Source organism: Phoxinus phoxinus (genome assembly GCF_949152265.1).
Source record: "Phoxinus phoxinus genome assembly, chromosome: 14".
NCBI lineage: Eukaryota > Metazoa > Chordata > Actinopteri > Cypriniformes > Leuciscidae > Phoxinus > Phoxinus phoxinus.
In genome coordinates, this window is record NC_136889.1 from 25,841,521 (window position 1) to 25,913,609 (window position 72,089).

Below are 72,089 nucleotides of genomic sequence, written 5' to 3' on the forward strand. Positions count from 1 at the left end.
ACGTGATTGGATAGATGAGAAGATAATCAATGACGCAACAATTGAGTCTTCCCAGCAGAACTTACGCTAAAGCTTCCATTTATTTCCATTATTTCAGGATTTCTAGTATTTGTACAGGCTTTATATTTTTATTTCAATGTTGTAATTATCAATTTGTTTAATTTTACATGTCAAGCAGATTCGAAGCAGATTTTACATGACAGCTTTAATTATGTAGCCAATCGTCCAAAAAATTCAGAATTCGTACGCCTTGGAGTCTCAGGGGTGCCAGCGCCGCATCCATGCACACTGTAAATGTACGAAGTGCTAGAGACAGGCCGAAAGGGAGGACTGTGTACTGATATGCCTGGCCTTCGAAGGTGAATCTGAAGAATCGCCTGTGACGTGACGCAATCTGTATTTGGAAATACGCGTCTTTCAGATCTATTGACATAAACCAGTCCCCTCGGCGAATCTGCGCGAGGATTTTTCTGGTCGTGAGCATTCTGAACTTGCGCTTCACAAGCGCTTTGTTCAGCTGCCTCAGATCTAAAATGGGTCTGAGACCCCCGTCTTTCTTTGGCACCAGGAAATATCTGCTGTACAAACCCCCTTCGCTCTGAGCTTGAGATAAAGGCTCTATGGCCCCTTTGCTCAATAGCTTCGCTATTTCAGCTCGAAGTAGATGTGCTACTTCTGTTTTTACCGTAGTTTTGACCCTCTCCGTGTCTCCGTGTTTGACCCTCTCGCGTCGCGAGAACTGTAGCGAATAGCCTCTTTTTATAATGTTCAGCACCCACTCTGAAAACCCGGGAAGTTTTTCCCACGCATTCGCATAAGTAACTAGGGGTAGAATGAAATCTGGGCCCTGGTCGCGAAATGGCGGCGACACGAGAGCAACCGTGTGCTGTAACATGTACGCCGTGTTTGCAGAGTTTGAGGGGGGGCGCGCTTAATCGAGCGGGCAGCCCGCGCGTGCTTAGCTCTCTCAGCTGAGAGAGAGCGCGTGGGGCGAGCCCCATAGGGCTCGTCATGTCTGGGAATAAATGTGGGTGCGTGATAGCGGGCACATTTAAAGCACTGGGAGTACTGTCTATTAGAACTGACTGACCGTACATTGGTTTCGTTTTTACAGAAACCGTCTGACATGCAGTGTGTAGTGATTGTGGGCACTGAATAGCGGGCACGTTCACTACATGTGATGCACAATCGACATGAGTCGATTTTATGTGTGCAAACCCTGTATTGTGTAGGGCTGTGCTTGTGTGTACGAATGGGCACTGGGTTGTGGGCATTACAGTTACACACATTACACCATCGGCCGTGGCCGGGACACCAGAAAATACACTCTTTTTCGGAATTATCTGGGTCGCCGTGAAAACGGCGTTTGTGTGCAAGCAAACGGGCCGTGATACACTGGCACGGTCGCGTGTGTTGGGACTGTGCGAGCGAAGATCTTTGATGGAAATCCGGCTGCAGCGGGACTTGAACACCGTCGTTTTCCTAGGCGGGCTAGGAAGGCGCGGAAGCCTCGGGCTTGATCACAATCTTTGGCCGAGGCCCTCGCGGCGGGGGGCGGCGTCCAGCTGAGCGAGAGCGCTGTCTCTAGTCTCGGGCCTGTCGCTGCTGAGGCGCGGTGGCGGGCGCGGAGCGTTGCTGAGTGCGAACAGGCGGCTGTTTAGGGCGACCTGTCGCAGAGCTGGAGCGCTTGGGCAGAAAGTGTCTCATGGCTTGCGACGTTTTCTGTACCTCGGCAAATCGATCCGCGAAATCCTTGACGGACGATCCAAAGAGGCCAGCAGTCGAAACGGGAGCGTCGAGGAACGCAGTGCGCTCTGACTCCGCCATCTCAGAGAGCGTCAGCCAAAGATGTCTCTCTGCCACGCTAACGGAGGCCATGCGAGGTCTGTGGCGCTCCGTAAATCCGGCACGCAGATCGCTCCCGGGCCTTCCTCGTCGAGCTTACGGAGAAGGTTGGCCTGGTGAATCTGCAACACCGCCATCGTGTGCAATGCCGACGCAGCTTGTCCAGCGGCGGCGTAAGTGCGGCTGTTCAAAGCTGAGGACGTGCGGCAGGCTTACAGCCTCTTCCACCGGAGGGAGGGACTGGTATCCTCTGTCTCTAGCACCGTCCACTATGGAGAATGCTGCTGAGGCAGAAGTACGCACTCTGGCTGAAACGCACTCTGGGGCTTTCCAGGACTTCGCTACTTCTTCATGAAGCTCAGGTCGTGAAGACGACGTAGCGCGGTCTCCAGGCAGAAAGCAGCCATCCAGCCGGTTAAGCGCAAGCTCCTCGGGCGATTCACGAGCGATTTGGGCGGGGAGGTCCACAGAGCTCGCCCATCCCTCGCTACCCGAAGCGAGGAGAGAACAGCAGTCGTCCTCCACAGACGCGGCTTGACCCTCATTGTCCATAACGGACGTGGCAGCAGACGGCGGCCGTTGTCCGTCGGTCAGAGAGTCCAGCGAAGCGGGCGGAGAAGCTGGCGGCGGCAGCGGCGAGCTCCTCGTGGTGGAGTGAGGTTCCGGGTTCCGCTGAGCACGCCGCTTTTTCCGCTTAATGCGGAGACCATTGTATACCGGCCAGGTTGTGAACGTAAGCCCTGTGACCGCTCACTCACACTCACACTTACTGATAAACACTGTAACCCCGGCACCGCTCAGCTATGCGCTGCAGTTCCCCCGCGCTTTCGAGCCCGGACCGTGACGAACATGAACTCAGAAGTAGCACACCTACTTTGCGCAGAAATAGCAAAACTGCTGTGCAAAGGGGCGATAGAACCGGTACATCCTTCTATGAGCGAGTCAGGCTTTTACAGCCGTTATTTTCTCGTACGCAAGAAGGACCCTGGGTTCTTGTACCTTGAGGCGTCAGAGGATGCGAATCCTGAACTATTTGGACGACTGGCTGATTTTAGCACAATCAGAGGCGGAACTCATGTCTCACAGAAATGTGCTACTCAGTCATCTGGAAAGCTTGGGTCTCACGGTCAACTGGACCAAGAGCTCACTGCTGCCCCGTCAGTCAACCTCTTTTCTGGGAATAGAGCTCGACTCGGTGGCGAGTCATCCGCTTCCTTAGAGGAGCCAGGAGGATGAATCCCCAACGGCCCCCATCGGTTCCTATTTGGGATCTTTCCTAGAGGCCCTGAAAGCACATCCCTTTGAACCGTTACACTCTGTGGATCTGAAGTACCTTTTCGTTTCTGATCGCTCTTGCATCAGTTAAACGTGTGGGTGACTTGCACGCGTTATCTGCTAACGCCGCGTGTCTCGAGTTTGGATCTAATGACATCCGGCAGCGAGGTCGATGCGAACCTCCTTTTGCCCTGTCAGAGCGCTGAGAATTTACATCACGCGCTCCGCCACCTTCAGGCGCTCGGTTCTCTCTAGAAGAGGGAACGAGTACTGCGTTCCCTGCCGTGTCGCGCACCGAGCTCATCCCGCTTCAGGCGATGAAAACCAGTGGTAAGCCCCGTCCAGATCATACCCCGTCACAGGCCATTCTTGAGATTCGCCTTCGACGGTCAGGTATATCAGTACACCGTCCTACCGTTCGGCCTGTCATTAGCACCCCGTACATTTACGAAGTGCATGGACGCGGCTCTCGCTCCCCTGAGGCGTCAGGGGATGCGAATCCTGAACTATTTGGACGACTGGCTGATTTTAGCACAATCAGAGGCGGAACTCATGTCTCACAGAAATGTGCTATTCAGTCATCTGGAAAGGTTGGGTCTCACGGTCAACTGGACCAAGAGCTCACTGCTGCCCCGTCAGTCAACCTCTTTTCTGGGAATAGAGCTCGACTCGGTGGCGATGACGGCCCGCTTGTCAGCACAGCGCGCGCGCCGTGTTCAGCGTCTGGCCGTGTCTTTCCAGAAAGGCAGTGTTTTTCCCCTGAAAACGTTTCAGAGAATGCTGGGCTTTATGGCTTCAGCTGCAGCAGTGCTCCGGCTAGGTCTATTGCGTATGCGTCCTCTGCAACGCTGGCTGAACACTCGTGTACATCAGCGAGCCTGGGCCTCCGGCGGTTCGCGAATCAGAGTGACTCAGAGCTGCGTTTCAGCATTGCATAGTGACCGACTGGTATCAGCGGAGAGTGACAATGGGAGCTGTCTCATACCGAAAAGCTATCTCGACGGACTCCTCCAACCTAGGTTGGGGCGGTATTTCGAGGGCAGACCAGACCTTGGTCAGACACGGAGAAGCGCCTCCATATAAACTGTCTGGAGATGATAGCAGTCGAGAACACCTTGAAATACTTCCTCCCATTTCTGCGGGGCCACCACGTACAGGCTCGCACGGACAACATGTCTGTGGTATCATACGTGAACAGCCAGGGCGTATGAAAACCAGTGGTAAGCAGCCTGAGCCGTCCTTTTATATGCTAAGCCACTCCCATTTTGGCGAGTTTTGATGCGTGACGTCACGCCCGGCTCAGTGGAAGGCTGCTGCAGTTGCCGCGAGGCAGCCAATGAGTGTGCAAGACAGCCCGCTCTAGTTCTGCCTGCTGCTGCACTGCGTTGACAATATATAAAAATTTAAGGATACATTTTTGGCTTCAATATTTCGAGCAAAGAGACTTTACCCGGTGCGTAATTTTACGTTACGCAGTAGTCGTTCCCTCTTCTAGAGAGAACCGAGGTTACGTTAGGTAACCGGGTACGTTTTATGTTAACTTTCTCACAGATGCACACACATATAACAATGTAAAAAAGGAGGATTTTAAATTTTCATGTTGTCCACAGCAGTTTTTTGTTGTTGTTGTTTTAAAATGTACAGCATTTAATTAAAAGCCATTGGCTGGACAAACTAATGACTCTGGTATTTATTTCCCATTTGGCAGATATGTACTTTTACTGTGGTACTGTTATTTTCTTAATCTTATACCAAATGCTTGGTGTTGCTCAGTGTCGGTACTTACTATATTGACTGTCTGCTGAAAATCAACTGACTTTAACCTGTGATGCTGGCCTGTAACAGTCATTCAACAGCATTTATTAGATTTTCACTTCATTTTGATGGGCCAAATGTGGCAACAGATGAATATATGAATTTAAGTTAAATGACAGTCTACTGAAAGGTAATTTATATTTAACAAACAGAAATCCGTGCAGAAGCAAAAGATAAAGTGTAATTAACCAGAAGTTCATTTGAAATTGTCTTGTGTTGCTACTTATAGTCAACTGAATGTTAGCTGAAAGTCAAGTCAAGTCATCTTCATTTATATAGCGCTTTTAACAATGTAGATTGTTTCAGAGCTGCTTTACAGAGATAAACGTATAATTTAAGGTAACAGATTGTTTTGGCTTTATAGCGGTTCTTGAATAATGTTATTCTCCAGCCAAAGCTAGCTTTGATTGATTCACTTCGTCGAAAGGACAATCTGTTATTAACCCTTAATCACTGTTTGGGGTCAAGCTGACCCCAATGGACTTTTCCTTAATTTTTTTGAAGTGTTATACCTTCATCTCAGCGGCATGAAACTCTGTGACTTTCCTAAATAATCTATCTAAACATGCACAAAAAATGGCTTGATTTGGTTGTTTTAAAGGTCTGTAAAAAAATGTTTACCTTTTAAGGTGTTTGGGGTCAAAATGACCCCACATTGAAAATGAATGGGAAAATTTAAAAAATGACTTTTTTTTATTTTGTTTGTCAAAAAAATAAAAGTAAATCCATTATAAATCTGAAAATGTCTACAATTAAACCAAGGTCTGGTCCTAGAGCATAAATAAAAAGTAGAACGAACTTTCTATCTTATACACACACACAGACACACACACACACAAACACACAAATGTATGTGACTGCAAGAGAGAGCAATTTTTACAGAAATTGGCCAATAAAATAAACAAACCTGGCATAAATCTAATTTTTTTTACATTTAAATCAAGGTCTGGTCCTAGAGCATAAACCCAAAGTGGAACGAACTTTCTATCTCATACACACACACTGCATAATAATAATAATACTACACACTGATAATTCTGCAAAAGCAGACAATTCAAAATATATATCAGAAAACAACAACAAATTCTAACTCTGACAAAACTACAGATTTTTTATGTATTTCAAAATGTTTAAATAAATATTCACAACTTATATATCATACATTTGTGAGGAGAAGTTGAAGCATCAAGAAAAATAAAGTGAAAATGAATGTCTCTATGGCCCTCTCTGGATACATGTGGTCATTGCACTTTAATTCCGTAAATAGGTACACAAAAACAGCATAAATGTAAAGAAGTAAATAAAAAAATGATATATAGTTTTCCATATAAAAAATTATATTTCCTTATGCAATCGCTCTTTAAAAGCTTGGGGTCAGTCTGACCCCAAACATCTTAAGTGTTAGGTTTTAAGGGAAGTGTTCCCAGTTCCGGCTGACCTAATCTATGCAGCCTAACATTGAGTTATAGAAGTCTATAATGCATTATGTGAATGCAACTGTAGGTCAAAGAGATGTGTCTTTAATCTAGCTTTGAACTGACAGAGTGTGTCTGCTTCCCGGACAATGGTAGGAAGACCGTTCCAAAGTTTTTGTGCTAAATAGGAAAAGGATCTACCGCCAGCCAGACCGAAAGTCTGTTGATACATTGGTTAATAGCTACATGCTGACTACTTAAAAGCTCTTACTTTGCTGTACTTTAAAGTACTGAGAACCTGTTGAGGATGTGTTGCATGTCTGCAAATACGCTGTTGAACATCTACAACCTAAATTGATAACACTTTACTGACAGAATGTTTAATAGCAGTTTACATGTTACATACAGTGTAATGATTGTTACAAAACATTTAATAGACAATCTACAGATACTACCCTGATGAGAGTAAGTAGATATGTACTTGTAAAGTAAGGTGCATTACTTTATAGTCAGCAGACTATCAATAGACTATTTATAGGGGGACAATCAAAATAAAGTGTTACCAAATTATCCTGTTAGAAGAATTGCGCAATAATTGTATTATTTATTTTTCCATCTGTATCATCAGTGATCTTTTGTGGGGTTTTACGCATGTGCAGTAAATGTGAATTTAGCGTTTTCAGGCGTTTTTTCAAAAGTTTCTCATCCACACTAAAACGTCCGAAAACGCCTGAAAACGCTAGTGTGGACAGAGAGCGTTTATAAACGAAAACATCAAATGTCTCCGGATTAATGTAGACATACACGGTGGGGATGAGACAATGACAAACAGCTGTGATGATTAATACGTTTTCATGACAACTAACGATTGGTGGGAAACTAAAAAACAATGGAAACATAAGAAACAGGTGTCAGATGAATGCAAACTAAAAGTCCATGAAAACAAAACTAAATACACAGATCGTGGCAGTTATGTAATATTGATATAACTATATATGAAGATAATTATAACATAGTTAATAAATTAATCTTATGTTTTCCACAGATTTAATTATAAAAAATAAAAAAAGTTTTTTTTTCTTATGTGGCTTTAATTTATTTAATTTTATTTAATAATTACGTTAAAAGTAGATCATGTATATGACATGATGTATTATATAACATTTCTGTACTATATGCATCAGAATAAAAAATATGTCCAAAAATATAATACAGTAGTCAACATTTGAAATGGATCAAAAAAGTTTTTCAAATTTGTCCTAAGACAAGAACGGGTATTGTTCAAAATTCATGTATAACTTTAATGAAAGGTTTTGATCCACTTCAAATGTTGACTACTGTAGAATGTATATATGTAAATGTATTTTAAATAATGACAAACAACACTATAATGAAAAACTCATTGTATATTAAGCAGTAACACTGCACCGATGATGAAAACCCCTATCCATTCTCAATCACTTCCGCTGGGCATACTGTCCCGTCGGCTCATCTGTAGCTTCATTAATCCAGTCTGGTTTACAGCTTTTTTCAAATAATTGCGGAAGACAGAGCTAGAGAAGCAGTAGATGACCGGGTCCAGAGCACTGTTTAGGTAGGTAAAGGCTATGGACATAGAGAACAACTGACTGGTGAGATTGTAAACCTTACAGTACTTATCTCCAAGCGTTTTAAAATAGAGTGCTGTCAATCCTGTGCCAATGCTAGGGAAGAAACAGAGGACAAAAACCCCAACGATTACTAGTACAGTTCGAATAGCCCTTTGCCCTCTCTTGTCCTTGTCCATCTGGCGAGAACGTAGAATACATGCAATACGCACAGAGCAGAAGACCAGAAGTATTAGAGGCACAAAGAACTCTAAAATAAACACTGCATTATGCAGGTGCATGCCTAGTGGTGTTTTCTCATAGTTATTGAAGCTCCTACAAAGAGAAAAGTTATCTTTCACACTCAGAAGATTGTTGGCCAGCAAAGGGATCCTTAGAGATATCACAACACCCCAGATGAGGCAGGCAACCCCAGCTGCTTGTTTTGTGCTTATGTGATTAATTTTGTGATGCGGATGGACCACTTTGAAGTAGCGGTCAACAGCAACGGCAGTCATGAAGGCAATGCTGGCCGAACGATTGACTGACAGCATAAATAGGTTGGCCCGACACCATGCGTCTCCGAAAATCCACTTCTCGCCACGTATGAAATTGTCAATACGGAAGGGTAGACTCACGAGAAGCAGAAAGTCAGACAAAACAAGGTTGAAGAGGAACATGACGTTGGCCCTTAAAGACTTAAGGTTTTTGCCGAAGACTGACAATGCCAAAATATTCCCAGGTAGACCAAGTAACAGCTCGATGATGAGTAGAGGAGGAAGGACGGATGCCACGTGGTGCTGAATTGACGTACCACAGTGATGTGCAGTGGCGTTGGGTGTCATGATAGTTCAACAGTCAGAGTTGCTGTGTAGTTTCTGAAAATACAGTTGACAGTTCAACACAATTCTGCAATAGAAATAAAGTTGTACAGAATACAACATTCTGCTGTCACCTCAGGAACACATTTCTGATTGGATAAAATGATGGTATTACAACAAACTTGTTACAACACTCTTACTAGAAAACTTGTTGCAACAATGGAGGATGTTTGTGGTATACAAGTAAGTGTGTCTTCCTGCTTAGTGTAAAATGCTGAAGCACTTGTTTTAGAGTAAAAGCAGTTTCATAAACTAGGAGAAGTTAAAAGTACTGTTGCATGAGCACCCACAACATGAAATAATTCTACACCAAAGTGATCATGCAATTTTAACCCTTTAAATTATTCATGGCATTCACAAAAGTTGACAGATTTTTAAAAGACAATGTATCCATTTAAGAACGGATGTTTAAACCATCATGAATGATTTACTTTTATCCTTACATATTATTCTATGGCAGTGTCAGGTTTCCAAGCCCCATTTTTTACATAGTAAATACATTTAACTTAACATTAAAAATTTTTAAATATTTGAGTCCAACTTCTGAGCAAATATTGTTTTGACTTACCAGAGTTCACTACAGACTAGTTTTCTGATTCAGACTCACTGAGATGTAAGCAGAGGGTGTAAATAAGGTTGTCTCCGCTGAAGTTTAATGTTCTCATTTGAGGGCAATGACCGCCCAGAGCTTGTCTTAAAGCAAGCTTCCTCTTGTGTGTCATAGTATGGCAAGCCGTTTTAACATTTAAAAATTTTAACCGACTAGTATCATGCTACTAGTACTTATTTTTTAGATACTAGTATCTATTCCATTAAGTACTAGTACTTATTCATTACATACTAGTGCTTATTCTTCAGGTACTAGTGCCTATTCTTTAGATACTTGTGCTTATTCTTTAGGTACTAGTACCTTTTTAAAGATACTAGTACTTATTCATTAGATACTAGTTCTTATTTATTAGATAGTACTTATTCATTAGATACTAGTTCTTATTTATTAGATACTAGTACTTATTCATTAGATACTAGAACTTATTCAATAGATACTAGTACGTATTTATTAGTTACTAGTGTTTATTATTAGATACTAGTACGTATTAATTAGATACTAGTACCTATTAAATAGATACTAGTACTTATTCATTAGATACTACTTATTTCAATAGTGACTAGTAACTATTCTTTTGTTACTAGTAACAAATAAAACAATTTGCCATTGACTTCTATGGTATCTGTCATTCAGATATCAACTATTCAGTTCTGACTAGTATGTATTCCAATTGTGACTAGTACATATATATTAGATACTAGTACTTATTCATTAGGTACTAGTATTTATTTTTTAGATACACCTTTTAATATATATTAGTATGTATTCAATAAATACTAGTACTAAGTCATTAGATACTAGTACTTATTCATTAGCTACTAGTGCTTATTCTTTAGGTACTAGTACCTATTCATTAGCTACTAGTACTTATTTATTAGATACTAGTAGCTATTTATTAGATACTAGTATTTATTCCAAAATTTTACTAGTAAGATTTCAAATTTTACTAGTAAGATTTTTAATTGAACTCTACTCTGGCTGTTCTGACTAGTCATAACATAAGACTAGTAAAAAAGCAGTTTTGACTAGTAAAATAAGAATAGTTACTAGTAACATTTGGAATAAATACTAGTGTCTAATAAATAGGTACTAGTATCTAATTAAAGGGATAGTTCACTTTGAAATTCATTTTTGATATGTTTTAGCTTACCTCAAGGGCATCCAAGATGTAGGGGTCTTTGTTTCCACAGTATTTTCAATTTTGATACTTTTAGGTCAAACCGTTGTTGTCTGACAGTCATATCATGCAGGTCTATGGGGTCCACCTCAAAGAGCATGCACAGAGAAGTCCAAATTAAACATGATTTAATGACTCGTAAATGTAAGTACACATTGATGGCCTAAGACACGAAACGAGCGGTTTGTGTGAGAAAACGAACAGTATTTATATCGTTTTTACCTCTTGTAACACAGCCATGTCCAAGTGATCTGAGGGCGCGGGCGCTTCCTTCTGTGTGACGTGTGCACAGACTGGTGCATAGATATATATACACTAGATGTCGCATTAAAGACATTCGTTCCAATGAACTGCCGTAGACAAGGCAACATCTAATGTATACATCTATGCACCAGTCTGCACACACGTCACACACCAGGAAACGCGCGCCCCCTCAGATCACTTGGACATGGCTGTGTTACAACAAAAACAGCTTCATCAGTTATAGTAACGCACGCATTTTTTGGCAGTTATGGTAACGGCGTTATTAAGATGAGAAGAGTAATCAATTAGATTACTCGTTACTGGAAAAAGTAATGCCGTTAGTAAGTTATTCCCATCACTGCTAATAATAAATACTAGTAAGTAATAAATAAGTACTAGTATCTATTGAATAAGTACTAGTATCTAATGAATAAGTACTAGTATCTAATAAATAAGAACTAGTATCTAATGAATAAGTACTAGTATCTAATAAATAAGAACTAGTATCTAATGAATAAGTACTAGTATCTTTAAAAAAGGTACTAGTACCTAACGAATAAGCACTAGTATCTAAAGAATAGGCACTAGTACCTAAATAATAAGCACTAGTATCTTGTACTAGTACTTAATGGAATAGATACTAGTATCTAAAAAATAAGTACTAGTAGCATGAAAATAGATACTAGTCGGTTGAAATGGTTAAATGTTAAAACGGCTTGCCATAGTCATAGGAAGAATGAAGTCTAACTGATACTGATCTTTCTATATTATGTTATGTGTGGCTGCATGCTGCAGTAAACACACAATGATGGCATTTAAAAAAAAAACAATCTGTCTTTAATGAATAAATCCAAAATGGAACACTCAGGGTGTTAAGGATAACACTCAATGATAAATACCTATATTTTCTCATTTGTACCTATATTTTCTCATTTGTAAGTCGCTTTGGATAAAAGCGTCTGCTAAATGAATAAATGTAAATGTAAAATACAGCATAGTATAATTACATAAACCAAAACAAGACTGAACACTGAACAGAGGACACTAAGGGCTTAAATACACAGAACTAACTAAATTAACAAAATTTGAAACAACTAATGGGATCAGGGAAAATTAACCCTAAACAGTGAAACTAAAAAACTAAACATTATCCTTTCTTTCTTTCTTTCTTTCTTTCTTTCTTTCTTTCTTTCTTTCTTTCTTTCTTTCTTTCTTTCTTTCTTTCTTTCTTTCTTTCTTTCGTTAAACCTTCTAAGAAAATTATGAAATGTTAAACTCTTAAATGGAATTACAAAACAGCTGTACTAAAACTTTACCATATAAATTATGTTTTATGTGTCCTATACTTGCAGGAAACAGCAATCATTTGTTTCCCTCATAAAAATTATTACAGTTTTCAAACAGATTTCATGAACTCTCCCCCACATCCGCCCCAAACTCATGCCATTAGTTGAGCCAATGTTGCTTTGTTGTGCTGGTCAAGATGCTCAAACAGAGATGTTTTGCTACAGAGCCACAGTCTTTACACCTTTAACACTCTTTGATGGTATGACTGTGGTTACTTTCCAATCACAGTTTGTATCTATTCTTTCTGTGTGCACGCAAATTTACTGTGATCCCCACTAATCAGTCATTTGACTTTTTTTATTACAAATTAGAGAAAAGCAAACATGAGAAATTGTGCCATGGCAGCTTTTCTTTGTTGTTTTTCTTGACATGAATGAGAGCTAGTATTAATAGTGATGTTTCTAGAATAAAACAGTGCAGTGATGGTTAATTTTTGTTGTAAAAAAATTAGAAAATTGAAAATTTTGTTCATTTATTTATATATAGCCGCGCTGGAGAAAACGTCTCAGGTTACGTATGTAACCCTGGTTCCCTGAGATGGAACGAGATGCTACGTTTGAGACACGGTGGGAACGCCCTGCGTAATTGCGTTGTGAAGCACATGTATAAACAGTCCAATGGAAAGATGAGACGTCATAGGCGGGTAACGTCATTGACCAGGAAGCTATAAAGCACCCCCGAAAACAGACCCCAACAGCTTCTGAAAAGCCGAAGCAAATCGATCACAGGCATGCAGGGAGTATGGCAAAGCAACGCAGCGTCTCGTTCCCTCTCAGGGAACCAGGGTTACATACGTAACCTGAGACGTTCCCTTTCAAGGGAACTCGAGCTGCGTTTGAGACGCGGTGGGAACCCTATACCCACGACACCATATGACAAATGCCTGTTCTGTATGAAGACCCTGTCACACACTAAGAAACAAGCTCCCTAGATCCTGGAGTGGAGTCTAGTTCCAAGTCATAACAATGGACAAATGTATGCGGTGAGGACCAGCCTGCCGCATTATACAGATGTCGTGGAGAGAAACTCCTGAAATGAAAGCCTTAGAGGCAGCCATACTCCTAGTAGAGTGGGCCCAGACAGCCAAACGTGAAGGCTGTCCGGCCGCTTCATAAGCAAGTGAGATAGCATCAACTACTCACTTGCTCAATATCTGTTTAGCTTTTCCTGAATAAGGTGGAGGACAGAAGGCCTGCAGCACAAATGACCCTGCAAATTTAGTAGGGCCCTAGGAATACAACCCGGCCTGGGGTGAAGAAAGACTATCCCCATACCAGGTGCAAATCCAAGTACGTGCAGGCCTCAGCCTCATGTACCACGGAGAAGACGAAATAAGGATCTCTCCTCAGAGATAACCCAGCAAAGAAACATTCATTTCAGAAATCAAGTACTGTACCATAGGGCAGATAGCAAGATTCAGAAGGCGTTCTCCGCACCAGGCAGAGAACAGTTTACATTTCAATGCATATTCAGTCTTCTCGTGAAGGGAGCTCTAGACTGGAGTATGGTCTCCATGACCTCAGTTGAGAGACCTGAATCTATGAGCTGGGCCCCCTCAGAGGCCGAGCCCACAGTATCCATAACTCCAGATGAGGGTAACTCCCGGGAGCAAAGATATTGGGAAATTCGTACTGGTGTAGCCTCGACCACACATAATACATCGCATCCATCCAAGCGGAGCTGGATACGTCAGAGATAACCACAAGGGCAAAGTTTTAACCAAAGTTCTCCCAAAGAAGCTCCACCACCTCGGGGTGAAGTCTCCATTCCCCGGGCCTCAGCCCCTGCCTCAACAGGATATCTGCTCTGATATACGAGACCATCAGTGTGTTGTCTGGAGGGACAGGCACATGGTGACCTCTCGGGTCTGACAGGAAGTATTGAGATTCTCGGAATACCGCCATCACTTCTAGCCAATTATGTGCCAAAGGGAAGATGGTCCTGCCAAAGACCCTTTGCCGAGTGACCACTCATGATCACCCCTCCACTTGTGAGGGAAGCATCCGTCGGTAGCATTAAGCGTCGACAAGAAGCCCCCAACACTGGGCCTGGGCGAGGAACCAAGGTTCTTCCACATGACCGAGGCACGTAGGCATAGCCACGTGACCTTGATCATGCGAAAACGGATTTCCCCTCCCCTTGGAGGGAGAAACCCCTTGGTCCTGAGTCACCACTCCAGGGGTCTCATGTACAGAAGGCCAAAATTAATTACGTTGGACGCAGCTGCCATGAGACCCAACAGTCTGAAACTGTTCCACAGTGAGTGACTGGTCTAGTTTTACCCCATTTACGGCGAATCGTTATGGCACACATAGAAAAGTGGTACTCTGAGCTGGGAGGAGCACGCTCTTCTTGGCGTTGAGTCGCAACCCCAACATCTTTAAATGAGACAGAACGGCATCTCGATACCGAACTGCCATCTGGTCAGATTGAGCTAGGATCAACCAATCGTCGATATAGTATAATACGCGAATGCCCTGGAGTCTCAGAGGAGCCAGAGCTGCATCCACGCATACTGTAAAGGTGTGGGGTGATAAACCTAGGCCGAATAGAAGAACCCGATACTGGTATGCTTCGCCCCTGAAAGCAAACCTCAGGAACCTCCTGTGATGAGGATGGATAGATAAGTAAGCGTCCCTCAAGTCTATTGTGACAGACCAGTCCTCGGGCTGAATCTGTGACACAGTCATATTAGCGTAAGCATACTTTGAACATGAGATTCTGAAACCTGCTGTTTAATTGACAAAGGTGTAGAATAGGACGCAACCCCTCATCCTCTTTCGGAACAATGAAGTAACGGCTGTAAAACCCTGACTGTCTGCTGGGAGGAGGAACCCCTTCTATAGATCCCTTTTTGCAGAAGTGTCAGTACTTCCTGCTCCATAACCAGAGCCTGCTCGGGGTCCACCACTGTGGGGAGGACCCCCTAGAAATCTGGGCGGATGAGAACCGAACTGAATTCTGAAACCCTTTTCTATAGTGTGCAGGACCCACTGAGAAATATGTGGCAGTAGTTTCCACGCTGCCAGAAATTCTACTAAGTGCACCAGTCTCTTGAGACTGGCCTCTGGATTTGGTTGAACTGTCACTTCAGTGCCCTGAAGTGGCGAACCGGCAGGGAACTACCAAACTGACCGTTCTACGACCCTCCTCGGAGGATCGTATGGGGAAGCTGACACGTCTACGACCCTCCTCAGAGAGTCTCACCCCAGAGGGAGCCGAGGAGAAACGATTTCTCAAAACCGTCCCTGCCTCGGAGGAACCCTCAGTAGCCTGATAGCCTCAGCGTCAGGACTTATTTTCTAAGTTTCATTAGATATAACGACAGTCCTCAGATCTTGCCTACTTCTAACTAGCTTAGTTCCTACGACCCTCCTCGGAGGATCGTTGGAAAAAGCAGGCACCTCAGCGCCTCGGAGGATCGTATGGGGACGCTGACACCCCGGTGCCCTGAATGGGAAACCGGCAGGGAACAACTAAACTGCCAGCGCTCCGACCCTCCTCAGAGAGGTAGGTAGGGACGGTTTCGAGAAATCGTTTCTCCTTGGCCCTCCTCAGAGAGTCGCACCCCAGAGGGTGCAGAGAAGAAACTATTTCACAAAACCGTCCTTGCCCCGGAGGAACCCTCAGAAGCCTCAGAAACCGTTTCATTAGATATAACGACAGTCCTCAGATCTTGCCTACTTCTAACTAGCTTAGTTCCTACGACCCTCGTCGGAGGATCGTTGGAAAAAGCAGGCACCTCAGCGCCTCGGAGCTGGCCCCCCTCAGAGAGTCGCACCCCAGAGGGCGCAGAGGAGAAACAATTTCTCAAAACCGTCCTTGCCCCGGAGGAACCCTCAGAAGCCTCAGAAACCGTTTCATTAGATATAACGACAGTCCTCAGATCTTGCCTACTTCTAACTAGCTTAGTTCCTACGACCCTCCTCGGAGGATCGTTGGAAAAAGCAGGCACCTCAGCGCCTCGGAGGATCGTATGGGGACGCTGACACCTCGGTGCCCTGAATGGGGAACCGGCAGGGAACAACTAAACTGGCAGCGCTCCGACCCTCCTCAGAGAGGTAGGTAGGGACGGTTTTGAGAAATCGTTTCTCCTTGGCCCTCCTCAGAGAGTCGCACCCCAGAGGGCGCAGAGGAGAAACAATTTCTCAAAACCGTCCTTGCCCCGGAGGAACCGTCAGGACTTATTATCTAAGTTTCATTAGAGATAACGACAGTCCTCAGATCTTGCCTACCTCTAACTAGCTTAGTACCTACGACCCTCCTCGGATTCTCAAAACCGTCCCTACCCCGGAGGGGACCACCCTCAGAAGCCTGCAGCCTCGGCGTCAAGGCTTCTTCTTCCAAGCTATTTTAGAGATAAAACAGTTCTCAGACCTTGCATATCTCTAACTGGCTAGACTGTGACCGCCACCCCGAACCCCGTCAATTGTGGATGAGCCCGAATGGCGACGCTCTGTTTTGCTGCACTTTATGCTGCGAGGAGCTTTAGTAGGCTGAGACTGCTCCCACCCAGCAGTCTCGATCTCAACACCTCAGTGTGGAGATAGGGAAAAAACAGCAATAACCGACGAGCAGGCTGAGATATAGAGTTTTCCTTATATTCTCACTCTCATAATGTTTGGCTGGCCAGAAAATATTTAATTTAGCAACAGCACTAAATAAAACCTCCTTTTATTAGCTCCTCTTTATTCAACAGAGTTATGAGCTGACATACATATATCCCTTTTTTTAACGATACCAACGATACCAATTCCTCGGAACTGGAAATCGCAGCATGAGTGCCTCATCCCGGGGAGAAGAAACCGCAGCGCGTGCTTCTCCCTGAGATAAGGCACTAGATCTAACAGGTGAAGGCAGAGATAGGGCAGGCCCATCTCAAACCCCGCTGTTAGATCCATTTGCGATGTAACGAATGGACTAGAATCATGATTCCATTTCTCCCTGCACAAAATGCACATTCCTTCTTACTTTTACACTCTGAACCCAGATATGTAAATCAAGACACACAAGAGAACCATATGCAAGTATAAGCTTTACCGAGTTTTTAATGCGTTAAGGGATTCCTTGTTGCCTCTCAAAGGGTACTTTGTTTGTGATTTTGCAATAAGCTACTGTGATCATTTGTTGATCTCTCTCTGTCTCTAGCTCTCTCAAGTCAAGTCACCTTTATTTATATAGCGCTTTTTACAATTTTAGATTGTATCAAAGCAGCTTCACAGTGATAACATGAATATAATACAAAAAACAATTTCATCATCGTCCACCTTTAACCCTCTGGGGACCAAGAACGCGCCCGCGCGTTTTGCTCGTGTTTTTTTTTAGCAATGCAAAATAAACTCAAAATGCTCTGCTAATTTTGATCTTTCATTTTCGTGTAATACATCAATCGATCCTGTTCAGTTTCTATTTTTTTTCTGTATACTCACAATAAAAATAAAGTGTTTTGCTTTTTGCCAAATAAAGAAAAATTAACATGATGCGAGTTCTGCACTCTCTCTGTCAATGAACTCCAATTTGAAATGCGTTCGAAAATTATCTGTAACTCCGTGAAAATTCAGTCAAACAGGCAAACATACCCACGGGCATAAAGCTTGAGATCGCATCTTTCAAATGAAGTAATTTATATAAAAAACAAATATTCTCAGCTTCTGTAATCTGTATGAAAAGAGAGCGATTCCAGTCAAGCTCATTACGAGCTCATTGACTTTAATTCGTTCACGCCTACTGACGGAGCACGCTATTCACAAGATAATGTGTTAAGCCATCTATGCAAAACAGGTAAAACGCCCCCAAGCAAATGCTTTAAGTTTCATCATTCAGTCACCTGCGCGTTGGGAAGATGGCACGACACAATATTCTTCAACTTTTTTAAAAGGAATGGAGCTTCATCACTACCTCCGCCTGCAACTCGGAGTGCGCTTAGCAACACAGTCAGAAATCAGAAAGAGTAAGTAGGCTACATATTTTACCCACTATTATTACAGATATTTTACAGATATTTTCACAAATTAATATGGAAAACATGTCGATTTTACTGGTTTTCTAAGGCCAAATTAGAACCTGGAATTGATATTTTTCCCGCAGTGCTGAATGAGAAGAGCCATTAATATTATTAATAAACTATTGTTTTCTAAGTGGCTAAAAACATCTCCATCTCCGCTGTTAAGCAGATGCGCTTTTAGAGAGAAATGCTCCTTTCATACGCATTTCATAATCAGAATGTATTAGCTTTCGATTCGAATTTGTTCGTTTTAAAGTGGACATTTCAAGCTTTAGCCTACATAGGCTATATTTTGTTTCTGTTCTCGCGCTCCAGTTCACGGAGATCATGAAAGCGCGCCTGATTGTTTTATTTTATTTTACTGTATGATAAATGATAAGAGTAGGCTATTTTAAGTTGTTTCACTGTTGATAGGAAAATGCAAGTGTTCTCGTGCGCGGCTCCGTGCCATGCAGTCTAACCCGTATTATGAATGACATTTGACGAATTGCTTTGTTCCTTTTTTGGATAAAAGCGTCTCTAAATATGTAGCCTAATAAATGTTATAATAAAATAATAATTATTATTATTATTTGCGTACACGGATCCCACTTCTAAGTCAGGTGACTGTAAATGCGTTTCCATTGCAGTTTTGCGAAATATTCCTTTTTGCACAGTTGGTCGCAAGATTTGTGTGCTTTGCAAAGGACAGCTTGGTAAAAAGAAGGACACACCAAATGCCAGGCATGTAATGTTCACTTGTGTCTTCAGTTGAACATTTAGTTCCTTTTTTCATTTTTCATTTTCATTTATATTTTTATTTCATTCTTTTGAAAAAGAAATGAAAAGGAGCAGAAAGAAGATAAACTTATAATATCTGCCCCTTATCAACATAAGTTAAATTACAATTCCAAAGAGGTGCGCTTACAACACACATCTACTTTGCAACACATATACAAAGACATAAATCAAATATCACATTTCCTGCTAAATTGATGCATTATATTTTTCTATTAGTACACTATAGTACACATTATATTTTTCTTTTACACTCTTCTTAAAAACAAAAAAACGATGTTGAAGTTTTAATTTCACTATTTAGATTGTTCCACAGACTGACATAACCACACCCATGCATAATCCTCGGTCTTACAAAAAAACGGTCTTACAAAGTTTAAATCAATGTATTGTTTTATGTGAACGATTAAGCAGGATGTTTTTCACATCATTTTGAAGCCAGAACTCGAAGCGAAAGCATCAATTAGTCAAAAGTCTCCGGAACACATATTTAGTATGCGTTTTGTGATCTATTTCAGCAACTTTCATTTGTATTTTTTTCAATAACCACGCATAAACATTATTCTCTTAAAAATACAAACATGTACATACATGTTGCTCACATATTATGGTAGCCCTGTTTGTGCTATATAGAGTGAATTTATACCTTTGCCATTAACATGTTTATAAATAACTGAAAAAAACACAAATGTCAGGGCATTTCAAAACATCCCAAGGGCCCCAAAAACACCTTGGTCCCCAAAGGGTTAAGGCAGATCTATAATATTGTTGAATATTAAATGTCCCCAACTAAGCAAGCCAGAAGGTAAGGCAACAGCGGCAAGGAACCAAAACTCGATCAGGTGACAGAATGGAGAAAAAAAAACTTGGGAGAACCCAGGCTCAGTCGGGGGCCAGTTCTCCTCTGGCCAATGAATGAACAGTGTATGATTATGATTCAGGAGCATTACAGGTCAGAAGTCAGAATGAATCAGAGTATTTGTCCAGTTCCGGTTGGTTGAAGTCGGAGTGGAAAGGAGGGGAGACTGGTTGACACTTCAGGTCAGCGACGTCGTCGTGATCCGGCGCTGGTCCTTCAACAGATCTGGATACGGCCTGGTTCTGGTGGACAGCGGTAAACCTCGGGATAGACAGAGAGACTAATATTAGCGTAGACGCCATCCTTCTTATGATGTACCAAGTACATCAGGATTTACGGGAAGTGTTCCCGGTCCCAGCTGTTCTAAACTATGCAGCCTAACATTGAATTATAGAAGTCTATAATGTGTTATGTGTATGCTAGGCCGAAGAGATGTGTTTTTAGTCTAGATTTGAATTGACAGAGTGTGTCTGCTTCCCGGACAATGTTAGGAAGACTGTTCCAAAGTTTTGGTGCTAAATAGGAAAATGATCTACCGCCAGCAGTAGTCCTGGGTATCGATTCAAATTTCAAGAATCGATTCGATTCCGATTCTCAAGATCTTGAATCGATTATCATTATTCGATTCGATTCGATCCGATCTGATCCGATCTTATATTTTTAAAATCAAAAGTTTTAACTGTTCATGAACAATCAAGTGTTTGTATTAAATAACATTCACAAACATACATTAATGTTGTAAAAATGTATTGTTGTTCACTCAATGTATTGATGTTAGATAAGGCATTAATGTTAATGAATGGTGTCTTAATGTAGTGTTACCAACTAAACAGCAGATAAAACGTGTTTTATTTGACTTAATTGACTGTCCTTTTATTTAATCCAAAACTGCGTTCATATTTAAAAGGCCTTTTAAACTAGATACAACGAACCGCACACGATACCACTTTAGGGGCCGTTCACATATCGCGTTTTATGCGCGTGCAAATTCAGTGAGAAGCACTTCAATGCATCTCAACAGGTCATGTGACAAAAACAAGCCTGTTACAGCCTTTCCGTAACAACATGGAAAGCTCGGCCGAACAGCTGATCATAGCTGTACAGGGCGGCTTTTTATTTCTCATCTCAATGAATATATCTAGTAGTAAAGCTAATGCAAGGGCTAGAAATCAATTAATTATTTGATGATACTTCCTCGTCATCATGGAGAGCGCAGTTTGCACCGCTTTCTCCTTTCCACAAGCGCGTGCTTTCCCTTTGCGTCTGCCGTTGCTATGCAACCATGAACAGAGGCGCGCCTGGAAAACGAATTTGCACGCGCAAAAAACGCGCTATGTGAACGATTCATTCCTCCTTTCTTGTCAACAAGTGGATTCAGAGAAACCGCATTAGCAGCGCCGCCGGTCGCCGTGTCTCAGTGTGTTTATGGGGAAAATGTAGGCCTGTTATTAAATCGATCCTCTGAGTTACGGATCGATCTTTAGAAATTAATATGAAAATCGATTTAGAATTGGTGAATCGATTTTTTCAACACAGCACTAGCCAGCAGTCGATTTTGATATTCTAGGTATTATTAACTGGCCGGAATTTTGAGATGTGAAGGACTATAATGCGTTAAGAGCTCGCTCAAGTACTGGAGCTAAACCATTTAGTGCTTTGTAAGTGATCAGCAATATTTTAAAATGTATATGATGTTTAATAGGCAGCCAATGCAGTGTTGACAGAACGGGGCTAATATGGTCATACTTCCTGGTTCTGGTAAGAACTCGAGCTGCTGCGTTTTGAACTAGCTGTAGTTTGTTTATTAACCCGGAACAAAAAAAATGCGACTCGTTGCTAGGGGGAGAAATGCCGGTGTAACACCGGGCCGGCTCTGGGTTTACCCATCATGGCTGCCGACTATAATGAGCGCCAGCTGAAGCCAATGATTAGCACTTCATTGAAGCACACGCCCGGGAAAAAGGAGTACAAAGAGAGGGGCTTGAAGCACAGTAAGGAGGCAAAGAAATGTTCTGGCAGCAGTGATGCTCGGTACGAGTGTTGGAGTGGGTTGCAGCAGCAACAGTGAGCGGTGGCAAGTGCGGAAAAGCTGAGGTTTAATGTCTGATCGGTGTTCCATGTTGGGTCCCCCGAGGCATGCTCATTAAGTGAGTCTTTGAAGAAACCACGAACAGCAACGCAATGAAGTAGGTGAGAAAATTACACAGAGAAAGAAGGAGAGTGACTGGCAGAAAAGAGAAGTGGAAACCCGTTGTAGGATTCATGTGATTCACTGAGGAAAAGTTAAGTGCACCCTTTTATGATTCACCTTTTTGAGAAAACCACATGTGAAGACTTGCCATCACCAGTGTACGACTAACCTGTGTTTGTGGGCAGTGTGTGTTATCCTGTTGACGGCAAAGAACAGTAACCGTAACGACTGGGAAGATCGCTGAATCCATGTCCATATTCTGAAAACCATTAATACCTGGATCATCCACCCTATGAAGAGAATAGAAACGAGTTGATTAATCGCTGTGAAGATAGAGTGAGTTTGCAGTGTCCGAAAGAGTGAAACAAACACGTGTGAAGATTTACAAGAGTGACTTATGCACAAGTGTGGTGAGATCAAACAACTGTGTTCTCTCTGAGTCTTTGATGGATGAAATTGACCCATAACTTTGAAGTGGTCCCCCTCATGGGACATAGTTGTCAGTGAGTGATGCTTAAAACATAAGGTGATCTGGGCCGCTATGCGGGGCAGGGACACCGTTTGAGTCTCCTAGACCGAGAGCAGTTTAGCCTGCAACGCGGGAACCTCTAGGTTAATAGAACCTTATAAATGTAGACGGGGAGGCCCAGCCTGCCGCCGTACAAATATCTTGCAACGAGATTCCACTATACCAGGCCCACGAAGAGGCCATGCACCTCGTAGAGTGTGCTCTGATGCCCAGTGGGCATGTTAAACCTTCTGATGCGTAGGCCAGCGCTATGGCATCCACCACCCATCTAGACAGGCTTTGTTTCATTGCGGCTCACCCTTTAGAACGCCCACCGAACAAAACGAAGAGCTGCTCCGTCTGTCGAAAAACAGTGGAGCGGGACACATAAGCTCTTAATGCCCTGACCGGACAAAGGGAGCTATTTCCGTCCTCGGAGGCCGGCAGAGCCGACAGGGAGATGACCTGAGCCCTGAACGGTGTGTTGAGGGACTTAGGCACGTACTGATTCGGTTTTAATACGACTTTAGAGTCGTTAGGCCCGAACTCCATACATGACGCTCTCACTGAGAGTGCCTGCAAATCCCCCACACGCTTCACTGAAGCAAGAGCCAAAAGAAACACGGTCTTGAAAGACAAGTGTTTCATGTCAACTGAGTGTACAGGCTCAAATGGGGCACCCTTCATGCCATTCAGTACCGTAGAAAGGTCCCAGACGGAGACTGAAGCAGGTCTGGGAGGATTCAGCCTCCTGGCTCCTTTGAGGAAACGAACCACCAGGTCGTTTCTGCCCAGTGAACGGCCAAGCGTCGGATTAACGAACGCTGATATGGCCGTCACGTATACTTTAAGCGTGGATGGGGTCCTACCCTTATCCAACAGCTCTTGTAAGAAAGAGAGAATCTCCGTTTCCCCGCAGTGCAGGGGTGACAGACCCTGGTTGGGGTCTGAACCCCAACCAGAGAACACAGACCATTTAGAGGTATAGAGCCGCCTAGTGGATGGGGCTCTAGCCTGCTCGATCGTGTCTAATACTCCCTTCGGGAGGTTAGCGGGTACCCGTTTATGGCCCACACATGTAGGGACCATAGTTCTGGGCGAGGATGCAAAATCGTGCCTTTGGCCTGAGAGAGGAGGTCCCTCCTCACTGGTATCGGCCATGGAGCAGTGCTCGTCAGCTGCATCAATACTGGAAACCATGCTTGGCTCGTCCAGTATGGGGCAACGAGTAGCACTGAGCATCCGCTTTCTCTGATTCGCTCCAACACCTGAGGCAGAAGTGAGACAGGGGGAAAAGCATAGAGCGGACAGCGGGGCCAGACACTGGCCAGCGCGTTCGTTCTCTTTGAAAATAATTTCGGGTAGTGAGCATTCTCTTGAGACGCAAACAGGTCTATCTCTGCTCTGCCTAACCTCTTCCCCAGCAGCTGTACTGCCTGTGGGTGTAGAGACCACTCTCCCGTAGGAACGTTGTTCCGTGAGAGTCTGTCCGGGCCTACGTTCAGGTGCCCTGGCACGTGTACTGCTCTCAGTGAGCGCAGGTTGTGCCGGGCCCAGACAAAGAGGCGTTCCGTCAACCTGTAGAGGTTTCGGGATTTTACACCCCCCTGGCGGTTTATGTAGGCCACTACCGACATGTTGTCCGAACGGACCAGGACGTGGTGTCCCTTTATCCGAGGACAAAAGCGCCTCAGCGCTAGGTCCACTGCCAACATTTCCAGGCAGTTTATGTGTAGTGACCTGACCCGTTCTGGCCACTGGCCAAAGAGCGGTCTACCCTCGATCAATGCTCCCCAGCCCGAGGTGGACGCGTCCGTGGACACCATCTTCACGCTCGAGGAAGTCCCCAGGCTTACACCTGACCGGTACCAGTCTGACGCACTCCATGGTGTCAGGGCTGCCATGCACACCTGATCGACCTTGAGGCGATAATGACCGTGGACCCATGCTCGGCGCGGCACTCGCGCTTTCAGCCAGAACTGCAGTGGGCGCATGCGCAGCAGACCCAGCTGTAGTACTGAAGAGGCTGAGGCCATAAGTCCCAGCGTCCTCTGAAACTTCCTGAGCGGGACTATGCGACTGCTGCGGAAGGATTTCAGCATATGCAGGATGTTCAGTCTGCGCTGTGATGACAGCTGTGCCGTCATGGACAGCGAGTTCAGTTCCGTTCCCAGAAAAGAGATCTTTTGACTGGGAATTAGTGAACTCTTCTCCCAGTTGACTCTGAGACCTAAACACTCGAGGTGATCGAGTATTAGGGTTCTGTGGCGAGTGAGTTCTGAACATGATTGAGCTAGAATCAGCCAATCGTCCAAATAATTCAGAATTCGAACGCCTCGGAGTCTCAGGGTGCCAGTCCATGCACACTGTAAATGTACGAGGTGCTAGAGACAGGCCGAATGGCAGGACTGTGTACTGATATGCCTGGCCCTCGAAGGCAAATCTCAAGAATCGCCTGTGACTTGACGCAATTGGTATTTGAAAATACGCGTCTTTCAGATCTATTGCCATAAACCAGTCTCCTCGGCGAATCTGTGCGAGGATTTATCTGGTCGTGAGCATTCTGAACTTTCGCTTCATAAGCGCTCTGTTCAGATACCTCAGATCTAAAATGGGTCTGAGACCCCCGTCTTTCTTTGGCACCAGGAAATATCTGCTGTACAAACCCCCTTCGCTCTGAGCTTGAGATAAAGGCTCTATGGCCCCTTTGCTCAATAGCTTCGCTATTTCGGCTCGAAGTAGGTGTGCTACTTCTGTTTTTCCCGTAGTCTCGACTCTCGCCGCGTGACGGCGAGGGCGTCGGGAGAACTGTAGCGAATAGCCTCTTTTTATGATGTTCAACACCCATTCTGAAACCCCGGGAAGTTTTTCCCATGCATCTGCACGAGTAACTAGGGGTCGAATGAATTCTGGGCCCTGGTCGCGAAATGGCGGCGACGCGAGAGCAACCGTGTGCTGTCACATGGACGCCGTGTTTGCAGCGTTTGAGGCGGGGGGTGCGCTTAATCGAGCGGGCAACCCGCGCGCGCTCAACTCTCTCGGTTGAGAGAGAGCGCGCGGGGCGAGCCCCGTAGGGCTCGTTATGCCTGGGGATAAATGTGGGTGCGTGATAGCGGGCACATTTATAGCACTGAGAGTACTGTCTGTTAGAACTGACTGACCGTGCATTGGTTTCGCTTTTACAGAAACCGTGGGACATGCAGTGTGTAGTGGTTGTGGGCACTGAATAGTGGGCACGCTCACCACTTGTGATGCACAATCGACATGAGTCGATTTATGTGTGCAAGCCCTGTATTGTGTAGGGCTGTGCTTGTGTATATGAATGGGCACTGAGTCGTGGGCATTACAGTTACACACATTACACCATCGGCCGTGGCCGGGACATACATTCGTTTCGTTTTTACAGAAAACGTGGGACATGCAGTGATTGTGGGCACTGAAAAGCGGGCATGTTCACTACATGTGATGCACAATCGACATGAGTCGATTTTATTTGTGCAAGACCTGTATTGTGTAGGGCTGTGCTTGTGTGTACGAATGGGCACTGGGTGGGCATTACAGTTACATGCATTACACCATCGGCCGTGGCCGGGACATGCAATCGTTTTGTTTTTACAGAAACGTGGGACATGCAGTGATTGTGGGCACTGAAAAGCGGGCACGCTCACTACATGTGATGCACAATTGACATGAGTCGATTTATGTGTGCAAGCCCTGTATTGTGTAGGGCTGTGCTATTGTATACGAATGGGCACTGAGTCGTGGGCATTACAGTTACACACATTACACCATCAGCCGTGGCCGGGACATACATTCGTTTCGTTTTTACAGAAAACGTGGGACATGCAGTGATTGTGGGCACTGAAAAGCGGGCACGTTCACTACATGTGATGCACAATCGACATGAGTCGATTTTATTTGTGCAAGCCCTGTATTGTGTAGGGCTGTGCTTGTGTGTACGAATGGGCACTGGGTGGGCATTACAGTTACACACATTACACCATCGGCCGTGGCCGGGACATGCAATCGTTTCGTTTTTACAGAAACGTGGGACATGCAGTGATTGTGGGCACTGAAAAGCGGGCACGCTCACTACATGTGATGCACAATCGACATGAGTCGATTTATGTGTGCAAGCCCTGTATTGTGTAGGGCTGTGCTTGTGTATACGAATGGGCACTGAGTCGTGGGCATTACAGTTACACACATTACACCATCGGCCGTGGCCAGGACATACATTCGTTTCGTTTTTACAGAAACGTGGGACATGCAACGATTGTGGGCACTGAAAAGCGGGCACGTTCACAACATGTGATGCACAATCGACATGAGTCGATTTTATTTGTGCAAGCCCTGTATTGTGTAGGGCTGTGCTTGTGTGTACGAATGGGCACTGAGTCGTGGGCATTATAGCTACACACATAACACCATCGGCCTTGGCCGGACACCAGAAAATAAATTTTTCAGATTTACCTGGGACGTCGTAAAAACGACGTTTGAGTGCAGGCAAACGGGCCGTGGTGCTGGTTTGGTGACTGCAGAATACACTGGCACGGTCGCGTGTGTTGGGACTGTGCGAGCAAAAAGTTTTGGTGAAAATCCGGCCGCAGCGGGACCTGAACACCGTCGCTTTCCTAGGCGGGCTAGGAAGGTGTGGCGACTGCTCAAAGCTGAAGCAGAAGTACGCATCCTGGCTGAAATGGGGCTTTCCAGGACTTCGCGACTTCTTCGTGAAACTCAGGAAGAAAAGCGCGAGTCGTGAGGACGGTAACGTACGTCCCCCTGCAGAAAAGCAGCCATCCAGCCAGTAAAGCGCAGGCTCCACGGGCGCCGATCACTCAAGACCGAGGCTTAGCGACGGCCTGCGTGAGCGATGCTAGACTTTCTTCTTCGACGCTCGCGAGCGGCAGGGGTGGGGAGATCCTCGGAGCTCGCCCATCCCTCACTACCCGAAGCGAGGAGAGAACAGCAGTCGTCCTCCACAGACGCGGCTTCACCTTCCTTGTTCACGACGGACGCGGCGGCAAACAGCGGCCCTTGTCCGTCAGTAGATAGTCCAGCGAAGCGGGCGGAGAAGCTGGCGGCAGCAGCGGCGAGCTCCTCGTGGTGGAGGGAGGTTCCGGGACCCGCTGAGCACGACGCTTTTTGTCACAAAACTATTTTTTCTGACATTTGATTAAATAGTAATTAGTAGCCTACACTTGTAACAACTAATGAAAGCTGTATTTTTACTAAATATACACTAACTTTTGATTTCCAAGTGCATGTCACGTTATATTTGGTGATCGATCACGCTTGGCGGTTAGTGTTTCCCACACATAGACATAGACTGTGGGCGGTGCGCCACAGAATCAACACCGTCCGCTACATATTACATTTTTTGGCGGCCGCCAAAGTGAATTTTTATCCCGCCAAAGCCTTATTTGATCGGTGAGTGATGTAGATGACAGACAGTTGCGCTTGTGACAGGTCGCATGTTACTGAAAGAACGAGCAGAGAGAGAGGCCGACCGCGCGCGCACTCTCACCGTCTTAAAGGAGAACTCCGGTCAATTTTAACATTGAGCTCAATTTTTAGTAAATTTGGAGTGCTGTCAATACAGACAAAAATCGGTGTTGCCTACACCGTGTTATCCTATTTTTAAAATTTGCACCCTATTGACTTAAATGGGGCAAATTTTAAACCTGCTTTTATCCTCTTATCATCCTTGATGTGTCATTACAAGTGCCCAGCCATGTTGAGTGATTCCTTCAGAGTGAACACGGTGAATCTGACTGCATTAGATGTGAAAGATATTCATAAAAATGAATATCATTCAAATGATCATTCAAATATCAAATGAAAACAAGCGCACAGACCTGTATTTAGTTCCTGTTTTCGGTCGAAGTCCACAGTAGTCGATTGTCAAGTTCACGCGCGTGATCATAGGTAACTAAACCTATGCGCGTGAACTCGAAAATCGACTACTTTGGACTTCGACCGGAAGAGCGGAAGTCCGGAAGAGCACGTGGAGCATTGGGAGATTTTTTTCCTGAATTACCAGTGTGTATTGTGCTAAAAAAAACGTTGCATCTTCTCTGAAAAGCGTTCCGCACATTCAGCTGAGACAAACCACACGTTCAATAAACCTAAAAAAACCTATCCTATTAAATGTTTACTGTGTTGACACAAATCTTGTGCAATGTCCTAAACTGACGGGATAATCACACAAACGCGTTCACGTCCGCTAATGACACCTCCGATTCGCGCACTAATGACTCCTTTGAACCGATTCCATTTAATGAATGGTTAAAACAAAACTGATCTATCCAACAACTCACCAGAATCGGTAATACTTTACAATAAAGTTACATTTATTAAACTCTAGTTAACTACATTTAGTTAACATTAAATAAACTGCACTTCTACAGCATTTATTAATCTTTGTTAATGTTAATTTCACCATTTACAAGTAGCCTTATTAAAATCAAAAGTTGTTAACATTAGTTAGCCTAATGCACTGTGAAGTAACACGAATAAACAAAGGATGAACAGCTGTATTTTTATTTTAACAAAGATTAATAAATACAGTAAAAAGATAGTTAATGAGTAAAATTAGTGATTAAGTTAAAAGTGAATAGTGTTCTTTATTCTTGCTGGTGCCCTGCCAGGAACCTTGCCCCCACAGCAAAGCAAACCGAACCGAACCGAGGCTCCAAAACAGTGATATGAACCGAACCGTGGCATTGGTGTATCATTACACCCCTAATATATAGATACTGAGACAGACAACAATAAATAGACAGGGACAGTATTACAGATGGGAATTGATAAGGATTTAACAATTCCGATTCCATTATTGATATTGCTTATCGATCCGATTCCTTATCGATTCTCTTATCGATTCTCATTGGGTGAGGGAATAAGTAAAAATGTGTTTGTTTGTGTGAGCGCTAGTGAGTGAGTGTGTGTGCGCGCGCATGTGTGTGTGAGTGAGCATGTGTGCGTTTGTGTGAGTGAGTGAGCGCGAGAGAGTGTGTGTGCGCAAGTGTGTGTGTGCGCGCGCATGAGAGTGAGTGAGTGCGTTTGTGCGAGTGAATGTGTGTGATACAGCACGCGATGGCTGGTGGGAAAGCAACGTGGCGTCCCGTTAAAGGCCTCATTATACTTCTGCGTCGAACTTCTGCTTCTGCCATGTTTGCCGCGTTCTGAATCAAAACAACGCAGCGCGTGTGTGACGTTATGACACATTTGCAACGAGCGGAACCGATACGCGGAATTGTTAAGCAGGTATGCTAACGGTTCCAAGGAATTGATTCACTGGGCACCGGTTCTGAAGAAGAATCGGTTCTCGATTCCCATCCCTAGACAGTATACAGAGAGCGCTTGCTGAAGGCAACAGAAGCTGTCACGGTCTGTTTTCAGGGGTGCTTTATAGCTTCCTGGCCGATGACGTCACCCGCCTATGACGTCTCATCTTTCCATTGGACTGATTATACACGTGCTTCACGACACAATCACGCAGGTCGTTCCCACCGCGTCTCAAACTCAGCTCGAGTTGCCTTGAAAGGGAACCGTGATGTCATCGTTCAGCTCTGTTCAGTTCTCATATAATGGTGTCAATGCAGGCAGATCAATAATACAGTTGAATATTAAATTAAATCCCCAAATAAGCAAGCCAAAAGCCAAAGGCAACAAAGGCGAAAAAGGTGACAGTGGCAAGGAACCAAAACTGTGGCACTATGGGGAGACTCCCCAAAAAATTCTCCCCAAAAATGCTAAAGCCTGATTGATTTCATCTGAATAGCCATTGTCGTTTGTGCGCTCAGTTGGATTTATATAGATTTGACAACTCTAAACCTACTCAGAGTTCAACTAGCATTATGCAACAGGCCTATTTGCTATAATGATTATATTTATATATCATGTATAAATATGTTTCCCTTTCGAAGGGAACTCAACAATACGTCATCGACGCTATGGGGGAACGCCTCAGGCATGACAGGTGTCTGAAATCACAATCAAATCACGGCAATCACATTGACCGGCGACAGCCCGTGAATCATTACGTGAATGATTAACGTGCGACCTGGAAGTATATAAGGGCGCCTTGCAAACATGACAATTCATCTTTTCGTCTTCAGGGACTGTATGTTTGAAACGCAAAAATAAAAATACGGAGAAATGAAGCGTGCAGCAAAAGCTAGTTGCTTTCAGAAGTGTGCCGACCCATGTCCTCGATATTTGACGCCGGAGGACACACACCAGCTGTGCGTTTTCTGCTTGGGTGAAGAGCACGCACGGGAGGTTCTCGAGGGAGCTTCCTGTGCAAACTGTGAGCGTTTTTCCTTGAAAACGCTCAGCTCTCGTCTGTCCCTCTTCTCGAGTGAAGGGGGGTCAGCATCTGGGAAACCCCGTGGTTCAGGTCCCGCTCGTGCCGAGGCAGAGCGGCGACTTGCGTCATGGGGCTCCCAGATGGAGCTTGTCGATCACCTTGAGAGGGCTGTAAACCTCTCAGATGACTCGACAACTGACGAGGGTGAGCTGCAGGTGGATGATGATAGCCTTTCACCGACTATTCCTGCAGCTAGTGCTCTTCAGGACGCGCAGGAGATGGCTGAGGAAGTTGAGAGTCAGGTGGATCCTGAACCTCCTCAGCCATCCTGCCCCGTGTATGCAGAGCTGGTGGATGTGATGGAGCGCGCCGCCGACAAGCTGCAGCTGCCATGGCAGCGCGCTAGAGGAGAAACCGCTCGTGGCAGGCTCGATGATCGGTTTCTCCCCGGCCATAGACCACCAGCCCAGGTGAGCCTTCCATTTCTCCCCGACCTCCACACTGAGGTCGAGAAGGCATGGAAGAATCCATACTCTGCCCGTATTCACCGGCATCAGCGGGCTAGTTTCGCTGATGTCGAGGGGATCGGAGAGTAAGGATATGTGTCGATGCCGCCCATTGACGAGACGTTTGCGAACTATCTCGTCTCTGGACAGGCGTCGACACTGAGAGCTCCAACCCTACCATCCAAACCGCTGAAAACTATGGCTCGTTTGAATGGTAGAGCATACTCGGCAGCAGGTCAGGCTGGTGCTGCCCTGCACACCATGGCGGTCCTGCAGGCGTACCAGGCCGACCTGCTGAGGGATCTCGACCAGGGGGCAGGGTTGTCCCCTGAGGCGGTGGCTGAGCTGCGCCGCACCACAGATCTTGCTCTCCGGGCCACCAAACAAACCGCTGCTTCGATCGGCCGGTCGATGGCAGCAATGGTGGCCACGGAGAGACATCTGTGGTTAAATCTTGCCGACATCGGGGAGAAAGAGAAGTCCTTTCTCCTCGATTCGCCGGTTTCGCCCTCTGAACTCTTCGGCACCTCCGTAGAGGCGGTGGTGGGGAAGTTCAGGGAGGCAAAGGCGCGCTCAGCAGCATTTAAAACATGCATACCGCTGAGATCCGGGTCCGCGCCCAGGCAGGCGGGAGGACCTGGCCCATCCCGGTCTGAGGACCAGAGGCGGGGCCAGCGAGCCAGTGTCACCTCTCGTGCGCCCCCTCCAGGTAGGAGCAGGGCGCAGAAAAGGCGTGACTCCCGCAACAGGAGGGATTTGAGGGATGTTATCCAGCAGAAGCGTCAGCGCCGCTGAAGGATAACTCCTTCCGAGGGTCATCAAATCTGCCCTCTCCTGCTTCCGACTCCCCAGGCGTTCATCACATCAGGCCTGGGGCGGGGCCTATGATGAGAACGATGTTCTGATGGCCCGCCTAGGCTTGGCCTGTGAGAGCGCCTCTTTCAGGCATGTAAAGTGATGGACCCCAGGTTCATAAGAAACTACCTAGCGAGTCTTCACTCCGCACGCCGCAGGTGAGCTGTCTGGTCTTCTTAAGAGTAATTTCTGAAGAATGTATACTAATATGTATCTCTCTACAGACCTCGTTCCCTGTATAGAGTCATGGGCATGTCAATGCAGAAAGAATAAGGTAAGGAGGAAAAATCTGGATTATTGGGGCCCTGAAGTTCCCCTGTAGGTGGCTTTAACGATAGGAAGAAGCACCATCTGTTGGGGCTTCTTTTGTGAAATGTGCTGGCCCTCGGGCTCTTAGCCACCTTAGGGTAGAGTAGTTGGTCTCTCTCAATTAGGATTTTTTGATCTGAGTTTGACTGACGCTTGAGCTTCAGATAGATCTATATGTCCGGCCCACGGGCTGTTTGACTTCCTCCCTGAGTACATCGCCCCCTTGAGCTCTGTCTGGGTTTTCATTGGGCTGAGCGATTCTGCAGCCTGTTGTGTGAAATAATAATAACTATTTTTCTGTTAGGCTGTGGCTCCTCCGAGCCCTCAGGTAGATCTATGCTTGCAGGTTGGCCCTCACCAGGGCCGCCTCTGTAGCTGGCCTAGGCTGTGCCAGGGATAGTAGAGGCGCTCTGCTTTAGCATTTCTGCCTCTGAACCTTCACTGTGTGAATTTAGGTTCCTAGCATCCCTGTATGACAGCCTCCTCCAATGGAGTCGTTAGGCCAAGGCCCGCCCCCTTCTCTGCATTCTGGGGCGACTAGAGTAATGCAGCGTGGTGCAAAGGTATGGTTTATAAAGATCCTGGGTTAGGCCTCAAATAGGCCTCCCCGGTACAATGTGTCTTTATTGAGCAGGGTGAGGCCGCCTTTCGCCTCACGAGGAGGCTGGGTCTGTCTGCCCGACCCTGCCGTGCAGAACTAGCATACGGAGTACTCCCCTGTGATACAGGGCAGGTCTGAGTCCTTCACTTTCAGTTCTGTATTATCCTACCTCGCACCACTGTGGCTCGGGTTGAGCGGAAATATTTAGCCTTCACTTCTTTTTTGGTCGAAGTACGCTCCCCTGAAGCCAGAGCATTGCCATGAGCTGACGCCCATGCTTACAGTTGGTAGGCCCCTGACTTTGGGGCCTCCATTGAGGCAGAGTGGCGTATGTTGTACTCCCCTTGCTCAAAGGGTGCTAGCGCTCTTGCTGAGTACACTGCCATGGGCAATGTGATTAGGTACCAGAATGCTGTAGGCGCTGTCTAAACAGCTTATCTGCCAACGAAGGCTGCGCCATTAGGTAGTAGGCCTCAGCAGGCCTCCTGAATGGGCAGCTCCCATGAGGGCGCTGTAGGCCAGCTCACCTCATGTGGCTGGCCTTGGTGGTTCGGGCAGTTGACTCACTGATGGGTAGTAGGCCCTAAACAGGCCTCCTCGGAAGTGAGTCCCAACATTGTGGGACATACTTGTTGGTGTGGTATGATTCCCAACAGTGTACCTTTGGAGCAGATTGACTTGCTGTCAGCTAGTAGGCCCAACCAGGCCTCCCTGATAGGCGAGTCCCCAGTGGGCTGGTCTTAACAGGCCGCCTTCGAACTGTCACCCAGATTCAGGGCTCATAGCTACCAGTTGTTTAAGATTACTATCAGGTAGTAGGCCTCCTCAGGCCTCCCTGAAGGTGAATTCCCACTTACAGTGGCTATCAGGTAGTAGGCCTTACCAGGCCTCCCTGTAGGCAAGCCCAAAGGACAGGCAACTGGACAGCTAGCCTGACCTACTATCAGGTAGTAGGCCTCACCGGGCCTCCCTGAAGGCATGTTCTCACATAATGTGATTATCAGGTGGTAGGCCGCTCTGGGCCTCCCTATATGTAAGCTCCCAAGTATCGTGGCTGTCAGGTAGTAGGCCTCACCAGGCCCTGAAGGTGAGTTCCCTGAAGGTGAGTTCCCACATACTGTGGTTATCAGGTTACAGGCCTCACCAGGCCTTCCTGGTTATGAGTTTCCACATGTCAGGTTACAGGCCTCACCCGGCCTTCCTGGTCATGAGAGCTCCCACATACTGTGGTTATCAGGTTACAGGCCTCACCAGGCCTTCCTGGTCATGAGAGCTCCCACATACTGGGGTTATCAGGTTACAGGCCTCACCAGGCCTTCCTGGTTATGAGCTCCCACATACTGTGGTTATCAGGTTACTGGCCTCACTAGGCCTTCCTGGTTATGAGCTCCCACATACTGTGGTTATCAGGTTACAGGCCTCACCAGGCCTTCCTGAATATGAGATCCCACATACTGTGGTTATCAGGTTACAGGCCTCACCAGGCCTTCCTGAATATGAGCTCCCACATACTGGGGTTATCAGGTTACAGGCCTCACCAGGCCTTCCTGGTTATGAGCTCCCACATACTGTGGTTATCAGGTTACAGGCCTCACCAGGCCTTCCTGAATATGAGTTCCCACTTACTGTGGTTATCAGGTAGTAGGCCCTGCCAGGCCTCCCTGTGAGTGGTTCCCCAACGATGCTGGGTTCTGGAAGCTAGTGGCCGCTTGCTATCAGTTCAGCTGGCCTTATTTGGCCGCTGCTAAAAGCGAGCTCGCGCCCTGGCTCAACTAAAGTGTTCGTCCTCTGCTACTGGTTCCCTCCCGGAACTTCTCTGCCTACAGCCTGGTTTCCTACCAGTAAGTCCATTGCTCCCCTCGCTGAGGGTCTCTATGAGTGTTTGGACTCCTGAGTCTGGTCAGACGGTCGTAGGCCTCTCGTGAGGCCTCCCAGTTAGATCAGCCCCTAGGCCTTCACAGGCCTCCTCAGTGTTTCAAACACAAACACTGGGTAGATCCGTGGATCGAGTAGAGAAACTCCCCTCTCTAGCAAGGGTTTAAAGCACTATGCTGAGTCATACTCTCCGGGATATCCCGTCTCTGAGATCCGGGCTGAGGTTTCACTGCCAGCTTCGCAGTCCCTCGGGTTGGATGCCTTACCTAAGGCAAATGTCCAGAGGCTCTGTCTCCAGACAGACAGGAATTTGGCCAGACTGAAGTGTCCAACGTAGTGACACCAGGTCAGGCCGTCCTGGTGGCATTTCGGGTGGTATATTCCCCCGTATAGTGACTGGCTGGGGTTCCCTCGGGTTCCCTAGCCACATTCCCTAGAAGGGACCCCTTCTGAATTGAAGTTGTGGTCGTAGGCCTTTGAGCAGGCCCAGGTAGGCCTTCGGATTACATATTTGGAGTTCCTCCTGTTAGGCTTATAGCTTGGGCTATGACCGTAGGGAATGCTGTCACTGACAGCCCAGTGTGACCTGAGGGTGAGTGGTTCTTGCATTTCTTTTGAATTTGCTGGTTCTGACAGTTGTCACTGCCTCCTGGCATGCACTCCCCTTAGCATGGCGGCGTGGGTATATCGTTCCCCATAGCGTCGATGACGTATTGTTGAGTTCCCTTCGAAAGGGAACGTCTCAGGTTACAACTGTAACCTATGTTCCCTGAGAACAGGGAACGAGACAATACGTCTCCCTGCCATGCCTCGGGGCCTGCCTACCAAACAGTCCCTTCAGACGAAGGATGATTTGTCATGTTTGCAAGGCGCCCTTATATACTTCCAGGTCGCACGTTAATCATTCACGTAATGATTCACGGGCTGTCGCCGGTCAATGTGATTGCCGTGATTTGATTGTGATTTCAGACACCTGTCACGCCTGAGGCGTTCCCCCATAGCGTCGATGACGTATTGTCTCGTTCCCTGTTCTCAGGGAACATAGGTTACAGTTGTAACCTGAGACGTTTTCCTTCCATCATGCTCTTATTAATTCAATTGAAGTAATGTTTTGTCAGTTTCGCAAACAAGGTCAGGGTTCACTGTAAGAAAAAAATCAGTATAAAAACAGAAAAGGTACTAGTGATTTTCTGCCAGGATATATATCTTGCTATAGACATTTCCTTTGCCCTATAACAAAACACAATGCAAAACACAGGTAAAACTTCTAATCAATCTGGAAAATTCCTTCATATTAAGAGTTCATTGGGCCCTAGTTTTACAGACTTTTTAGAGTTATTGTTTCTACTTGCAGACATCATTATTACAGAGCAGATTTTAACTCTTAAAGTCAGCCTGCATGTAACATTGACATACAAGACCAACTTTCATTTTTATTCAGCACTTAGGTGTTCTGTTGAATGGGGGGAAATGTGGTTTCTTACAATCTTACAGTTCATTTGTTGTTGTGGAACTACAGTTTGGCATTAAAATGCCTCAAATTTGTGAGGAGTTCTTGAATTTAGTAAAATCCTAAAAATCATTCCTCATGATTTACCATAGTTGACAACTGACATAGGCATATACTGTTCTATCTCACTGAGATGCAAGCAATTATTGTGAAAACAACTGCTCAGAAGCTTCTTCTGTCTCAAGTCATGATGAAAATAATGCAATATGCATAATGCAAGGGAACGTGTACATGCATTAAAGTTTTAGACAATCCTGACACATTCTGAGATACCCTCACATTGACCAGTTTTAACAAGTTTTCTTTCTTTCAGATATGCAATAATGTTCAAAGTATGAGGAAGCGCTCTTGCTGCTCAGTGGAAATTGGTTCAGCAACAATGTTAGACAAACTAAAGCAACAGCTTCACAAACTATTGCATGAAAATGTGCAACTTGGTGTAATAGACCTTTCACACAATAACCGGAAATACGTAATTGTTGCGGAAGCGGAGTTCCTGTCAAGCGTCAACACATCAGAAAAACATACCAGAGCAAGAGAAAATGGATCAGAGAGTCTACACAACTTCGCTAATGGATTTGCCAAATATTACAATATTAAATATTAAAATGTCTCCTTGCTATATTTGACACATTCATAATTACTTTTGCCAGTTCTTTGTGACAGCTGTTATGTGGGCAGCGTCACCCTCTGGTTAGATGAACCACCGCATCAGCACCGAAAACATAGAGATTTTATTTTAGAGAATATTCACACAACCTATTCGATATTCTGTCATTTTACTTGCACGTCAAATTCTTTTTAACACAGTTTGTGATTGTTATTAGACATGGGGCATGTCAAGTTTATTTGTAAAACACATTTCACATGCGCGAGTGATTTTAGTTTCGCTTTCTCTGGCAACGCAAAATCAAACATAGCCTAAATGTCTTTCCCTAGTGGAAAATAAAATTTGCTCATACCATTTACTACAAGATCGATCGTCTCTTTCCTGCTCATGTCCCACATCCCTCTCAAAGCGCAGAATGGTAGGCTATATCACGCGTCTTTGTGTGGAAATATATATATATTTTTTTAATAGATTAATTAACTTTATTATATTATTTAAGTTACCATTATTTACTGATATTTATTTCAATGCAATACATGCTTTAGTGTGTTGTTTCTTTGACGGAACTGCTCAAACACTTTTTTGCTCAAATAAATATTTTTTTTCCAAAACAACCCCCAAACATCCGCTGGTAGTTGGTCCATTACCACCGTGGTGGTACAAAAAACTGCCACCGTCACAGCCTTACAAAGGGAACACATTTTTCCATGAGGAATTTGTCCATAAGTATCAAGGTAGAGAGCGATCAGGCTAACTGTTACTGAATTGTTAACTAGAATGACAAATCATTAGTGTGTCCACTTAGACATAATGTACATAGTAGAGGATATAGACTACCTTACTAAAGCATTATAGTCTGCTTTTAATGAAGCATTATGGTATCAATTTGTTCCGTCTATGGTTGTCCAAGTGAGTGTCTTGTGTGTTGCGCCAATATTATTAGCCGAATGCTATCATCATCAGTTAACATTTTTCTCTGGCAATGTCTGTGTTATGTGCGTGTGTTTGTCAGTATCAATACGCTACAATAATTATTGCTCGTTGCTTGCGTCATTTATTTACTTGTTGCCCTAACCGGAAGAAGGTTACCACAGCGATTGCGTATTTCCGGTCACAGATATGGAAGTTGTGTGAAAGGTATATTCCATTTATTCTAACAGGTATGTTAGATTACGTCTTAGGAAGAAGAATCATCTGCTTTAGTCAACTAGTATCTCTATGTAAACTATGTGAAGCCAAACTCTTGAAAATAATACCCCCCCCCCCCCCCCCTTAAAAAAAAAGGTCTCTAAGCCCTATTTTTTTAACATAGAAAATGCATTTAACTCAACTCTTCAATAAAACGGTAACACTTTACTTGAAGGGGTGTGCACATAGAAGGGACTGACATGACACCATAATCATGACAAGACACTTCATGAATATGAAGGAGGTTTTATGCATGTTTATGACAACTGTCATTAAGTGTCATTTGCTCAATTATGGCATTTTTAATGCAAATATGACATTGTTTGAGAGGTCTTTGTCATGACAACTTGACATTAACCAATACATCATAACCTGTCAGGGTTTCTGTGAAAAGAGGAATGCGGAGAATGACCCGCCGCGGGCCCATCACCTATACTTCCCGTCTCGACATTGGAAATTGAATAAAGCGTCACTAGCCGCGTTTCCATTACCCTTCAAATTGCGCAAATTGAAATTGAAAATTAAAAATACGCACAATGGAAACACGTCAATTTCGCAAAAACTCTCGTTTTTACGCCCGCATGAGGTGGTTTTTCAGGCAATTCGAAAAAGGAATATTTCGCAAAACTGCAATGGAAACAGTTTTTGCGCATTTACAGTCACCTGACTTAGAAGACATGGTGTGTTTGGGGTCCGTGTACGCAAATAATAATAATTATCATCATTATTATAACATTTATAGGCTACATATTTAGAAGACGCTTTTATCCAAAAAAAGGAACAAAGCAATTCGTCAAATGTCATTCATAATACGGGTTAGACAATAATAATACAGGGCTGAGATTATCACAAATAAACACAATATTTTGACGCATAGGGTTTGTGTGGAGTGTGGAGCGCGCACTACATGGCACGGAGGTGCGGGCGTGAACACTTGCATTTTCCTATCAACAGTGAAACAACTTAATATACTCTATAATTTCTGGTCATACAGAAAATAATAATACATTATTTGTAACTACTTTTATTTGTGTAAACAATAACAAGAAAACGTTGTGCTTTTGTAAAATAAAATAAAACAATCAGGTGCGTTTTCACCCTCAGCTTCTAGCAACCAAGATGGCGGCGCGCACGGATGCAGCGGCTCACAGCTCTCGCTTTTGGTGCATTTTTGTTTGTTTTCTTGTGTGTTTTTTGTTTGTTGCTTCGGTGAAGCATAATTACAGCCGTCAGAACTTATTAGACATCGGATTTCAACACATGATTACAGTCACACCTGACTTTTATCGCACACACAATATCCCGAAGGATATCACCAGACCACCGGGATCTCCGTGGATTGTTGTCGGTACTGGCAGACGACGCAGACAGCGTCGGGAAAGAAAACTAAAGCGGGGCTGCCGGGCCGGCCTTCTTGCGAGACTCAGAAAACAACCACATAAGCCTTCTCTACCAAGTATGTTTCTCACAAATGCAAGATCCATAGCTCACAAAATGGACGAACTAGAGCTTTACATCGCCGGGAACCACTACATCCGCGATTGCTGTATTATGATAGTATCCGAGACCTGGCTGCCGCAGTGCAGCTGGCGGGTCACACTTTACATCACTGGGACAGAAACAACGACTCTGGTAAGAGCAAAGGGGGTGGTGTGTGTATATTTGTGCACAATGACTGGTCAAATAATAGTATAATTCTAGACAGCCACTGTTCTCCGGACCTGGAATTCATGACTGTTAAATGCCGACCGTTCTTTTTACCGCGAGAGCTAACAGTAGTGATTGTCACCGCTGTTTACATACCACCCGACTCCAATGTTAGTACAGCTCTCGCTCTCTTGCTAGATGCCATAAATAAACAGCTATGTGCTTATTCCAACGGAGTACACATTATTGCTGGAGATTTTAATCAGGCAGATTTGAAAACAGTACTTCCACATTTCTTACAACATGTTAAATGTCCGACCAGAGGGGAAAACACACTGGACCATGTGTAGACCAACATTAAACATGCATATAGAGCTATCCCTCTACCTCACCTAGGCCAATCAGACCACCTCTCTCTGCTTCTTACTCCAGCATACATCTCCCTCAGAAGACGGGAAACACCACTCATAAAGACTGTTTCTACATGACCCGAAAATGCACTCTCTCAGCTACAGGACTGCTTTACACATACTGACTGGGAAGTCTTTAAACATCACGACCTGGCTGTTCACACTGAGGCGGTACTGGCCTACATCAAGTACTGCATGGACAATGTCACAGTGAATAAAATCATCCGGGTCTTTCCAAATCAGAAGCCTTGGATGACCAGCCAAGTCTACAAACTCCTTAAAGACCGGAAAGCTGCTTTCAGGTCAGGTGATAGAGCTCTTTACAGTGCTGCTAGAGCCAACCTGAAGAGAGGAATTAAGGATGCAAAGAGGGACTACAAAAATAAGGTAGAAGATCATTTCACAAACGGCAAACGACGACAGGTATGGCAGGGATTCCAGCACCTAACAAACTTCAGAAGCAGCAGATGTGCAGCTGGAAACAGCTCGGCTCCACTGGCAGAGGAACTGAACTGCTTCTTTGCTCGTTTTGACAAACCACAGCTGCAAAAAAACACACCACCCCAGCCCACACTAGACCTTGGTACCCCCCCACTCATTGTCCAGGAGCATGAAGTGAGGTGGGTGCTTAGAACAGTGAACACACGGAAAGCTTCTGGCCCTGATGGCATCCCAGGGAAGGTGCTCAAGGGATGTGCTAATCAGCTCTCAGGAGTTTTCGCAAACCTTTTCAACCTCTCTCTGACACAAGCTTCAATTCCATCCTGCTTGAAATCCTCCACAATTATCCCCATACCAAAGAAATCAGCCACGGATAGCCTCAATGACTATCGCCCTATCGCCCTTACACCGATCATTACGAAGTGCTTTGAGAGGCTGGTGTTGCACCATCTGAAAACCTGCCTCCCCTCCACCTTCGACGAACATCAGTTTGCTTATAGAGCAAACAGATCAACTGAGGATGCAATAGCCATAGCTCTCCACGACGCGCTGTGCCATCTGGAACATCAGGAGAGCTATGTGAGGATGCTTTTTATTGATTATAGCGCAGCCTTTAATACCATCATACCGGACATCCTCTACAGCAAACTCACAGATCTGGGGCCTCATGTATCAACACAGCGTACGCACAAAAACGTTGCGTACGCCAGCTTTCACGCTCACGGTCGGATGTACTAACAGTGAAATTAACGCGAGAATGTTTCATGTCTGGCGTACGTACATTTCTCATTGTTTTTGTCCGTTGGCGACTCTTACAGGCAATGAAGTGAAGTTGCAAACATTACACAACGAATTGTTCTACAAGTCAGTGATGCGCGGGTTGATCCAAAATGAGCGGGTGCCTGCGGTCACCCGCGGTTACGAGTCATCCAAAAAATATTTTTAATGATATTCGGGTCGCGGCCGGTCGGGTCGTTTGAAATAAAGATGCCAATTAAACCTTTGTAATTTATACAGTACTAGACACAGTTGTCTATGAAATACAGGTCTACACTTTATTGGCTGAATAACTGGTGCGAAGATGACGCACAAGCTCAGTCTGCAGGCAGAGATGAAAGTGGGAAATCCTTATTTACCTTTTGAATGTTGAGCGTTATTAACTTTTGAATAAAAGCTGACGCGGGACAAAATGCCCGATTTCCCAACACGTTGAACTGAGCAATGCCATTGTTCCATTTTAATAGGCTACTTTTAAACGCATATAGCTCAGTAATGTCAGTTTTATGTATTTTCTGAGAGGGGGCGGGGGGGATTTTTGTTGGGAAATTCGGGGGAGAGACGCACACTTCGGTTAGACTGGATGAACACATGCAGCATCCTAATTGTTAAGGAAATGAAACAAAATAAATGAATAAATCAAGCCTTTATTACATAACACTAGGCTATATCATACAGCATTCAGAAAAATGTGCACCCCTAGTTCCTCCGTCTATGGCACAATGACGCTACGATGAGCATTTACTAGCTACTTTAAAAAAGGAAGCGGGTCGGGTACAATATTTTCTTTCTTTTTTTTTGCGTTCCGAGTTGCGGGCGGGTTTTCTGGCCATTTACAGTGCGACTTTCAGATCCCACCGCATTGACGGCATCAGCCAAACTCTCCCACTCATATTTTTTTCCTTTTGTTATTAATTCCGGAGGACTAAGTTCCAAATAAAATATTTTTTCTCGTTTCTACCTCCGATAGTAGCACCTCCAATTCACTTTCTGTAAAGTTTCGTTTCTTGCCGCTTGCTTTTAGACATTTTCTTGCTGCTTTCTTTTGCCAAAGTGGACTCATTACCATATTTAAATGTATTTAATTAAGGTAGGAGACTGGATGGGGCGTTGTGCTCGTGCATGTGCACTCAATTTTACGTTAATTGGGATGTACAAAGAGAATATGCGTGGGATCCTTCGTACGCAGAAATTCATACACAAACAACAGAGATTCATCAAAACACAGAGATTCATCAAAAACAACACATCTGGTTTTTTTTGTGCGTACGCAGATTTACAGCTTTGTCCGTACGCAATGTTTTAGTATGAATTCAACGCAAGTCTTTGTACATGAGGCCCCTGGGCTTTCCTTTACTCACTTGTAATTGGATCAGGAACTTCCTGACGGATCGCCCTCAGACTGTTAAAATGGGTCCCCATTTCTCTTCCACCCGCACGCTCAGCACTGGCTCCCCTCAAGGATGTGTGCTGAGCCCAATTCTGTACTCTCTCTATACGCATGACTGTCGCCCAGTCCATCACCAGAACAACATCATCAAATTCGCAGATGATACTACAGTGGTGGGTCTAATCTCAAAGGGGGATGAGGCTGTCTATAGAAATGAAATCCTGAGATTGTCAGAGTGGTGTTTAGCCAATAACCTGACACTAAATACCACCAAAACAAAAGAAATCATCCTCGACTTTAGAAGGCGCAGGGCAGACCCCGCTGCCCTCTACATCAATGGAGACTGCGTAGAGAGGGTCCAAACATTCAAATTCCTTGGCACAACCATCTCAGCAGACCTCAAATGGTCAGACAACACCACAGCAATCTTCAAGAAGGCACAGCAGCGCCTTCACTTCTTGAGAGTGTTAAAGAAGAACAACCTAAAGGAGAAGCTGCTGGAGACTTTCTATCGCTCTGCAGTGGAGAGCCTGCTGACATATTGTATCTCAGTATGGTACTGTAGCTTTACTGAGGCAGAGAGAAAGGGAATACAGCGGATCATAAACACCGCGCAGAGGATTATTGGCTGCCCTCTTCCCTCCCTAAAGGACCTTTACAACTCCCGCTGCCTCAGCAGAGCCCAGAACATTATAAAAGACCACTCTCACCCTGGTTCCCACCTGTTTAAACTGCTGCCCTCTGGTAGGCGCTACAGATGTTTTAAGTCAAGGACAAATAGACTCAATGACAGCTTTTTCCCCAGAGCAATAATTACATTGAACACGCATATGCACTGACGCACTGACTTATTTTTTGTCTAAGTTTAAATATTTTAATTGTGTATTACTTCGTATTATGTATACTTTTAATCTTTTATTTATTTTTTTAATGTACCATGCACCTTATGCAGAAGCTCTGAAATTTCGTTGTATCTTGTGTACAATGACAATAAAGAAATTCAAATTCAAATTTCATGATCTCCGTGAACTGGAGCGCGAGAACTGAAACAAAATATAGCCTATAGGCTAAAGCTTGAAATGTCTACTTTAAAACGAACAAATTCGAATCGAAAGCTAATACATTTTGTTCTGATTAAGTAATCCGTATGAAAGGTGCATTTCTCTCTAAAAGCGCATCTGCTTAACAGCAGAGATGGTAATGTTTTTAGCCGAGTTAGAAAACAATAGTTTAATAATATTAATGGCTCTTCTTATTCAGCACTGCGGGAAAATGTCAATTCCAGGTTCTAATTTGGCCTTAGAAAACCAGTAAAATCAACATGTTTTCCATATTAATTTGTGAATATTTTACATGTTTAATAAAGGGGGAAAAAGTCATTAAACAAACATCTGAAAATTCGTCGATATTTACTTTTTGGCGCAGCAGTTGGTGTAGCCAGTTCAAATTAAAATTTTGGTGTTCAACTTTGCGTTTTAAAAAGACAACCGTTCATTTTTCGTTTTTTTAAATTACGGGTTTAAAAAGGAAAAAAAACGAATGGACAAAAAAGTAGCCTACATGGATCGTTTGGAATAGGAGACAGAGTTCTTTATTAAATTCATAAAAGAAACAATAATTAGCCTATAGGAATAGCCTACTGGATTCTAAACTTCAAAGAAATGCCACAATCAAAACCTCAGAGCAGAAATGAGGGTGAAACACCCAGAAACTCCTTATATATCGTTCGGAGTATAAGGGTCTTTCCCTGCCATTAATGCTTGGATAACACGTACGTCTCCTTCCATTAATAATAATAATGTCTAATGCGGTGGCTGTGAGATTATATAGCTAAACCAACGTCCGTTGCCGTGATTTTTGGAATGACTTATCGCGCGAGAAAAAAGGACGTTTTAGTTGCATAACATTGGTTAATGGAAACGCCGTCATTACGCCGCCGTTTTTTATCGATATTTAGATAATAGCGCAAAACATTTGTGCAAATCTGTAATGGAAACGCGGCTACTGGTAGAAATGGGAGGAGAAGACTCCGTGGTAAATATTTCACGTAATTAACGCAGCATCCGTTTTTTCTGTCATCCTTTGGCTGGCGTTACATTATATGATGCACTTTTATTCTTGCAAATGCTTTTAAACCATTCACGCAAAGACAAATTGAGCGCCAAAATCGAGTTCTCTTTCCGCTTGAAGTTGACCGAACTAACACACGCAATTCTGCAAAAATGTCCGTTTTGTCAAGTATCCTCATAAGAGCAGACTGAGCACTCTTAAATGAGTTAAATAGTTTTAAATGAACATAAAGAAGAGTTGTGAGAGAATGAGGCGCGTGTGAGATCCGCGGCGGCTGCTCTTAAAGGGACAGCAGCCAAATTAAGCTTTCTGTCTGTAAAGTTAATCAAAGAACAAAGGGAACAGAGAAAAACACTCACTGCTCTTGACAAAAGAACATTTGTAACTTTAATAAGGACTCATCTATGTATAATTCAACATTTATGCAGTGCAAACTGTTTGATAACTTTATTAACTTTCTGTATATTTCCTACCTTTTAGACAAATATTTAAAATATACTGTCTTTGATGTTTCTACATTAATTTGGAGATAAAATTTGAAATTATGACATTATAAAATATATTAAAAACATAAGGTTTTTATCGTGAGTAATCACAGAATTTTTTTTGTTTCTAACCAATATTTTTTTTTTTTTTGCAGGCATCAGTGATCCGCTATCAATATGTGGGAGACTTCCGGGAGACTTGGGATGTCTGTATTTCTATACTGAAATAATATTGGCATTATAATTATTGATTTTTCATTAGGCAATTTTTTTGGTGCCCCCTCACGCGTGATGTGCGTGGTGGGAGCGGCGGCGCTGACAGGCGGTATGGTGTAAAGCTGCTGTTTAAATGTGTTCGGCTTTTCTGTTTACAGAAACATGTTCTCTAATCTGTTTAGAAGATTTCATACAAATTAAATATATTAAAGTTTTATTTCATTTTGTTTATTTCATATGATTATGATGACCAACACCAACACTGTTTTACTTTGGCACTTTGGCTAAGAATAGTTGACTTAAAAGATTGCGAACCAAAATTCTTATAAGTTGTTTTATAAAAAATATATTTATTTTAAGTTATATTGTTGTAAACCAATCAGGGGGGTCGGTGTAAAGCTGCTGTTTTATTTTAAAGGGGGGGTAAAATACTTAGTTTCAGTCAATCTCATGTTAATCTTGAGTACCTATAGAGTAATAGTGCGTCCTTAATATCTCCAAAAAGTCTTTAGTTTCATCATATTTATAAAATAAAAATACAGCTTTCCGATTCTAACCGGAAAAAGCCGAGGTCCTTGATTCTGGGCGTGGGCGGAGCTATAGAGTCAAGCGGGAGCGCCCGGGAAGGTTTGCTTATTATCGATCGTGGTGCGGTAGGCCATATTACTATATATATAGTATTTGGTTTGCAAATCCAGCGACGACCTGGGCCTTGTTAATAAAACATTCGTCACTGAAATGACCAGAACACAAAACCGCACTTGCCACACTCCTTTGCTGTCCCGGAAATACAAACTGCATCCACTGTTCCAGTAACACTGGGTTCTTTGGGAAGCTGAACAAGGTAAACTTTCCCTCACATCCCAAAACACACTTTTTTGGAGACATTCTTGACATCAACCATTCCTATTTAGCGCTGCTGATGATGATTTCCGGTAGTAGCGCGTCGATGCATAGATATTATATAGAGATATATGATGTCTATGCGCCGATGAGCGCGGTCTTTCTCTCCTCTGGTCGACGTGTGCGTGAACGCGCTTTTCCGAGAGCAATGCTCATATAAGGAGTTCCACTCTGGTCTACGTCATTAGATCTACGATAGAAAAAAACCAGCCGAAACGTGTTGCAATCCGGAAGTATGATTTTCAGCACAGAAATTCTCTGTTATTCGTTCAAAATAACTTTTCAAACTTTGGCCATTATTAGCATGAGAATCCATCTCTTTAACACTGTAAACAACTCTGAATACATGAAACACCATTGTACCCCCCCTTTAAAATGTGTTCTGCTTTTGTGTTTACAGAAATGTTCTAATTTTGGAATAAAATATTAAGTGACCTTTTTGTCACTTGTAATGAATCTTGCTTATTAGTTAACCCTCTGGAGTCTAAGGTGTTTTTGGGGTCCTTGAGATGTTTTGACATGACCTGATATTTGCTTCAGTTGCTTATAAACAGATTAATGGCAAAGGTGTAATTACACTCTATTTAGCACGAACATGTCTATCATAATATGTGAGCAACATGCATGTACATGTTTGCATTTTTGAGAGAATATTATTTATGCATGGTTATTCAAAAAACTAAAACTTAAATTGTCTGATATAAGACCACAAACGACAAACTTCACATATTCCCACAATACTTTTGACTAATGGGTGCTGTCGGCTAAAGTGTTTACTTTAAAATGATCTGAAAATCATCCGGGCTAATCGTTCACATTAAACAATAGATTGATTTAAATTTTGTAAGACACTTTTTGTTTGGAAAGGCAATATGCAGGTGGGCGTGAATGATCCAACAAGGTCATGAATAATGTCCTCATTCCCACCTGGAGAAGACAAAGAGCTGCTAATGCTGCATACTAATGAGCAATTCATAGAGCCCCTTTCACACAGAGATTCCGGAAAATACACGGATAAAGTGACCCGGGATTTGACCCGGGTTCGTTTGAAAATGGTTCATTCACACTGCCAGTGATTTGCCGGAATCAGAGAGCGCGTTCACACACAACCCGGGTATGTCCCGGATAGACGCGTGACGTTATGATCTTCGGCGCGGATTGCAAGGAGCTCTCGGGTCTCTGCTTCAGTCCAGTTTGTAGACATCTTTTCGTTCTTTCTTGTATCGATGACGAACACAAACTTTCTTCAGTGGCACGATAACTACGTCATTGCGAAGGCTCGTGCATCATCACTACGACACACCCCTTACGGCATTTGTCCTGGCTTTTGTTCACACAGCGCGCGTTCCGGGTCTGAACACGGCAATGTTACTAGGTCCCCAACCCGGCATCGATCCCGGCATTAAACCCGGGTCGTGTTTGCGTTCACACAGAAGGCGTTCCGGCAATTTGCCGGGTTCAAAGTGCTGTGTGAATGGGATTTAAGTGTCACTGAGCCACAAGATGCAAAGACAACACACACACACACACACACACACATATACACACACACATATATATATATATATATATATTTATATATATATATAGCCTATATATATATATATATATATATATATATATATATATACACACACACACACATATATATATATATGTAACCCTACCTGTCTTTCTTGAAACTAAGTAGGACAGCGCTCCAGATTCATTAACTAAATGCCTACTGATGTTGAAGTTAGGCCCCTCCACAGTCACAATGATGATTTGCTTTTGAAAAGTTATGCAGAATTAACTCTATACGCACCACTTTAACTAATCAAGTTAGCAAACACTTTTGAAAGAATAAAACACTTTTAGAAGTACCAAAAAAAAAGGATTTAATTGGAATAATTGGATTAGTTGGAGTTATTAAATGATAACTAGCTTAACAATGAATTTCAGTATGTGAAGTATTCACACAATCACATTTCCAGTAAATCTGACACAATTTAACACCTTATGTGCAATATACAGTTGACAGACCTACTGAAATTAGTCTCTAGGTAAAATACACTCAGTATAGACTGAACCAATGTGATGAATACATACAATAACTCACACAGATTATACCAAATATACTCTGAATACTCACATCATATTTTCAGTGCACTGAATACTCTTAAATTAACCAATATTTAATGCGGTGGGCCCACACTCACACCAGTCATTCACACAACCCACCCCGTTGCAGGCCTGAATCGTGGCTCGTGTTCGTGGTGGCCGGGAAACTGAAAAATGGCCCCTTCACTCTCCTGAGCACAAAACAAATCAAACAAGATACCTCAATTCCACGTGCAACCATACAGCAATTCCGGATTCCTTTCGCAGGCCTATGCGCAGGCCTCGCGCAGCTCCTTGTCCTCTCTCTCCCTCGTCAGCCGACGAAACGCACCTCCCACGCCGCCAGAGGAACCCCAAATAACGCGGGTATTTGGGGCGCTATCTGGTCCTCAAGGTCTCCCTCGTTGATAAGGAAAACAACTGCGTTAACAGTCTTTAGTCTTGTGGTTTAACTGTTGCTTTAGATTATCAGTTCAGATAATTAAACAGCCTGTATTCGCGCCTGAACGGCAGATTAACAACACGGCCGTAAAAAACCTCGCGGCGATCTCAAAGTAAACACAACTGAATAATTCTTGTGTCAGTGTTTCACACCCGATCTACATAACAGTTTAAGATTTTTAAACTTGTAAATCATTAACCAACTCACTCTCTTACCGCAAGTGCGTCTCTCACATTCTCATGTCTCTAACTGAACTCCCGCACTTGTCAAAAGCGTCTCTCATCCCTCTGGAACAACCACTCACATTAAACAAAACACCAGTCAGGGCGGGACTTAATACACATAAACCAATAAAATAATAAAACACCTAACTTGTTGGTTAATGCCACATTTTGCACATGTACATCGCAATCAAACTTGACATAGGAACGAACGTTCTTAAAGGAACACACACCTTTAAACATACTATACTGAGATGTATATTTAATTCACATTTTAGCTCTGGATTAGAACTAAATAAGAACGAATAAATTTAGATAACCCATTAACTGAATAATTGTATTTTACTGGGTTACATATATATATATACACACACACACACACACACACACACACACACACACATACATATATATATATATATATATATATATATATATATATATATATATATATATATATATATATAACTACAGAATTGGTTCAGAGTTGGAAACATCTTGAAAAAAGTGTATTTTTCCACAAACTGTGTATGCTTGCAAATTGTATAATATCAAAGGTAAACATTTCTAGTAATTGTGCAGTTAATTCTCATTCGTATTTTCAGAAAGTTTTGGATGTAGGCTATCCTCTCCCCAAATTTGTCACTAATAAAACACAAAAATAATTTAAAGACAAGGCTTATATTGATATTTTAAGATTTTGTTTGCACCTTGTAAATTAGGTTTTGATGTGGCAGTAAAAACTTTATAATATATCCAAAACGAAATGTTGTCTTTCATATTTAGTCTGTAACATATTGTCTTTTATAGGCTAATATATATTAGGGCATAAATGTTAATTTGCAGTTTAATATGTTGCTTATCCAAAGACATTTTATTTCAACGTATTCAGTCGATTTTTACTCATCTCAGTAGGCAATATAGATAGTTTCATTCACACACAGACACGCGCGAGCTGTAGCAGCTAAACAACAACATGCGTCTGTGCCGTTCATTCATTCAAACACAGAAACGCGATTCAAATTTAAACAGTCTTTTGCGGTTTACAGACACCATTTCATATCGCGATTAGAACAAAGCACTTACTGATGATCTGCAGCTGGACCCGTTGTTCGGCTACTCTAGCACGTTTGAGGTAAAATTTCCAGGATTATCACGATATTATTATTCCTCACAGCGAGTGTGTTATCCAGCTGTTGTGGGCGTTGACTGGTTTCCATGTGTTGCTTCAGATTATCTGCGTTTGAATAGGGCGCGCTCTCGATGGGCGTGTCACATTAGCAGAGTAATGAGGTGCCAGAACGATAATGAGACCGGCTGATCTCTCGCTCTTTATATATAGATTACATAAACAGAGAATATTTCTTTTAGTTTTGAATTAGATAATTTAAAACTACACACTTAAATGATTACAGAGATATATAGCTCATGTCTGAGTGAATAGTATTCGCTGAGTTTTGTTTGAGTTTAGAGAAGTGCTTCAGAAAAAAAGTTCACGGAGACGGAGAGGCAGAAAGCACTCCCTGTTTACTTTCTTTATTTTACAAAAGCACAATGTTTTATTTCGATTGTAAGTGGACACATAAAAAAGTAGACATTTAACAGCTTATTTTTTCATATTTCTTAAGGCTGTATGACCAAAACTGACGGAGTATTTTAGGTCTATTTTGCTGCTATGTAAAAAAAAACGAGCAAAACGCGCCCACGCGTTTGCCGACCTCAGGGGGTTAAATTATTAATATCATGGAATGATAATTATTTACTTTAGCCTGGAGTTATGGCTCTCAATATCGCAATATATATCGTTGGGGAAAAAAATATAGCAATGTAATTTTTTCCAATATCGTGCAGCCCTATCCTGTACGTTCCAGTAACAGTCATCACAGACTACACGGGAGCCCCAGGCCAAGTTAAGCAGCAGCAAGGTTATGAAAGACCCTTGTGATACGACAGTGGAGATACCCGCTTTAGCCCTCAGCAGAGATATGCTGCATACGATGACTCAGTGCCTTCTCAGAAAATGCGATGACTCAGAAAATGGGTTCATCTGCTTAATCCTACGCACCAAGACATTGAGTTGCCCAAACAGACCCATTTAGGTCAGTTCTACACTGTGCGTGACATGCTGTCTGATTTCTATAAGCCTGTGGACGGTCTTGTAGCTCAGGTTAGCCTGCCAAGCCCTTCTTGCCATTTACCTGATGTTCACATGGGTACAGACACTCTTACTCCCAATGAGTTCGAAGTAGTTAACTCCCTCCTAAGAGAGAACTGCGATGTCTTCAGTACTTCCTCTACTGATTTAGGTAGAACTGATTTGATCAAGCATAGCATACAAACATCCTCCACATCCCCTTTGCGTTAGAGAGCATACTGTACATCTCCTGTCCTACGAGAGGAAATTCCTGAAACTCCTTGATGCTGACTTAATTGAGCCTAGCGATAGCCCATTGGCCTCCCCAGTGATACTTGTTGGTAAGAAGGACGGGTCTTACAGATTTTGTATTGATTATAGGCGTTTGAACTCGATTACCATCAAAGATGCACATCCACTGCCACGTGTGGATGACAGTTTAGATGTCCTCTCTGGAGCCACCTTGTTTAGCACTCTAGATTTGTCAAGTGGCTATTGGCAGACTTAAATGGATGATGCTAGTAAAGAAAAAACTGCCTTTACAACGGGAGATTCCCTCTATCAATTTAAGGTCATGCCAATGGGCCTTACTAATGCACCCCCCCCCCCAACATTTCAGAGGTTGATGGAGCTTGTTCTCCGTGGCCTCCATTGGTCTAAGACTCTGGTTTATCTCGATGACATCATAGTCTTCAGTCAGACATTTAAAGATCACATTAACAATCTCTCTGAAGTGTTTGGTAGATTGCGGCAGGCTGGTCTCAAACTCCATCATCAAAAGTGTCAGTTTTTCAAGCAATCTGTACTCTTTTTAGGACACGTGGTTTCAAAGGATGGCATTCAACCTGACCCCAAAGTGACTGAGAAAGGGCTGAATTAGCCTCGTCCAAGTACACCTACAGAGGTTAGAGCTTTCATAGGCCTCTGATCATAATATCGCCAGTTTATCAGAGACTATGCGGAAAAAGCAGCCCCTTTACACATTCTGACGAGGAAACATACCAAATTCACATGGAGTGAACAATGTGAGGACACATTTCAGTATTTTCGCCATGCTCTATCCTCCCCTCCTATTCTCACCTACCCTGATTTCAGCAAGTCTTTTATTCTCTATTCGGATGCATCTCACCATGCGATTGGCTCCGTACTAGCACAACAGCAACAGGTTGTTGAAAAGGTAGTTGCCTATGCCAGTCATGTGCTAAGCACAACAGAGTGTAACTGGTCAATCTTTGACAGAGAATGGTGGGCTATTGTTTGGTCCGTTAGACATTTCTCACACTACTTGCAAGGATGCCACTTTGTGGTTGTGTAGCATCCAGTCAATATTGAGAAGGCCAAAACTGATGGTTAAATGACTTTTATTGCCGTCCATGTCATCAACCAACGTAAGAGCTGGGTAAAAACAGATAAACCATGCATTACCATCCCATTTCGACCGTTACACAGCTCATTACATTAGTTTCAATCTACTAGCATTACCAAATTATACATTTTACGATAAACATTTCAAGTAGCTCAAAAATATTTTGTTAACTCTACAAACCTTGTTCCCCAATTGACCGAAGCTAAACCTAGTAGTCTTAACAGTTTTTAATCGTGAACCTTTTCAGACTTTTCTTTTTGTCTTTTTCGCCGTTCTTCAAGCTAATTTCCGTTACCATACTTCCGGTTTCTATGGTTACCAAGTAGAAGCTCGATACCGTAATAATAAAAGATTATAGCGTAGCTATAATCAAAATAGTGCTGAACTACTCTGTTAGCCTTTACACTCCCACCAAATTATTTGCTGTTACACACATAAAACACAAATCATTTCTTCAAGTTACTTAACCAAAATATAGAAATAACCTTGTAAACATGTTACATTTGTAACTTTAACATTTCAACACACTTAAGCATTGTAAATTTACTTTTCACAATCTTCTAGTAGCAGAAATAACTGGGCGTTCTACTACAGACATTTTGTTCACACGTTGACTCCTTTTGGTAAGATTTCTGTCTGTAAAGCCTATTTTGACCTTTCTGACAAGTACATCTGCATCTTTCACAGTGTCCAAGATTCGTCCAAGTTTCTGGGATTGGGGTTGCATTTCATCCTTGTCCATTACTATGTCGCCTATTTGCATGTTTCTTTTAGGCTTGTGCCATCTTTGTCTGACCATTATGTTCTGCAGGTACTCCCTTTTCCATCTGCTCCAAAACTGTTCGAGCTCCAAATATTCAAGTATCGGGCGTCAAGTATTATGCTCCAAATACTTGACGCCATCGTTTTTGTGCATACAAGTCCTCCTTAAAGAACTGTCCTGGGGGAGGCAGAGGAATTGAGGTTTTCATTGTGATAAGATGATTCGGAGTTAGCGGCTCCAAACTGTTTGGATCGTTAAGACTGTCTGTTGTAAGGGGGCGGCTCTTTACTATAGCAGCTGCTTCATACAAGAAGGTTCTGAGTGAAGAGTCGGTAAGTCGACCTGGTGTGAGAGCCAATGTTGCATTAACCCTCTGGGGACCAAAAACGCGCCGGCGCGTTTGCCTCGGTTTTTTTCACATAGCAGCAAAATAGACTTAAAATATTTTTTGTCATACAGGCTTAAGAAATATGAAAAAATAAACTGTTAAATGTCTTCTTATTTATGGATTCACTTAAAATCGAAATAAAACATTGTGCTTTTGTAAAATAAAGAAAGTAAACAGGGTGGGCTTTCTGCCTCTCCGTCTCTGTGAACTTTTTTTCTAGTGCACGTCTGTAAACTTAAACAAAACTCAGCGAATACTATTCACTCAGACATGAGCTATCTCTATAATCATTTAAGTGTATTTATGTAATCTATATAAAAAGAGCTAGAGATCAGCCGTTCTCATTATCGTTCTGGCACCTCATTACTCTGCTAATTTGACACGCCCATGGAGAGCGCACGCTATTCAAACCCAGATGATCTGAAGCAACACATGCAAACCAGTCAACGCCCACAACAGCTGGAAAACACACTGTAGTGAGGAATAATAATATTGTGATAATCCTGGAAATTTTACCTCAAATGTGCTGGAGTAGCCTAACAACGGATCCAGCTGCAGATCAGTAAGTGCTTTGTTCTAATATGAAATGGTGTCTGTAAACCGCAAAAGAATTTTACAATTTGAATCGCGTTTCTGTGTTTGATTGAATGCACGGCACAGATGCATGCTGTTGTTTACTACAGCTCGCGCGTGTCTGTGTATGAATGAATTAACCTTTAGTTTAGCTTTTAGCAAACTATCTATATTGCCGACTGAGATGAGTAAAAATCGACTGAATACGTTGAAATAAAATGTCTTTGTATAAGCAACATATTAAACTGCAAATTAACATTTATGCCCTAATATATATTATAAAAGACGATATGTTACAGACGAAATATTAAAGACAACATTTCGCTTTGGATAGATTATAAAGTTTTTACTGCCACATCAAAACCTAATTTACAAGGTGCAAACAAAATCTTAAAAGGTCAATATAAGCCTTCTCTTTAAATTATTTTTGTGTTTTATTAGTGACAAATTTGGGGAGAGGATAGCCTACATATTCCAAAACTTTCTGAAAACACGAATGAGAATTAACTGCATAATTACTAAAAATGTTTACCTTGGATATTACACAATTATACAATTCCACAGTTTGTGGAAAAATACACTTTTTTTCAAGATGTTTCCAACTCTGAACCAATTCTGTAGTAATATATATATATATATATATATATATATATATATATATATATATATATATATATATATATATATATATATGTATGTATATATATATCAATATATGTATATGACTGTATATATATATGTGTGTGTGTTGTCTTTGCATTCTTTCTTGTGGCTCAGTGACACCTGAATGAAATGCTCATTAGTATGCAGCAGGTCTTTGTCTTCTCAGGTGTGAATTAGGACATTATTCATGACCTTATTGGATCATTCACACCCACCTGAATATTGCCTTTCCAAACAAAAAGTGTCTTACAAAATTTAAATCAATCTATTGTTTAATGTGAATGATTAGCCCGGATGATTTTCAGATAATTTTGAAGTAAAAACTCTAGGCAAAAACTTCCATTAGTCAAAAGTATTCTGGGAATATGTGAAGTTGGTCGTATGTGGTCTTATATCAGAACATTTAAGTTTGAGTATTTTGAATAACCATGCATAAATAATATTCTCTCAAAAATGTAAACATGTACATACATGTTGCTCACATATTATGATAGCCATATTTGTGCTAAATAGAGTGTGATTACACCTATGCCATTAATATGTTTATGAGCAACTGAAAAAAATACAAATATCAGGGCATGTCAAAACATCTCAAGGACCCCAAAAACACCATGGTCCCCAGAGGGTTAAGAACGTTTCTCACAGTCCGTATCTGTCGTTCCCATACTCCACCTGCGTAACTAGCGTGAGGTGTGTTTAGGAAAAAATCACATTGTTTTTCAGTTTGCACACAAGGTCGTCAGTTTGTCTGTGTCAATTTCGCCTTGTGCTGCATTTAGTTAGTTTTTGGCACCTACAAAGTTAGTGCCCTGATCGCATTTTATTTGTCTGACAGAGCCTCTTAGAGCGATAAAGCATCTGAGTCCATTTATAAAAGCGTCCGTTGATAGGTCCTCTAACATTTCGACATGAATTGCACGTGAATAAAAGCATGTGAAAAGGAGTCCATACCTTTTATATTCTTTCCTTGCTTGTTTGGTCAGGAACGGTCCAAAAACGTCCATACCACAATATGTAAAAGGCGGAGAGTGTTCCATTCTTTCTGTGGGTAAGTCTCTAATTTTTTGTCCTTCCACAGGTCTCCTTTGTTTCTGACAAAACGCACACTGGCGAATGTAGGATGCAACCGTTTGACTCAACTTTGGAATCCAATAGCCATTGGATCGTATCTGGTTCATTGTGAAGCCCTTTCCCTGATGATTGACCCTTTCGTGACAGTGAGCAATTATCAGTTTTGTGACGTGATGTTCTCTGGGAATGATTGTGGGATGTTTCAATGAGCTGGGAAGAGATGAGTGATGGAGCCTTCATCCTACCTTGAGTACGTTCTCCTTGTCCAAGAAAACATCCAAGTTGTACATTTTATTGTTCTTTGGAAGTAGTTTGCCTTTGTTTAATGTCTCTATTTCGTTTTGATACGCTTGTCTTTGTAAGTCTTTGATAATCACAGTTTCTGTGTTTTGTCTTTCAGTTACAGTTGTGAGTGTCTTTGATTTGTCTTTGAGCAGGTATCGTCTGAGACGTGCGACTGCGCTGACTGCACGGGACCAGAATGAGAACTTTGTGAGCCGGTCACTAAGGCTTGTATGTTCAACCGTTTCTGTGCTTAGTGTCTGTACCTTTCTCACCTCTGGGTCTCCTACTGGAAGTACAGCGGTCTCTTTAGTTGGAAGCTGCATTTTCTTTTCCAACAGGAAGTGAGGGCCTTTGAACCAATTAGATGAAAGCAGTTCATTTACGGATGTGCCCCTGGATGCCATATCTGCTGGGTTTTCGTTGGTAGGCACATAAATCCATTGTTGCAGTGAGGTACTGTTGCAGATTTTCTACACTCTATTAGCAACAAACGTGTGAAACCGTCTCGCATCGTTGTTTATGTATCCTAGAGTAACCTTTGAGTCTGTCCAGAAGAACTCCTCAACATTGTCATAGAGCAGTTCCTCTCTTAGCGTGTTACTTATAGCGACTGATACTGCGGCTGCGGTAAGTTCTAACCTTGGGATTGTGGTGACCTTTGTTGGAGAGACGCGTGCTTTGCCCATGATGAAGGTACAGTGAACGTCTTCCCTTTTGTTTATGAGTCTGAGATAAGAACACTGTCCATATCCTGTGGTGCTTGCATCAGAAAAGTGGTGTATTTCTCTTTTTACCACTTAATCTGCATAACATAACATCTGCTGATTTGCACATTTTTTAGATTGTGTTGATCTCCTTTCCAGCATTCCCACCGTGGCTTAAGATGTTCAGGTAGCGGGTCGTCCCACTCTGTTCCTTGACGACACGTTTCTTGGAGAATCCCCTTTCCTTTGAGCAAGTAGGGAGCAATGAAGCCAAGGGGGTCGTATATTGCTGCGACTGTGGACAAGATGTCACGCCTGGTTGGTGGTTGGTCCTTCTTCACATTCCAATAAATGCCAAGTGCTCTTTCTGTCTGAGTTTCCTTAACCCTCTAGGCGCCACGGTCGAGTTTACTCGACAAGATGCGGCACTGAATAAAACGGCCGATTTTGTCAAATAGGGTGTCAAATTTCCTTCGACCTCCCATCCACTAGTTGGCAGACATGTTATACTTCATCCCCAACTCAAAAAAACATCATGTTTTTATACAAAATCTTCGAGCTAGAGCGCATTTAATCAGCGCGAACAAAAGCGGAGCTAGTGTGCGAGTGAGCCATTTTATCAGAGCAATATTGTCAACGTCAGCGAGTATTTGCATTAGATTATTATTATCTAATTGCATCAATAAAGCTTACCCACAATGAAGTGTTGGGTCTTCTATTCGCGGACCCTGGTTCTGAAGGGAAATATCTGCATTCAGAAGTTCACGGTGATTATGAAAGTGAAAGTAGCCTATAGCCCGTACGTTACAACAAGCACAAGCGGTGAATCCTTTGCCCAATGTAGATGGTCCTTTGCCCAATGTCAGTGGTGGAAACAATGTTTCCCGGGGTTGGAGTGTTCATCGCGAAGTTAGCAGGTGTGTTATTGTTGTGGGGAACGAGGCGGGAGATTTTTTTTTACCGCGCTAGTCATGTAGTTTGTCTTCTGACCGTGTGCCTCTCCGCAATCGCGGCAACAATATTGTGGAGACTTTGTCTAAAGCTACTGGGTATGTTAGACGAGGTCAAAGTATTCATAGGACAGTTATGGGGCAGGGTGGGGAGTCGCAATGACAATGACAGTAGTCCGAGCTGTGCGCACTCGGCGCGCGCGCGCGAGAGAGATCTGGCCGCGCCCGCGCTGCTCGTAGCAGGAGCAGAGGCGGTGTGACACGGGGCAACTGAACAGGTCTTGTCTACTTGTGTTTGTGTGTCATATGAATAATATATATGTGCCCCATACATGGAATAAGAGTGCCTACTGTATGTAAATGGATAATTTCTACAGCAAAAGGCCAACCGCTACATGCATTCGGTTTGTTTCTACCATTTATTAGTAATGATTTACAGTTTGTTTACTACTTACTATTTACCTGAGCATTCAGTATCGTGCAATATAGCATACAGAAGTGAGGGACATTTTGGGGGGAAAGAAGTGCTGCATTTTATTATTTAAACATGTGACTTTTCATGAAAATTCTATAATCCATGATTGCCGCCACCATATGACGTCATAATATGCAAATTAGATGGGAAAATGTAATCCCTACATAAACTTTGGGTCATCCTTAATATTTCTCTAATTTACAGAAAGTCTCTATCTTTTATCACTTTTAAGATATAGACTTTTGAAATTAAGATGTCAAAATCGAACGTTTTAGGAAAAAACCTCTGGCGCCTAAAGGGTTAAACATCAAGTACTTTGTTTTTGTATCTGTTGCATGCTCTGAAGCTGGAATGCTTTTTAAAACTTCAGAGTTGTTGGACACGAATTTGTATAACCTTAGCCCACCTTTTGCACATAGTTCACGTGCTTCCTTTGCCAGCTGTATAGCATCCTTTACTGTCTCAGCACTGGTGACTCCGTCGTCTACATAGAAGTCTCTTGCTATGAACTGTGAGCCAACTGGATATGCAGAACTGTTCTCTTTGGCTAAATGTTTGAGTCCATGGTTCGCACAACCGGGTGATGAAACGGTGCCAAAGAGGTGTACTGTCATCCTGTATGCTTGTGGTCGGCTGTTCATATCTCCATCTTTCCACCATACCAAGTAGTTGCGATCATTTTCTTTGACTTGGAACTGGTGAAAAAAAAATTCAATTTCACTCATAAGAGCTACTTGGTGCTGTCTGAAGCGCACAAGCACACCCGTTAGGTTGTTGATCATGTCAGGACCGTTCAATAAATGCTTGTTAAGACAGGTATCTTTGTGCTTTGCAGAGCAGTCAAAGAACACGCGCAACCTCTCAGGTTTCTTGGGATGATAGATGCCGTGGTGCGGTATGTACCATGTCTCTCCGGGCGGTCCATTATCATCAGTCTCTTCGGCATCACCTCTTTTGATGATGTCACATCTTTCATGAATTTGCGTTTGAGCTGGTTTAGTCTGGTTTCAGCGAGTTGTCTGTTATCTGGCATTGGTGGTCTTTCTTTAAATGGTAATGGAATTTCAAAATGTCCACTTTCCGTCTGTGTTATGCCATGCTCGAGTTTCTGAAGGAATACTAAATCCTCTTGCGACACAGTCTTTTCATTCCTGTCAGTCTCTTTGAAATCTCTTTCCAAAGCACGTATTGCATCTGCTGGAGTGGAGGGAGGGATTTCTTTAACAGTGACTCGGTGACAGAGACTGTTCGCCAAATCTGTTTCGTTGCATGGTGTCGAGTTGCCAACTATGTTCCATCCCAAATCAGTGTGAATGGCATAGGGCTCATTTTCTTTGCCTAAGATTACTTGTTTGGGTGCGAGAGCTCTAGGACAAGTATAACCTATGAGGAGACTTACTTCACAACTGAGGAGTGGAGGGACCTCATCTACAATCGGTAGCAAGTGACTCCACTGTTTGGCTGTTTCACATGTAGGTATTTGTTCTCTGTTAGCAGGTATGTAATCCTTTGTGTATGCAGTGGGGAGCTTTATGACTGTGGCTGAGTTATCAGACACCTTTCCACTGCTTACAACTGCATTTCTACCCATCATAGTAGTTAGTTTCAGCTTTACTGGACAAACATCTGCCTGTAGCTCATGTGTGACATCCTGATCAATGAATACAGTGTCGCTCTGTGTGTCTCATAACGCATAGACCAATTTTTCCTTGAGTGGGTTAGTGGTAGTTGACAGCCACACTGGAACTATCATTGAGGTGCTGACTGACTGTTCAGATCTGGCAACATTAAGTGGCATGGCTGTTGCTGTTTCAGGTGAGTTACCTTGAGCTGCATTGTTTGCTGACCGTTCCTGTAATTTTCATCATGAAGACATGTTGGGTGTTGCTTTGTGCAAGTTTCACAAATGAGGTGGCGTTTGCAGTCCTTAGCACTGTTTCCTTGTTGTCTTTCACATGTTTCTTTCTGTTTTCTAGACTAGAGACATTTTCAAGAGGTCAGGGCACTTGTGAAGTTGATGGGTGCCTTGGCACATTGTGCATGGAGAGCCGTTAGGTGTTTTTGTTATTGTCCTTTTATCACTTTGTTCAGTTGTGTTTGTGTTAAATACACTTGCCTTGTTTCTTTTGATTTCCCTTTTGTTCTCTTTGACGCTGTTTGTTTCAGTGTAGCGAAGTGCATAAATGGAGGTGACTGGGTTGCAGGCGACTTCAGCTTCTAATGAGAGGAAGGAGGCAAAGGCACTAAAACTTGGAAACTCACCGCCCTCCATTAAAGTCTTTGTTACCTGCCTGTTCCATCTCGCGTTTAACAGTTTTTGGTTTTCTTCGCTGTCATTAAGTATTTGTAGCCCCCTTTCATGAGGCATTGCAAGCATGCATGCATTTCTGAAATCTGCAAATGCCCTTAGTCCATCAGCATCTCTAGACTGCACCTTAGGCCAGTTTGATAGCTTTTCTCTAAATGCCTTCTGTATCACGAATGGCTGGCCGTACCTTTGGTTTAGTTTGTCCCAGGCGTCTTTGTATGCCTCCTCGTTGTTTCTAAAGAAAGTTCCTTCAAGGCATTTTCGAGCTGGGCCCGTTACTTATCTTTTCAAATAGTACAGCTTGTCTGCTGCTGAGATGCCCTTTTGTTCAATCAGTGATATGAACGTGGATTTCCATTCAATAAAGATTATTGGTTCGCCACTAAACACTGTTGGTTCTGGCGTGGGAAGTCTGTTCAGTTTAATGCTGTCCTGCAGAGAGTGCTGGTGTGGGCTGTTTGGATGTGAAGTATGGGCTCACCTGTTCAAGTCCTTCTGTGCTTTCAAGAGTTCCAACTCTGATGTTTGAGCTGCCATTTGTTTCTTGTGCTCCTCCTCTAGAGCTGTTATCTTTTCCTGTTGTCTTTGTTCCTCTAGTACAATCTCATATTCAGCCTCTTTTGCAGCTAGCTCTGCTTCTGTGTCGGCTCGTTTTGTTGTGAGTTGTGAAGCTGAGGACCGTTGGGCTGCGATTTGATGCTGCGGTTGAGCCGTATATGGACTGGGCGTTGTCGTGCTCTAAAAGTCCACGTAACCGAGTTCTTTCGCGCTCTGCATCAAAATCCCCATCAACACCACTTAATCTTTCCAGAATTATCCTTATGATGTCATGAGTTATTGTATCACATGCATCAGTCTTTCTCCTTATGTCAGATGATGGTACCATTTGGTTTCTTATTTCTGAATATAACTTTAATACATCATATCTCCTTTGCTCTATTATGTCTGCAAGTTCTGACATCTCCTTGTCTGTGATATCTAACTTTAACCTTTCTCTTGTTTTGCGTACCTGTGTTCTCCATTGTTCATAAAGAATGATTCGTCTTTTTTCCCTTTTACCTATTTCTTCCCTTTGGAATGTTATCATCTTTTCCGTTTGTATTTTACTCTTTCAGAACGTCTTGGCAACTCTGACATGCTTTGAGCTTGTTAAGATTTGTTCTTCACATGTGATTGAATCTCTAATGTTTTGTCTATCCTCAATTTTATCTTTAAGTGAGTCCTTTAAATCTTGAGTTTCTTGTTGTAGACTTGTGATCTGTTCATTCATGTCCATTTGACTTACTGACGCAGCCTGTGATTCTTCCATTTTGAGCACTTTTCGTTGAACTGTTTTATTTTCTGACCAACTTCTGCCATCTGCTGGACATCACGGGTATTGCCGTTGGATCTTGTAGCCACGTTGTGCAGCGTGTGGCGGTGGTCAAGCTCTTACTGTAGCATCCAGTCAATATTGAGAAGGCCAGAACTGACGGTTAAATTACTTTTATTGCCGTCCGTGTCATCAACCAACGTAAGAGCTGGGTAAAAACAGATAAACCATGCATTACCATCCCATTTCGACCGTTACACAGCTCATTACTTTAGTTTCAACTGTTTTTAACCGTGAACCTTTTCAGATTTTTCTTTTCGTCTTTTTCGCCGTCCTTCAAGCTAATTTCCGTTACCATACTTCCGGTTTCTATGGTTACCAAGTTGATGCTCGATGCCGTAATAATAAAAGATTATATCATAGCTATAATCAAAATAGTGCTTAACTACTCTGTTGGCCTTTACAGGTTGTTACAGACCATCGCCCCTGGTTAGGGTTAAAGAAAATGCCTATTGATCGAGATCCAACAGGACATAGGTATTGGATATTGGAGCTTGACGTGTACATTTGGTTATGTACATTAAAACACAGTAATGGCATAACGCACACAAATGCAGATTCACTATCTAGACGCCCGAGTCAAAGTGATACCATTCCTTCTGTTCCCTCAATGTCAGACAAACCAGAACCTTCTGTAGCCACCGTCCCTTTTGCCGCTCATGCTGTCATAGACCTTTCTCAGACTTAGTCAGTCGATCTTACACAGTGTCAAAAAGATGATGTCACACTGAGGACAGTGAGTGAATGGTTGAAGGAGGGAAAGAGACCCCCAGCTTGGGTTCTAAAGAAGGGGTCGACAGAGCTCAAAGTATACTGGCGACAGTTTGATAGACTGCATTTGCAGGATGGAAAAATCTACCGTTTTGCCTGTAACAAACCAAAAGAGTCCCCCAGGTGTTACAGTTTTTACATGGTCATTCCACTGTATGTCACCTTGGTCATAAAAAGACACTTGCAAGGGCCAGGGAACATTTCTATTGGCCATACATGGCTAGAGTCATAGAGAACTTCTGCCAACAGTGTGTTTCATGCCAGATTTCTAGATCTATGCCAGTCCCAGATCGAGTAGCTCCTCTACAGACTATTCATGCCAATCATCCTTTTGAAAAGGTGGCAGCTGACATTACTGAGCTTCCTGTGACACCATCAGGCCATAGATATGTCCTTGTTCTCCAAGACTATTTCACCAAGTATGTGAATTTGTACCCTATGAAGGACCAAAGAGCTGTTACGGTGGCACACTGTATTTTTGAACAGTGTGTCACAGAGCATGGTGTTCCTGAATGCGTTCATAAAGATCAAGGCCGTCAGTTTGAGGCAGATTTAATCAAGTTGTGTTCCAAGTTGGGTGTCTCCAAAACTAGGACTTCTCCTTATCATCCTGAGGGAGATGGTTTAATTGAAAGATTTAATCGCACCCTGAAAGACCAATTGAGTAAATGTCTGTATCAGCAAACAGAGCCATGGGATACCACATTGAGGTCAATCCAGTTCTCGGTCCCACTTTATATTAAGTGGCTTTAAGTACTATGTACTTACATCGAAAAATAAGTACAATGTACTAATTGTGTTCATGTTTTATTGTAAAACACTTTTGCTGCTATTGCGGTGTGATACGGGTAAGGTTAGGGACAGGTGTAGTGGTATGGTTAAGTTTAAGGGTGGGTTAATGTATAAGGGAAGGGTCAACAGTGTAATTACACATGTAATTACATACATTAATTATAGCTGTAATTACATGCAGGTATTTTAAAAATATAAGTACAATGTAAAAACATGTATGTACACAATAAGTCCATTGTATCAAATTAGTAATTTCAATGTAAGTACATAGTACTTAAAGCCACTTAATATAAAGTGGGACCCAGTTCTCTTACAATACCAGTGTGCACAGCAGTACTGGATACACCCCTTTTTTCCTTGTTCATGGACGTGAAGCAAGACTGCCTGTTCATTTACTCTTCCCTTGTCCTACTGAAGTTGGCACCCCAGCAGAGTATGCTACGTCTGTCTACAGGAAACTGCAGTTTGCATTCAAGTTGCGCCAGGAGAATCAGGAACATGCTCATGTACAGCAAAAAGCTCAATATGACAAAAAGGCCAAATTCACCACGTGCAGTGTGGGAGACTTGGTTTGGCTGAATGATCCTGCTCATTCCCGGTGTAAACTGGCCCCACGCTGGAAAGGACCCTTTATTGTAACACAAACTGTTTAGCCTGCCGATGGTTATTCTGTGCTGTATGCTATTCAGCCAAAAGGTTTTCATGAAAAGGCACCGCAAGTGGGTACATCATAACCATCATAAACCCACATATCAGCTGGGGCAAACAGTATCAGATGCATCGTCTCCCATTGCACAGACTGTTGAAAATGAAGTACCCCCTAGTACTCCCAATTCTTCTACACTAGCTGTCCGAGAGACCTTGCCTTCTGTTGTCTTTACTGGAGAAGTCTCCAATCTGAGTCCAAATAGGTCATTGCTTTTGGAAAAGTCACCACTGAGCTTAGGGTTACGGCCAATCCTGGACCTGTGCGTCTTGAACCGTTCCCTTCACAGGCTTCCGTTCAAGATGCTCACGGCCAAACGCATTTTCGAATGTGTGCAGCCACAGGATTGGTTTGCAGCGATCGACCGGAAGGATGCCTACTTTCATGTCTCCATTCTTCCTCGACACAGACCGTTCTTGCGGTTTGCTTTCGAGGGGCGGACATACCAGTACGCGGTTCTCCCATTCGGGCTGGCCCTGTCTCCTCGCGTCTTCACGAAGGTCGTCGAGGCAGCCCTTGTGCCGCTACGGCAACACGGGGTTCGCATCCTGAATTATCTCGACGACTGGCTAATCCTAGCTCACTCTCGGGACTAGGTTTGATCCCCTGGTCTACGCTCCTGCCGTATGTCGCAACTCGCCCGCCACCTCCTCCTGTGGAGTCAGAAGCATCTGAGGTCGCTTCGAGCCATTTATATCCAGGGAGACCTTAACTGTGCAGCCGACAAGCTCTCACGCCTTCAGCCTCTTCCTGGAGAATGGAGACTCCATCCCCAGGCGGTTCAGCTGATTTGGGATCAGTTCGGGGACGCACAGGTAGAACTGTTTGCCTCCAACGACTCGTCCCACTGTGCCCAGTTTTACTCCCTGACCGAGGGCATACTCGGCATGGACGCACTGGCACACAGCTGGCCGCGGGGCCTCCGCAAGTATGCGTTTCACCCAGTGAGCCTTCTTGCACAGACCCTGTGCAAAATGAGGGAGGACGAGGAGCAGATCATATTGCTTGCGCCGCACTGGCCCACCCGAACCTGGTTCTCCGAACTTGTACTCCTTGCGACAGCACCTCCCTGGCCAATTCCTCTGAGGAAGGACCTCCTTTCTCAGGGACGGGGCCCCCTTTGGCACCCTCGGCCCAATCTTTGGAACCTCCACATGTGGCTCCTGGATGGGACGAGGTAGGTTTGAGTACCCTACCACCAGCGGTGGTGGCTACCATCACTTCCGCTAGAGCATCGTTCACTAGACATGCCTACGCGTTGAAGTGGAACCTCTTCGTCTCATGGTGCTCTTCTCACTCAGAAGACCCCAGATCATGCCCGATCAGTGTCGTGCTTTCCTTCCTGCAGGATGGGTTGGAGCGAAGGCTGTCTCCCTCCACCCTGAAAGTGCATGTTGCTGCTATTGCCGCACATCACGACGCAGTCGAAGGTAAGTCCGTGGGAAAGCACGACCTGGTCATCAGGTTCCTGAGAGGAGCAAGGAGACTAAATCCTCCTCGCTCTCCTCTCGTTCTCTCTTGGGACCTCTCAGTGGTTCTAACTGCCCTACAGAGTGTTCCCTTGCTTACGTAGACAGAACGCAATGTTTCAGGACCTCAGACCAGCTCTTTGTCTGTTATGGTGGGAAGCTAAAGGGAAAGGCTCTCTCCAAGCAAAGGTTGTCTCACTGGATAGTGGACGCCATTGCTTTGGCTTACCAGCAGCAAGGTCGACCATGCCCCCTTGGTGTGACGGCCCACTCCACCTGGAGTGTGGCCTCCTCTTGGGCTCTAGCGCATGGCGCCTCACTAACAGACATCTGCAGAGCTTCAGGCTGGGCGACACCCAACACATTCGCCAGATTCTATAATCTCCGAGTGGAGCCAGTGTCCTTCCGTGTACTGGCTTCAACCAGCCGGTACTAGGACCTGCTCAGGTGTCTTCGCTTGGTCGCCATTCCACTCCACGGACTGGATACGTGCGATATTCTCCTCAGGTGAGCCTGATAAGCCCTGAGTTCCTCCAGCGCTGTTGACGTCAACGCCAGAGTTATGCCTCTGGCAGCTTTCGCGTTGGCTAGGTGCCGCCATGTGCATGGTTCCCCCTCTGGGCAACCCCCACCTATGTATTTCCACTGTAAGCCTCTCTGAGCATGTGTCTTTCCCTTGGCAAGCCAGTCTGCCACCCCTGGGGTTGAAATATTCCACCCTGCGGGCTGGACACCCCAGTGTTCTCCGTATGCACCCCCCTCCGACTTGTGCAGGGCACTGGAAGACAGCCAAGGTGGCATGATTGGACTGGATGTAACTCGAAGTGACAACGAAAGGGAGCGTCTCGGTTACGGATGTAACCCTCGTTCCCTGAGTAGGAAACGGAGACGTCACGTCTTCCTGCCACTTCCCCTGTACCGCTGGAACAGCCTGACTTCAGTCTTGGCTCCTTCAGGGAAGAAACATATCTGCATGTTGCTGGCGCACTCCTTTATACCCACGAGGTGGGATGGAGTTACGCTATGCAAATTCAGCAGACCCATGGCATTTGTTTGCCATTGGCTCGTTTTATTACTGTTTGAAGAGGATAGGCTTCTAAACGAACCCCATTTCGTCGTCATTCGACGTAACGTCTCCGTTCCCTAGAAGAGGGAATGAGTACTGCGTAATAGCATTACGCTACGGGTAAAGTCATCTTTTCTCGAGATATGAAGCCAAAAAATGATCCTTAATTTTTTTTTTTATTGTCAACGCAGTGCAGCAGCAGCCAGACCTAGAGCAGGCTGTCTAGCGCGTTCATTGGCTGCCGTGTGGCAACTGCTGCAGCCAACCACTGAGCCTTGCGTGACGTCACGTCCAATGACGCTTCATAGCCCGCCAGAATGGGGGTGGCTTAGCATATAAAAGGAAGGGCTCAGGGGCTACAAACCTGGTTTTCAACAACTAAAGCGAAATGAGCTCGAGGTGCGATCACAGCAGGTTACACAGTACTCGTTCCCTCTTCTAGAGAGAACTGAGGTTACATTAGATAACCGAGTACGTTCTCTTACGAGAGGTTCTCTCGTACTGCGTAATAGCATTACGCTACCGGAACCCCTTGTCAACGCCGTGTGCACCAAGCATCCACTGCATAAGTCCCGGGGGTGGGGGGGGGGGGCACCCGGGGGACACAGCTAAGTGGGGGGCACCCGGGGGACACAGCTAAGTGGGAGAAAGCGGGCAACAGAGTAGGGCCACATATGTACATAAGCACACAGTAGGGGATATATATAGAGCGGCACAGCCGGTAGACAGGAGAGCGAAGTCTCGAGGCCAGGAGGGAACAGCCGTCGTCGATGGTTTCTCCCTCCGCCTCATCCCCTAAGGTGCCGGCAGTGAGGGCCGAAGCCGGCAGCTGCGTGTCAGAAAGGGGGGGTGGTGACGGGGAAGGCGAAGCTCGAGGGAAGGGTTCCGGCGAGAGTTCGCGGGTTACATCGGACTCCTGAAGTGGCCCGCTGGAGACAGGCAGAGTAACAGCTTCGGCGTCGAACACGGCGAGTCGAGCCCGCAGGGTGGACATCAACATCTCGTCGCAGTGGGCGCAGCCTCCCGAAGACAGAACGAGGGCTGCGTGGTCTCGTCCCAGGCAGAGAGCGCAGATGACATGGCGGTCTCCGTCGCTGAGCGGGGCTTTGCAAGAGCCACAGGAAAAACAAGGCATTTTGAAACAAACACCTCGTGCTCTTTGTGACAGCTTCGGCGTCACACACACGTGCGTTGCAGCGGCGAACGCACGGAGAGAAAATAAGGATACAATCAAAGGATATGTCGCCGGATAGCGTAGCAGGCACGGATGGCTGAAGGTGGCGAAGACGGCCGGCTTCCTCAGACGCTGTCCTAAGCTTGCTGGTTGCTTGTTTTGACGGCGGCTTCTCTCAGAGTCCAGCTATGCGTAGAGCTTCGCTGAAGAGATGAAAAATCAGGTTTGCAGTCCCTGAGCTCTTCCTTTTATATGCTAAGCCACCCCCATTCTGGCGGGCTATGACGCGTGAGGGCGTGAAGTCACGCTGCTGCAGGCTCAGTGGTTGGCTGCAGCAGTTGCCGCACGGCAGCCAATGAGCGCACTAGACAGCCTGCTCTAGGTCTGCCTGCTGCTGCACTGCGTTGACAATAAATACAAAAATTAAGGATAATTTTGTGGCTTCATATCTCGAGAAAATATGACGTTACCTGTAGCGTAATGCTATTACGCAGTACGAGAGAACCTCTCGTAAGAGAACTGTTCTTAAATGATAGCAAAATATGATTTTAAATAAAGGTCATTGATGAGACAATGTTCTTTTTTTTTTATTTTAGACAGGACTTTCATTAGGCCCATTTAAGTTTAAATAATGTTTATGTGTATTTAATAAATATACAATATTATTAGATATGTATTTCTTTCTGTATTTATATATTTCATTATTTAACAAACATGTACACTCATTCATAAATTATATTTATACACGTACAAAATCATAATTTATTTATTATATAGCTATATTATATTTCGCTGCGTGTCATCCGCACCAATTATACAAAAAGTAACTGTAACAAATTATTTAGCTTTTGTTGCTTCAAAGAAAAATAATGCCTTCTTGAATTTAGGACTACAATAGTTGATCACTAATTAAAGCGCTCGTATCTGCTGCTCACTCGCATTCAGTTGGCATGAACGAGTTTCGTCAACAGTTCATGTTTAGATAAGGGCAGATTGTTTACAATCATACACACTTGCTCAAACATCCAAAACTACAAAACCAGTTGAAACAACTGGATTAATAAAAACCTTTAAATACATTAGCTACAATATTTATAATTTAATTAAGATATATGGCCTATTTGGACACATTGAGAGATTTATCCTGAAAGGAATTTCCTGTTATCGTTATTTAAGTTTAATGAATGTTTATGTATTTCACATTCATAATACAATTTCATAATTTCAAGTGTAGCTTAATGTTTGTTTTTTGTATTATGTCTATGATCTTCGTTACTTGATTCATATTTGATAAACCTGTTTTAATCAAATAATATAAAATAATTATTAATAGAAGTACTTTATTTAAATACGTACTAACATATAGGGCCCTATCTTGCACCCAGCGCAATTGACTTTGAACACCGACGCATGTATCATTTCTATTTTGCACCCGCGCACAGCGGACTTTTCCCTCCACAGACGCACGTCGGTAAATTAGGGAATGAACTTGCGCTCACGGGGGCGGTTCAGCGCAAAGAGGAGGCGTGTTCCGGCGCAAAACTTCCATGGTGCTATTTTCCAGTTTTAGAAAGCAATTGCGCCATTGACCAGGAAAAAAACAGTCTAAAGACAGTGGCGCGTTGCGCGTTAGTGATATGGTATTTTAAGGGCGCGTGCTTGGCCATAATGTAGTGTGTTAACGCGCATCCACTTTGATTCTCTAATATAAACAGATGCAGCAGTTTTCATTTTTGCAAATCATACATTATTACAAGGAAAAATATTAACACACGAGGGAAATCATTGTTGTGTCCGTGAAGATGTGAAAAAGATCTATCTAGATAAAAAAATATAAAAAATCTAGATTAGGCTACACATTTACTACCCAAATTATATGCCTGTTTAACCGAAGCTAATTTGGGTGGGTTTCTCCCATCATCCCCAATGTCACTTCTCTGTGTTTTACAGCCCTGACGAGAACGTCGGTCTCCTCGGCTGTGAACAGCTCCTGGCGTGCGCCGGCAAATCCGCCGTTATAATAGCAATCCGCCATGGAACAAGCGCGCCGGCTCTTAAAGGGAATGTGAGAGGACGCTCTGATTGGTTTATTTCACGTTACGCCCAAACCACACCTATGAATAATGAAGCTACTTCAGGCCAACCCCTTTTAGATTTGCGTCGGGCGCAAGAGTAATTTATCCCGCCGGGAAAATAGCAACAGCGCCGGGATCCGCCCACAAAGTTACTTGCGCTTTGCACTTTGACACTTGCGTTTCAGATCGTTAAAATAGGGCCCTTTATATTGATATAATAACTTGCCTGGCTAAAAGCGGCATCCACCTCCGACTTCCGGTTATTAGCGGCAGCTGACGTCAGGTTTTATTGGCAGGTACTGTTAGCTGCCAGTGGCAGCTACTTCCTGCTGCCAGCTGCCGGTTTTTCGCTGAACCCCCTCTCCTTTGTTTTATGGTTGATCTTGTTTTTGGATAGTTCTGCAACTTGCCTTCCATGTTACAGCTTTTCTAAAGATACAGAGGTATTCATTTTTTTATCTATAACAGTTTAGTGCCAAATTAAAATGTATAATTTCAATACATAATGCAATGCTTATATATGCATTATGAGTTATAGGATAAAAAAAAAATCATAATTATTCAACCCCTATTCATCGCTTCTGTTTTTAAGTCACTTATTTGTATGGTATAGTACAAAATTGTGGTAAAACACAATTAAGCCTTTGGAAACTAACAAAACTGAATTAGCTTAATTTAAGTAATCTATTGTTTACATTTATTCATTTAGCAGACGCTTTTATCCAAAGCGACTTACAAATGAGAACAATAGAAGCAATTAAACTAGCAGTAGGACAACATTTGCTAGTGTAAGTGCTATGACCCTTCGTAGTTCAATCTAACGTAGTATTTTTGTATTTTTTTCAAGATAGAGGAGAAAGTGTTAGTATTACTGGATCAAGTGCTGCCGAAAAAGATACATCCTCAGCAGTTACTTAAAAATGGCTACGGACTCAGCAGCTCTGGCTGAGTTAGGCAGATCATTCCACCAGCAGGGAACAGTCATGGTAAAGGTCAGAGCAAGAGATTTTGTGCCTCTTTGAGATGGCACCACAAGACGCCGTTCGCTTGCAGAGCGCAAGTTTCTGGATGGCACATAAGTCTGAAGTAATGAGTTAAAACCTGTTAGCCTTCACCAGAGCGAGGACGCTCTGAAGCGTTTTTTTTTTTAAATAGTTCAAAGTTACTATCAGATTTAATGTTATTACCTTGACAAACTATACATCATTAAAAATATATAAGTCTCACGTTTCAGTATTTGACCACTATTGTATTCTGAGAAACTTATAGTGACAGTTATGTCTTAATTTGTGTCAGGATTTATGTAATGAAAAAATGAGTCGATACCTTTAATGTGAATTATGAGCATCAGCGCGTCCATTCATAAAAAAACTCCGGTGGTGTTGTCATGAGAACGCGTGACAAAACAACGTTCCTCAGGGCTTTTGGCTCAAAAATGTGCAGATTTGGAGAAATATTGATATATTCTCATAGGTTTACATCAGATTTCTATAGACAGGAATAATATTTATTGAATTTATATCAAAATGCGTCCATGTAATCATATGCGCGCTGGATACTCTGATGTACTGTGTTTTCAAT

At 43.6% G+C, this 72,089-nt stretch overlaps 1 protein-coding gene across 7 annotated transcripts; it reads right to left on the reverse strand.

Annotated features, from left to right (window-relative positions):
• Positions 1-5,682: 5,682 nt before the first annotated feature.
• On the reverse strand, positions 5,683-49,753 carry hcar1-3 (hydroxycarboxylic acid receptor 1-3). 7 transcript variants are annotated; one of them, XM_079635720.1, is made up of 3 exons: positions 48,861-49,753; positions 22,195-22,315; positions 5,683-8,814 (listed from the first exon to the last, which is right to left on the reverse strand). In XM_079635720.1, exon 3 carries the CDS (start codon positions 8,779-8,781, stop codon positions 7,804-7,806), a length of 978 nt encoding a protein of 325 aa, XP_079491846.1. In that variant the 5' UTR covers positions 8,782-8,814; positions 22,195-22,315; positions 48,861-49,753; the 3' UTR covers positions 5,683-7,803. The 7 variants fall into 7 exon arrangements, 4 of the variants coding, with proteins under 4 accessions (XP_079491846.1, XP_079491847.1, XP_079491845.1 ...); XM_079635721.1 differs by lacking the exon at positions 48,861-49,753 and adding an exon at positions 10,578-10,692 and having other exon boundaries at positions 22,195-22,328; XR_013800258.1 differs by lacking the exon at positions 5,683-8,814 and adding an exon at positions 17,288-20,366 and having other exon boundaries at positions 21,374-22,315; positions 48,961-49,753.
• Positions 49,754-72,089: the final 22,336 nt, after the last annotated feature.

Bases quoted from the DNA above. Each gene is read 5' to 3' on its own strand.
- hcar1-3 (XM_079635720.1), bottom strand. From the start codon at position 8,781: ATGACACCCAACGCCACTGCACATCACTGTGGTACGTCAATTCAGCAC.